Source organism: Carex rostrata, chromosome 14 (genome assembly GCF_964058835.1).
Source record: "Carex rostrata chromosome 14, lpCarRost1.2, whole genome shotgun sequence".
Classification (NCBI taxonomy): domain Eukaryota; kingdom Viridiplantae; phylum Streptophyta; class Magnoliopsida; order Poales; family Cyperaceae; genus Carex; species Carex rostrata.
This window is the reverse complement of record NC_135931.1, coordinates 6,846,214-6,917,024: the sequence shown is the minus strand read 5'-3', so window position 1 is coordinate 6,917,024 and position 70,811 is coordinate 6,846,214. Positions and strand designations below refer to the sequence as shown.

The 70,811-nt window shown below is 38.2% G+C and overlaps 4 protein-coding genes across 9 annotated transcripts; 3 read left to right on the top strand and 1 right to left on the bottom strand.

Moving 5' to 3' along the window:
* Nucleotides 1-12,452: 12,452 nt before the first annotated feature.
* Nucleotides 12,453-22,562, top strand: POK (Vps52 / Sac2 family). Of its 4 annotated transcripts, none has more exons than XM_078314994.1 (20): nt 12,453-12,590; nt 13,162-13,291; nt 14,167-14,224; nt 14,487-14,582; nt 14,755-14,856; nt 15,312-15,395; nt 16,001-16,081; nt 16,640-16,783; nt 17,025-17,116; nt 17,241-17,322; nt 17,658-17,843; nt 18,025-18,140; nt 18,257-18,315; nt 18,644-18,744; nt 19,407-19,457; nt 20,002-20,181; nt 20,641-20,775; nt 21,271-21,345; nt 21,873-21,930; nt 22,159-22,562. In XM_078314994.1, the coding sequence occupies exons 2-20, from the start codon at nt 13,191-13,193 to the stop codon at nt 22,461-22,463; spliced, it is 2,106 nt and encodes a 701-aa protein (XP_078171120.1). In that variant the 5' UTR covers nt 12,453-12,590; nt 13,162-13,190; the 3' UTR covers nt 22,464-22,562. The 4 variants fall into 4 exon arrangements, with proteins under 4 accessions (XP_078171120.1, XP_078171121.1, XP_078171122.1 ...); XM_078314995.1 differs by having other exon boundaries at nt 12,465-12,590; nt 13,167-13,291; XM_078314996.1 differs by lacking the exon at nt 12,453-12,590 and adding an exon at nt 12,853-12,872 and having other exon boundaries at nt 13,167-13,291.
* A 6,244-nt stretch (nt 22,563-28,806) lies between these two features.
* LOC144565097 (histone-lysine N-methyltransferase TRX1-like) lies at nt 28,807-40,403 on the top strand. 3 transcript variants are annotated; one of them, XM_078314740.1, is made up of 26 exons: nt 28,809-29,371; nt 29,848-29,899; nt 29,994-30,068; nt 30,728-30,941; nt 31,334-31,457; nt 32,579-32,683; nt 33,257-33,438; nt 33,530-33,622; nt 33,703-33,800; nt 33,891-34,052; nt 34,226-34,348; nt 34,567-34,614; nt 34,722-34,839; nt 35,131-35,196; nt 35,300-35,361; nt 35,698-35,754; nt 35,844-35,912; nt 36,286-36,514; nt 37,443-37,709; nt 37,999-38,060; nt 38,210-38,287; nt 38,587-38,682; nt 38,938-39,041; nt 39,123-39,266; nt 39,485-39,536; nt 40,108-40,403. In XM_078314740.1, the coding sequence occupies exons 1-25, from the start codon at nt 28,935-28,937 to the stop codon at nt 39,495-39,497; spliced, it is 3,078 nt and encodes a 1,025-aa protein (XP_078170866.1). In that variant the 5' UTR covers nt 28,809-28,934; the 3' UTR covers nt 39,498-39,536; nt 40,108-40,403. The 3 variants fall into 3 exon arrangements, with proteins under 3 accessions (XP_078170864.1, XP_078170865.1, XP_078170866.1); XM_078314738.1 differs by lacking the exon at nt 39,485-39,536 and having other exon boundaries at nt 28,807-29,371; XM_078314739.1 differs by lacking the exon at nt 39,485-39,536 and having other exon boundaries at nt 28,807-29,371; nt 33,257-33,442; nt 33,534-33,622.
* A 1,632-nt stretch (nt 40,404-42,035) lies between these two features.
* LOC144565690 (RNA-binding (RRM/RBD/RNP motifs) family protein) lies at nt 42,036-45,082 on the top strand. The gene is made up of 4 exons (XM_078315512.1): nt 42,036-42,518; nt 43,248-43,455; nt 44,291-44,713; nt 44,853-45,082. The coding sequence occupies exons 1-4, from the start codon at nt 42,092-42,094 to the stop codon at nt 44,938-44,940; spliced, it is 1,146 nt and encodes a 381-aa protein (XP_078171638.1). The 5' UTR covers nt 42,036-42,091; the 3' UTR covers nt 44,941-45,082.
* Nucleotides 45,083-59,784: 14,702 nt separating this feature from the next.
* LOC144565035 (nucleobase-ascorbate transporter 6-like) lies at nt 59,785-66,439 on the bottom strand. Its single transcript, XM_078314664.1, has 14 exons — nt 66,193-66,439; nt 65,138-65,235; nt 64,550-64,726; nt 63,803-63,903; nt 63,432-63,507; nt 63,271-63,330; nt 62,708-62,892; nt 62,252-62,348; nt 62,088-62,174; nt 61,724-61,782; nt 61,284-61,375; nt 60,991-61,068; nt 60,606-60,766; nt 59,785-60,130 (listed from the first exon to the last, which is right to left on the bottom strand). Exons 1-14 carry the CDS (start codon nt 66,308-66,310, stop codon nt 59,918-59,920), a joined length of 1,602 nt encoding a protein of 533 aa, XP_078170790.1. The 5' UTR covers nt 66,311-66,439; the 3' UTR covers nt 59,785-59,917.
* Between the last annotated feature and the right edge of the window lie 4,372 nt (nt 66,440-70,811).

Sequence of the window (70,811 nt, the reverse complement as noted above, 5' to 3'; positions counted from 1 at the left end):
TTCTTTTGTTATCTTGATGGTTATAGTGGATTCTTTCAAATACCAATTCACCCTGATGACCAAGAAAAGACCACTTTCACTTGTCCATACGGTACCTTTGCATACCGTAGGATGCCCTTTGGTTTGTGCAATGCACCTGCAACATTTCAAAGGGCTATGATGGGTATATTTTCTGACCTAATTGAGAAGTCTATGGAAGTTTTCATGGATGACTTCTCGGTTTATGGTACCACTTTTGATAAATGTTTGTTAAACCTATCTAAAGTCCTACAAAGATGTGAAGAGGTAAACCTTGTTTTGAATTGGGAGAAATGTCATTTTATGGTACAAGAGGGTGTTGTTTTAGGTCATGTGATTTCTGCTAAGGGTTTAGAGGTTGATCGTGCAAAGATTGAGGTAATTGAAAAATTACCTCCACCAACAAATGTTAAAGGGGTTAGAAGTATTTTAGGACACGCTGGGTTTTATAGAAGGTTCATCAAGGACTTTTCTAAAATTGCCAAGCCCTTGACCAATCTTTTGTTAAAAGATGCTCCATTTGATTTTACCCAAGAGTGTCTAGATGCTTTTAATAAGTTAAAGGAAGCATTGATCTCCGCTCCCATCCTGCAACCACCAAATTGGAACGAATCTTTCGAGATTATGTGTGATGCGAGCGATTACGCCATTGGAGCAGTGTTAGGGCAACGAATTGACAAAAAGCCGTGCGCCATCTACTATGCAAGCAAAGTTCTAGATGAGGCTCAAGTCAACTACACCACTACCGAAAAGGAGCTACTCGCGGTGGTCTTCGCCATCAACAAGTTTAGACCTTACCTAGTTGGTTCCAAGGTGATAGTCTACACGGATCATGCCGCGGTTCGCTATCTCCTCACGAAAAAGGATGCCAAACCTCGTCTCATTCGTTGGATTCTCTTACTCCAAGAGTTCGACCTGGAGATTAGAGACAAGAAGGGTACCGAGAACCTTGTAGCTGACCACCTTTCGCGCATCAAACCTGAACCAAATGAAGACTTACCCATTGATGACTCTTTTGCCGATGAGCAGCTCTACCAAGTGGGTAAAATCGAATACCCATGGTTCGCGGATATTGCAAATTATCTTGCATGCGGAGTTCTACCACCCTATCTCACCTACCAACAACGGAAGAAATTCTTTGCGGATACCAAGCACTACTTTTGGGATGACCCATATCTCTTCAAGCTTGGTGTTGATGGGATTCATAGGCGTTGCATTCCGCAGGATGAGGTTCAATCAATTCTTCACCACTGTCATTCATCACCATATGGAGGACATGCCTCAACCAATAAGACCGCCGCCAAGGTCCTGCAAGCAGGTTTCTTTTGGCCAACTCTTTTTAAGGATACGAGGCAATTTGTTGTCTCTTGTGACAAATGCCAAAGGTTGGGAGGCATCACCAAGCGACATGAGATGCCTCAACAAAGCATCCTCGAGGTCGAATTGTTCGATGTGTGGGGGATTGATTTCATGGGGCCATTTCCGAGTTCATGCAACAACAAATACATCCTTGTAGCAGTGGATTATGTCTCCAAATGGGTAGAAGCAATACCAAGCCCAGGGGCCGATTCAAAGACCGTCAAACGCCTCTTCCAAAAGATAATCTTCCCAAGATTTGGTGTTCCACGGGTGGTGATTAGTGATGGAGGCTCACACTTCATAAATCGCTCCTTTGAAAGTTTAATGGAAAAGTATGGAGTTAAACACAAGGTGGCAACTCCGTACCACCCGCAAACAAGTGGCCAAGTTGAAGTGTCAAACTGAGAGATAAAGCACATCCTTCAAACTGCTGTAGGATTGTCCCGAAAAGACTGGAGTCTGAGGTTAGATGATGCACTTTGGGCATACCGCACGGCCTACAAGACACCAATTGGCATGACCCCTTTTAAGCTTGTCTATGGTAAGCCATGCCATTTGCCAGTCGAATTGGAGCATAGGGCATTCTGGGCTATCAAGTCCCTCAATTTCGACATGCACCAAGCCGGTCAAAAACGCATCCTCGACTTGCATGAACTTGAGGAAATCCGTCTCAACGCGTATGAGAATGCCAAAATCTACAAGGAGAAGACAAAACAATGGCATGACAAGCACATCATACGAAGGGAGTTTAAAATCGGTGATTATGTTTTATTGTTCAATTCACGTTTTAAACTCTTTGCAGGCAAACTCAAGTCCAAATGGAGTGGCCCATTTCAGGTGAAACGCGTGTTTGAACATGGGGCGGTAGAAATCTGGAGCGAACGAACTGGCGCATTTAAAGTAAATGGCCAGCGGCTCAAGGTGTACAATCATGGAGAACCGGTTGAAGGGAAGATTAACATCTCCCTTACCGATGCACAAATGAACTAAAAGAGGAGAATGGTCGAGCTCGAGACCCTAAAAGAGCGCTTCTTGGGAGGCAACCCAAGCACTTTACCTTTTTGCAATTTTAAATTTCGTATTTTTAAATTTTATTTGCATTTAGATAGGTTAATTTAGGTTTTTCAGAAGATTTCAGGCTCCTTTGCGGGCCGCAATAATTTTATTGCGGGCCGCAACCAAGCAGTCAGAGACTTCCGAAGGTCAAGTCTTAATTTTGAGTTAATTGCGGTCCGCAATCCCGTTTATTGCGGGCCGCAATCAAGCAGTCAAAAAAAAAAAAAAAAAAAAAAAAAAGAGTCCATTGCGGCCCGCAATGACAGTTATTGCGGCCCGCAATGGAGGCCGAACAGACGCGAATTTGTGATAAAAGGGGGGCCTTTCCGCAAATCTCTCTCTCTCTCTCTGACCCCTTCCCCCACTTCTTTCTCTCTCCCGATCTCCCATTCTTTTCTCTTAACTCTCTCTCTCTACCTTTTTCTCTCTATACATCTCATCTCTACTCTCTCTCTCTCAATCTCTTTCTCTCTCCCGATCTCTCTCCCTCTCCATCTCTTTCCATCTCATCTCTACATCTCTCTTTTTCTCTCTCTCTCTCTAACCCTATCTCTCTCTCACTACAAAATCCAACCAGCCGCCACTTCTTTCCGCCTCTCCACCGCGAGTATTGCGGTCCGCAACACCAACTCATTGCGGCCCGCAAGACAGCAGCCAGCAAAACGCCGTTTCACGCACACCCATTGCGGCCCGCAATCCCGTTTATTGCGGCCCGCAACGAAGAAGACAGAGGCCTCCAGCATTCAACATACCTTATTGCGGCCCGCAATAAAGCTCACAGAAGGCATTACAAGGCTGATTTTTCCGGAATTTGGCGGGTCGACTCGGCGTTTGGATTTCTCAGTTGCATCTACACTTCACATTGGTTTGATTGCACACATTTGGTTGTATCTCTAACTCTATTTAATTTCAATTGCTTGAATTGAACCAAATTGGTAATTGAATTGATTGTGAATTGTAATTGAATTGAACCAAATTGGTAATTGAATTGATTGTGAATTGTAATTGAATTGAACCAAATTGGTCACCAATCATGCCACCAAAACCAAGGGGCAAGGGTAAGGCAATAGCAGAGGATGAGTTCATCCCCTCGAAACGGTCCAAACAATATCGAAGAGGGGACGGTACCAATAGTGGGTCTAATGATATTGAAATGTCTGACCAACCTGACTGGACCACTCTACCTCAAGATCAGTGGCCTGAAAACAAAGACACCGATTATGGTCTTAGATTTGTGCATCCAAAAGCACGAGAAAACTTTCAAATTCTTAAGACCAAAAAAGTTGTCCAGCCCAAGTATGTTCACATACCTACCCTTCAGCAGTTGGGCATTCTAGATGAGGTTCATCTCCTCATGTCTTCCCTTGGTATCTGGGACTACTGTACCAAACCATTTCCTGCGTACCGCACCCTGACCTATGAATTCCTGTCTACTCTGCACATGGAAAATGACACTCTATTGCAGTATTATTTGGATGGTGCAGAGTACCAGATTACGATTGAGGAACTCAGCAACCTCCTGGGGTTTCCTCTTCGGGCTGATGCCGTGACGGTGCCAGATTGGGAGCCGGACTCCAGCTTCTACGAATTCTCCTGCCAGCTGATTGGTGGTCCGAGGCGGACATACAAGGCGAGTCAGATCAGCCACCCGGTGTTTCGCTACATCCAGCGTGCTCTCTCCTTCACCATCTTTGCACGCGGAGAGACAGTGGGCACCTTGGGCGAGTGCGAGTCGTATTTCATCTATGCCATGATCCATGCCCTAACCAATCCCGAGAAATTACCCCACGTTGGCAGCTTCTTCATCGACAATCTCCTGAACGTGAGGACAAATGCCACTCCGGGCGGTATGATCTCCTGCGGGGGCTTTGTGACCCGTCTTGCCATCTACCATGGGGTCATTCCTGCAGAAGGGCCAGTTTTCAAAGTCCTTGCCCATCAACTCCAAAAGCAGACCGAGTTCATAGATATGGCATATCTTCAGACGGCTGGCATCTTCACTCGCGTCGGCAACTCTTTCTTCTTCCTCTCTAGCGGTCGGCAGATTCCCATGCCTCTCCGGATACCGGTTGATAGGACAGATCCCTCCACTTGGATTCTGCCCCTCGATATGGCTCGACCACCTGCCGCACAAGCCGCTGTTGATCCATTTGGGATCCCTGGACCTGAGCAGCCTCAGCCTCCTTCATTTTGGGCTCCCGGTGCTGACCAAGTGACCCCGCAGCAAATGTACGAGTTGATGCAGACCATGAACACCAACATCACAAAGCTGCGTGACTATGTGGATGAGCGGTTCAACTCTGTCGATCGACAGATTGCCGATCTCCGTACTCACATAGGAGGGCAGTTTACTGAGCATCAGACCTACATGACGGGTCAGTTCAGCACTTCTCACTCTGACATGACTCGGCTCACCGATCAGATGGGGCGCATGCATGTCCAGTACACGGACCTTGCAGGGACGGTGGATGAGATAGCTGAGCAGCAGCATGCCACCTACTATAGGACGGACCGCATCTATGGGCATATGTCTGACTCTGGCTTTGTTTCTGCTGATCCGATACCGCGGCGCCGCAGACCTACACGTCCAGCACCATCAGCGACTGGTACATCTTCTTCTCAGGGGACTGCGCAGCCACCTCCACCACCTCCACCAGCCTGATTTCATTGTGAGTTTCTTTATCTCCTCTTTTTACCTTTCATTAGTTTTTTTTAATTGCACCGGGTCGGTGCCAATGTTTAGGCTTGGGGGGGTAAAATTGTAGGAATTGTATCTTAGGTTTACCTTAGGTTTAAGTTAATGGTAGGTTCTGTGCTATTTAGGGGTTTAGGACTTAATTAAATTTGAATGTTTTGAGAAAATGTCACAATCTAAGTGGGGATTTCAATGGTATAACCACATGGCGCAAGTTGACATAATAATTAGTGAATTTATGTTTTATGACACTTTAGTACCTGTGATCTTAAATTAGAACCTCTCTACATGTTGAAAATCAAGTCTCAGACGCGCAATGCCAAGAGTTACCGAAAGGCTTGGTGCCCGTAGGAAACTTTGCGCGAGATTCAGAAATTCTTTTCTAATTGGACTTAATTGAACAAAGGTGTAGGCTGAAAAAAGTGAGCTATGTTGGATTGAAGTCCTTAGGACAGATACATCCGCATATTAAAAATAAAAAAAATATAAAAAAAAAAAATAAATAAAAAAATAAAAAAATAAAAATGAGTGAGCCAAAAACAGACGGATGCACAAGTAAAAAAAAAAAAAAAAGTCAAAGCATCAGGCACAGTCTACACCCCTAACAAAAATTAAATTTTTAAAAGGATTTTCTGGAATTGGTTGTCACTTGTAGAACGGGGGGAGAAAAATTTAGGATTAACTAATTCTGAAGTGTCATATAGATATAAACTTGCTTAATTAAAATCAAAACGTGCGTTTGTGAGGTGAAGAAGATCATTGAAAGAAACCCGCATAATTGTTTGACATACTCATGCTTTGAATTGAATTGTTTGAACCCTAAATTGCTTTGACTGACCAATTTTATTTTATTTTATTTTTTTTTTTTTTTTTTTTTTTTTTAAGTCTTTAGGATAGTTTAGATAACTTGGTTTGAAATACATAAACAAAACCCGAGAATCCCTGTGAGGGTTTAGACTTGCTTGGGACAAGCAAAGACTAGGCTTGGGGGAATTTGATAAGCCACAATGATATATGTTGAAACATAGGGTTTGTTGTGTAAATTAAACCGAGTTTTGTTGAAATTAGAATTTAATTAGGTTATAAATGTTTAAAAGTTCAAGTTACTGCCCTAGTTATGTTTATTTTGTAGGCAATCAAGTGCTTGGAGCTTAACGAAGGAAGACGAGCTATCTGGAGCAAGAAAGCACAAATCTGGCGAATTTTCACTTTTATTGCGGGCCGCAATTATTTTATTGCGGGCCGCAACCAACTAGTCAGAGCCGATTTGCAGAACAGAAAAATTTGTATTATTATTGCGGCCCGCAATGGAAGTTATTGCGGCCCGCAATAAACAGTTCCAGAAGCGATTTTTGCTATAATTAGTTGTTTTTAATTCTGGAAGGAGAACTGTTTTAGGGACGAATTTTAGACATTAGAAGGAGAGAAAAGCACAGGAGAATAAGGAGAAAAAGGAGAGACAAAAGAAGGGAGAAGAAGATAGCGAATTCTTCGAGCGGTTACATTGATTTCTTTCTCTTAGAACTCTTTTACTTGTTATTTCTCTTGTGTGCTGCAGCCATGATTGGCTAAGGCTATTTCTAGGGTTGATTAGGGTTAGAACTTGAAACTTATGTCATGGATTAGTTGATTTTATATTATATTTACTTGTTCCTTGGTATGATCTTTTCTTTATATTACTTGTTTGTGATGACTTAAGCGAAATTGCATGAAACCCTAGGATTCGGTATTTACAATTGAGAAATTGAATATTTAGTCCTGACCATAAAGAAAAGAGTATTTGATAGGCTAAGTACCGAGAGGAGACGCTCATCTTATACGGGCTTAACCCGATAGGTTAGAAAATTGTACCAAGTACCGAGAGGTGACGAATAACTTTCTATACCAATTGGGACAGTTAAAGACTTAATAACTTTGGGTTAGTGTAACCAAGTACCGAGAGGTGACATTTATACTAATTTAAAGACGGTATTAACATAGAAATATCACTTTATACCGATAACATTAGACTGTGCCTTCATATTTATAAGAACAACCTTAATAAATCAATTAATCGTGACATTAGTGGATAGGAACCCTAAGAGACCCTAATTTCTCATTCTTGTTTAAAACCACATTTAGACCTAGAATTTAGTTAATTCAATTTGATCAGCAACAAACCAAACCATCATAGAAAACAAACAAATTCCTTTATTTCCTTTTACTAAATTAAATTAGTTAGGTTAGGTTTAATATTCCGAATTGTCCCTGTGGAGACGATCCCTAAATACTACTTGACAAGGTTGTACACTTGCAACCGAATTGAGGGTAAATTAGGATTTATTACTTGTGTAGTAGTAAAATTCACATCATAAATATATAGCTATATTTCATAATTTGTTCATTTTAAATTGTAACGTATCGTGTGGCAGCACATGTGGTAGGTATGTTTTTAACTAAATTTAGACTTCTATACATAAAAGAGATGCATTTAATCAAAAGAAGACAAATTATGTAATTGGAGAGCTGAGATCAAATTCGAAGTTTCATCTCTCAATCATAGCCGTTGGTGGATCGGACACCCAACGTGCATAATAATAGAATGGAGAAATGGAGATATCTACGCTATTTCATTTGACAGTACGATAGGCCTAAATTATATACATATTCGATCTGATTTTTATCACGAAATAACACCAAATATCTTGTATTTTGAATATAAAGTGAATATAATACACCTTGGATCAAGTTACTGCGTTTGTTTGGTTTTAATTTGTAGGAAATGAAGAAAAATGAAGAAAAAACCGAAGGAAACTGCTCATTGCGGACACACGGTTTGTGATATAGCCAAAATAAGTACTTAGATGGATTTCTGGACGCGCGCCAATTTTAAAAAGATATAATAAGCTATACATCAAAATCCGTGCGGATGCACAGATATCGATGCGGACGCACGGATCTCAATGCAGCCACCCTCTGGTTGCACAGGAAAAGTCCGAGCCTAGTGCGGATCTCGATGCAGCCGCAGTGCGGATCCCAGTGCGGATGGTACTGTAGCAGTGCGGGTGGCCTGGCCGCACTGTAGCAGAACGCATAACTGGAGCCTGATCTTAAAATAGCCATAACTTTTGACTCGTAACTCCGATTTAGGATTGCGACCACTTTTTGGAAAGCTAGGAAGAAGATCTACAGCATGAGAAACTAAAAAAGGAAATTTGGAGTCAGTTGGATGCACTAAACTCGCAGACAGCCAAAATTACACGTTTTCAACACGGTTTCTATTTTTGGCGCATCATGAACTCGTTTTTACAGACAAAGGTGGACAAGACAATCCTGGGGAAACAATCCAAATATAGCACCCACTAACTCCACTTTCTAGGCTCTTAATTGGGCATGATCCTTGGCTATAAAAGAGGGGGTTTATTCTCCATTCAAGGCATCTCTCACATTATCTCTTCCTCTTTCATTTTCTCTCTATACTCAATACTTAGCGATAAATTCTGGAGAAAATGAAGGCTTTCAAGCAAGGAGAATAAGGGTTTCCTGAGCAAGAAATCGGCAAGATAGAGGTTTTTGATTTGTCAAAGGGTGTAATTACTTCCTTTATTTCATTTCTTTTTACTTTGCCAATTTTTGTAATGGATCTCTCCACGAGGGAGTAGTTCTCTCTCTAGGGGTTTAGGTCAATGCATGAACTTGTTTGATTCTATTTTATTCGGTTATTTGTTTTTATTATGATTGTTTTATGGGATTTGATTGTTAATTTCTGTGATTTATCATTTGTGTTGATTACATAGTTTAGTACTTGAAATCGCGGTAGTCCCGCTTTGGAATCGGTTTGTTAAGCAAAAGATCCAAAGAAGGATGAGAGGAGAGTGCCAAATTATGAACACAAATATCTTAGGTTTTAGGTTAGAAGCGACCGTACTTTGATACCTATAACCGGAACTATAGAAATTAAGGGTTAGGGTTTGGTGAAGAACGACCGTGAAGTCAAACCCCTACTTAGGACACCTATATTGATTAAGTAATTAGTCAATATAGGCTAACAAGAGCTTAATGGGTCTAGATAATTAGGGTGAAGAACGACCGTGAAGTCCGAAATTATCTAGGCACGTTATTAATTCACGACCGTGACCCTTTTTAACACTTTAGGTTAGAAACCTCATCAAATCATACATGAATTCAAACAAATACCGAATAGATAGAGTTAGCAAGGGATTGTAGACCAAAGACCCCTAGATCTCTAAATCTTGAAAGCAAATCAATTCCTTTCTTTTACTTTTATTTACAATTATTGTTTCAAACTCCTTTCTTTTGGGTATTGAACCCAACCTTAGGAATTGTTAGAACAACCCCCCCCCCCCTCAATTTACTTTTATTGCACTTTACTTTATTTTATTTTCTGAAATTTATTACTAAAGTTTAAACTAAGTTTTTATCGTACTCCCTGTGGTTCGATACCTAAAATACTACTTTGATAGAATTGTGCACTTGCAATTTAACTCAAACGTTTGTTAAAGGTTTAAAAAGTACATCATTGTACAAAAACTTAGTGCATACGCTTTTGCGCGCATCACAGTACAATTAGATGGAGTACAACAACATTTTTATTATTTAATTTGTGACTAAAACAATTATATAAACTTAGTTTTTCTGTACAATAATTATTCAAGACGGAACGACACTTCTGGATGCCAGGAAAGAAATATATTGTAATTTTATTTCCATTTTACTATCAACAAATTTACATTTCGTGTTATTTTGAATTGGCAACTTTTTAAGAAAAAAATTCATAAAAGGGAATTCCATAACCAAACAACATGATATACAAATATATTGGAGCCTCATAATTGCCTTATAAATAAATCTCCGAACACACCTCCTACGTATTTAATGTTTAACTTTTACTTAGCATTCATATATTTTTGTTTTTTTTTTTTAAAAAGAGGCATATATGTCCATTTGCATTAGCAAAATGATAGTCATAATTACACATCTATCATCATCAAAAAGCACTCCGAACTACTCCAAATGTAAACTAGATGAATGACCTCAACATAATGTATCATTTTGTTAGATAACCTTTATAACTCTACCCTAAATTCTCTAAACGAAAAACATAGCAAAGTTCATAAGAGAAAGCATAACTGTTTGCTTGAATATACTTATCACAAAACATAATTAGCACTCATATCTAATTATTTAAAACTTTGCTTATAATTTTTTATAATGATACATGCAAGCATTTTAAATTTTTATCTGCAAACATTTAAATTATAAATTTAAATAGTTTTAACTCATAACTACTTTTGTCTTAAAGTACAAAATATATATATATTTCTTTCACGCACTTTTTTTCGCTTTAATCATTCTTATCTATTTTTTCGATAATCAGTGATGAATTTTACAAATCGAAAAATATAAACGTTTTATACTTGATTTTATATTTTAAATGAGATTCATGAAGAAATAGGTGGTTAAGTGGGTCTCTCTTGATTTTCTTCGAACTTTTTTCGGAATATTTTGTAACATAAACTTTGTAGACAAAGTGTAACGGGTAACAAATGCCAGTTAGAATGACTCGTTTCATCATTAATTAAACACAAAGAAGGACACCAAATATCATTACACTACATGCGCGGGACCCATGGATTCTATCGCCTAATCATAATTCGGCCATTTTTACTAGTATGCTAAAAAAAGGTTTTTGTAAAACTGCTCCCACATTATGTTTTTTTTTTTAAACTGTCCCGACCGTCAGGCCTATGGGCAGCCCAGATCCTCTAGCAGACCGCCCGAGCCAGGGGCGGTCTGCTAGGGACCAGACTGCCATTTGATATATTTATGAAGTGATGTCATAACTCTTTCTAACTTTGATTTGATTTATCAGTTGGATATCACAAGTCTAAAGGTAACACTAATTAAGAACTTGGTCTTGATTAGAAAATTTTCAAACTCTGACAGCTTGTTGATCTTCTTCTCTTTATTTTTTGTACTAAAACAGTAGTTTAGAGGTACTAAAATATGTTCAAATCTCAAATTAGATCTCTGTCCATGCACAAGCACCCTAGACTGACCTCTGGTTTGGTACCAAGTCCAAACTCAGCAGCTAAGCAATAGGCAAAGGCCACTGGTATAGTGCAATGCACTAAAAATATCAAATTTGATCTTTGCTGGTAAATCAACAAGTATGGATTAATACAAGGATCAAACTGCAAAAATGATTACACCAGCATGTAGAGCATTCAAAAATATACATAATTGACATAAATTTCAATTTATTTGGATTTTTCTACAGTTAGTTATGAATTTCCAAAATTTAGCTTTCGACAAAACTTTAAACAACCAAAACTTTGGCTAGAAAAGTCGGATTTGCGCGTATAACCACTTTTTGGAAAGGAGAAACAAGACAGATCCAAATATTGTCTTTGGTAGATCCCTATCTGCTGCTGCGCTCCGATTCACCAAGAGAAAAAAATATATTCTTGTTAATGTTTTGTGTCTCTGATCAAAACTCTGAATCCACATCTGATTATATTAATTTACAATGTATATTTATATAATAATTGTTGGATGTGCTTCAGTTTTAATCCAACACGCATCTTAACACAAATCCGACATTTGTTGTATCATAACAAAGGTGTACCTTACAAAAACACCTCCCTCTTCGTATAGCCGAAAAGTTATCGGAAATAAATATGCTGTGATTCTAAAGGGATTGCAGGACCATTTATTTGTCTAGAAATTCGTGCATACAAAAATAAATATTGTTGAAATTTATGCATTCTAAAAAATGAAAGGTTAGATTTGAAATTACAGAGTCCTGCAATATCTTTAGAATCACAGCAGATTTATTTCCAAAGTTATCAGTGTTACTGAAAATTTAACACAACTGCTGCTGAACTGAATGACGATGCTGGAAAAAGGAATTCAGATCACCTAAAGTTTCCGAATCGGCAGATCTGTTTTGACACGGCATGCATTCATCTCAGATTGGTCCGACTTCCGATGAGACGGTCCTGATCTGAACTCAGAATTTGAGTTACTTGGATCCGGACTCAAAAAAGATCATGTATGTCGCGAGGAATTCGTATCCTCTGCATTAACTCAAGGGAATTTTTTGAGTTAGTGCATCTTGACCATCCGATCCGATTAAAATTTCGTGCGAACTAGATCCTCGCTAATATGAAAGTGCTCCTGAGTTAAAATCAGACGGGCAGATTGATTCCGTTTAAAATCAGACAGTCGAAATGCATTTAACTTAAAAGATTCTCTTTTGAGTTAATGCAGAGGATACGTGTTCTGTCGCGAAACCGGTTCGACTCCTGCCCGAGGGGTCTAAACCGTACTCTCACTCGCTCCTGCGAGTTTCTCTCTCTACTCCTCTCTCTAGATCTAGACGAGAAGGGTCAGACGCTGAAGGCGAACTTTTCCTCTAGTCTTCCTACTGGGGCTGAACTCCACCAGATCGCCGACTTCGGTACCAACTCTCTCTTGCTCTCTCTTTTCACACAATAAGATGGAGTTATTTTCCCGGTATCCCTGTAAGATACGCAATTTGAAGGAATGCAAGAAAAAAAAAATGATCATAAATGGATGGGCTTTGCTCGTACGATTGTAATTTTGGAAATTGAGAGGGTAGTGAAACCAAAGATAATGTTGTACATTAAGAAGTGACATGTAAATGCGATCAAACCTCAACCAGTCTCAGTTAATAATCAACATGCAGCAGTTCTTCAATTAAGCCTCAATTCAGTGTGAAGTTTTCAACTTATACTTGAAATTCTCTACTGGATGCTAAATTCGTCTTATAATGATGTTGGACAGTTGGAGTGATGGAAACTATGCTCCTGCTAATCCATATTCATGATCTCCAATTTGCCTCAATCGAGCCGCAGTGTTATTATATATTGCTAAAATTGCAGAGAAGAACCAAAATTTTAGCTGTACCTACTAATGTTTGATTTTAGGCATGTTCTATTACATGAACTCGGTTTACCATAAGTCCATAACTCTGTGACCTTTCTTACTATTTTTATTGTTTATACCAGATAAGTTAATAATTACCTTCATTTCTGGGATGGAGGTTAATTCAGCTGTGGAGATGCAGGTTGCTGAGAAGCAAGGTTTTGATTTGGGATTGTTTATTGGGGATCTCTCTCTTGATGAAGACGCTATCAGGTTCTTGATTATGCAGTTAATAATTTGTAATAAATTCACACACACTGCTTAGTCATTAACACTGAAATCGTATATATTATGTGATAACCCCTGCAAATGATTAGTATCTCAGACCCTTCTTTGAAACATTAGAAGCTTTGCATATAACACTATTTCCTATTGTATTTTTATGTAAAGAAAAAAAAAGGTAAGAAAGGGTGGTAATTTTGGTATCCTTTGAAGTAAATACGGGGTCAGCGTGGCGGGAAACATGCTTTTCAAACGTTTTTGTCTTACTTTGCCTCACTGGGTGAGACATAGTTTAAAAAAGGAGGAAATAGCTCAGTTGGTTAATGCTGGTCTGTCACGCCAGAAGTCACAGGTTCGATGCATCAGTGAGTATCAATAATCTAGCTGGGATAAAAGATAAGTTGATCGAGTATATGGAGCAAGACATCTATCTGCTAGGAGGGGAAATGCTAAATAAGTAGTATAGATTAAACTCATAGCTGGAGTGTGATAGCTCGCTCTCTCTCTCCCCTCCCCTCCCCTCCCCTCCCCTCCCCTCCCCTCCCCCCCTCCCTCCCTCCCTCCCTCCCTCCCCCCCTCCCCCCCTCAGGGGATGTGCAAACATTATGCATTTTGAAGTGATATACATGAGATCGCCCTTTAATCTATCTGTCTATATATTTTTGTTTGCTTGATGTACGACTATATTACCCCCGAGCTCTTGGTGCAAATATGATTGATTATTCTTTTGTATATCCAAGTAGTGCAGTTTTCTTGTGTTTTTTTGCAAATTACCAAATTGCCTTGGCAATGGAAAAAAATGGTACCTGCAGATGTTGGGTTTTGTTGTCTAATTGTTAATGCCATTGGCCTTTTGCTTTTTGTAGTGATGATGAGTCACTGGATGGGCTACACGAAGAACTTGAGGAATGTAAAAATGATGAAGTAAGATTATATTATTAATAAAATCTTTCAATCAGCTGGGGCGGTAACATTCATATTGTACTGTAATCTTCTAATTCTGGGATTTTAAAATATTTTTGTTGGATCACTTGATACTTTTGCCAATTGAGATTGAGAAGGGTAAGGTATTAGTCTTGGGCTTGTCAGGTCCAGTGCCACAGAGGCAGTCTGAAAGTGTTCATTGGTTAGTCATGCTGATAACATGCAATTTTTAATTGTTTGATGTTTCCCTTTAATTGCATAGGAAATCACAAATATCCTTGCAAAAGGAACAAAGCTCCGGGAGTACACAAAAGGCGTAGAAAACAATATTCGACAAGTTGAACTGGATTCTATTCAGGTATGCCGGTCCCTCTCCATTGTTTGTTGGGTGGTGTATGGGGGAGAGAAACTTCAAACAACATAAATGACAAGCGGGAATTATGCAGTGTGTGTGCTATTTTTTTTTCTTTAACCCAAGAGGAGCCTTGCAATGAGAGTGTCCTATGTTAAGTGCATCTTTGTATGTGCAGGATTATATCAAAGAGAGTGAAAACTTGGTGCTGCTGCATGACCAGATTCGTGACTGTGACAATATTTTGTCCCAAATGGAGACTCTCCTCAGTGGATTCCAGGTAATTTGTTGTGATAATACCTGTTTGCCAGCTTTTGGAATTTAAAGCTTCTGGTTGCTTCTTGTTTGTTTTCTTAGGTTATATGTTGTCTAATTGATTAAGTAAGAATTAGTGAGGGCTAAATATCATTCAGTTGGAGTTTAGATGAGGCAAGATTTGGTTAACCTGAAGCTTAAGTTGGATTGCGTAATTGGTATTTAATCCTAGCAAAATTGTGTTAGTCTGAAGCTTAGTTGAGGCTGAATTGCAAAATAAAGCCTGGTTTGTGTAAATTTGATTAAAAGTGACACTTCCTACAGATTTGCGGTACAAGGTGAGTCCTTTTGAGGGCTCATTGTGCTAAATCAAGACATATACTCGAGGATAATGTATATTATATCTGTCCTGTACCAGCATGATACTGTGCCAAATTTAAGCTCTTTGATATTATATTCTTTATCTTAACAATTGACTAGGCAGAGATCGGATCGATAAGCTCAGAGATTAAAGTACTTCAGGAAAAATCTTTAGACATGGGTTTAAAGCTGAAGAACCGCAAGGTTTGCTTCTTGTACTTTCGACCTAGATCTTACTCTAACGATTTTAAACACGATCATTAGTCATCAGCTTTTTAGAACCATAGGCCTAGCCTGAATGGTGATAGGAAATGCAGGTCCGATTTCTGCAAGAGGCATTTAAAATGGAATGGATGTTGGGGTCACCAGAGCGCTTTTTTAAAAAAAAATTAGCAACTTCTAAGAAAAGAAAAAATACACCATCAGCTACTGTACCAACAAGCAATAATACCATATCTGGACCAACATAGATGAAGTAGTTTAACTAGACTACTTTTTGCAAGGTTGCTTCTTAGGGGGTCCCTTATATTGAGTTCCGCTGAAGTTTCAGTTTGGAGCCTCAGTCGAGCTGTATAAAATGTGCACAAAAATATAATAATATTGCTTGTGGTTGTTTCTATATTCTCAAATCGTGTTGCTTATTCATTTGTATAACTTTTCTTCTGAAAAAACTTTTGTCCTAAAGCTTCTAATATTATGTGCAACATTTTAAAAGATGAAGAAAATAAAAGTTTAGGGATGGCGAAACCAAATTTGATGCTAAAACTTTAAAGATTTTTTTTTGTTGTCCTATATTTCATCTTTTCCAGGCAGCAGAGTCTAAGCTGTCAAAATTTGTTGAAGACATCATTATATCTCCAAGAATGATTGACATAATTGTAGATGGCGAGGTTACCCCCTTTTCCATAATCCTTTCATTTTAATTAGTTTTTCTTCTCTGTTGATACCAATCTATAACTCAGTAGTAAAGCCAACTGGATGTAGGCTGATTTTGGCCAATTATGGGCTTTTTGATGAAGTTAAGCAAACATGCACTAAATAAGAGTTTCAAAGGGATGTTAAAACTCATAATGTATTAAAGATTATCCCAATTTTTTGTTTGTTTGTTGTCACTTTATTACATACAACTCGAAAGATGAAGCTAATTTTTCCGTGCTAAATAGTTTTATGTGTTCAGATTTTATTGTCATTGAACTTTTTTAGATACCACTTTTGGTTTCAATATCTCTATCTAAGACTATCTTCAGGCATAAGTTTGGATCTGCGTTTCTTCAAATTTTGTTCTGATAATGTTACTGCTTAAAATAAAAATTAGCAATCTAAAGTGCATTTAACTAGTAGCATTTATGATATAATGACAGTGTTAGAGATTTGTAAAATCATATATCCTTCAACTCAAGACTTAGTTTCTGTATTTTAATTACATCATATTTTGTTTATATATGTAGGTAAATGAAGAGTACATGAAAACACTTGAGAACCTTAGTAAAAAGATAAAATTTCTGGATGCCGATTTAATGGTTAAAACTGCTCGAGCACTGAGAGATGTTCAACCTGAAGCTGAGAGGCTAAGACAAAAAGCTGTCTCTAAGGTTGGGTTTCCTGTCACTCCAGCTTCTTCCTACTTGTTCCTTTTTTAATTTATCAACATCATGGTACTGGACCTTAATTCTAGGTACACTATTAGTCCCTATCATTAGAAACTAACCATGTATGATCATTTCTCGAATGCCATGTACTTCTTCCTACCATGTCATGTCTGTACTTTGTATACTACGGCAATACTATATTCTTATTTCTTTTCATTTACAATCATCATTTCTCAAATTGCAGATTTTTGAGTTTATAATTCAGAAGTTTTACGCATTAAGGAAACCTAAAACAAACATCCAGATCCTTCAACAAAGTGTTCTTCTAAAGTACAAGTAAGTTTGCTTTTGTTTTGTATTAAACGTTGGGTTCTTTCGCTAACTGGTTTAAAGAGGTTTTAGAATGGGATAGTTGCAAATTAACTGATAAATTACATTTTATACTTCTAATGGCATGTAGATATGCGATAATTTTCCTCAAGGAACATGGTAAGGAGATATATACTGAAGTTCGGGCCGCTTATGTCGATACTATGAACAAGGTAGATTTGCAACTTTATTTGTGCAAGCTATAATGATCTGAAGCTGTTTTCCTTATGTTTTGGGTATCTTTAAAAAGAAGGATATTTATTTTTGTGGTTTTATCTGTCCATTTTGTTGCTGAAAGTAACAGTGTGATGTGACTTTATTTAATTAAAACTGTTTTTAGTTATCTACTCTGGCTCTACTTGTTTTAAGTGGTACTGAACTACTGATACAGATGTGATTTCTTTGTTGTTTTGTATGATGGTTTAGTAACACTACCCTCGTTCTCCGTCAAAACATGTGAAGTAAAAAGTGGAGTTGGCTTAATTATTTCTAACTCCTCTTTCTCTAGGTACTGAGTGCACATTTCCGTGCATACATACAAGCCCTTGAGAAGCTACAGCTGGATATAGCCACATCAACTGATCTAATTGGGGTTGAGACTAGGAGCACGGGCCTACTCTTTTCTAGAGGGAAAGAACCTATTAAATCTCGTTCTTCTGTCTTTGCCCTTGGTGAAAGAATCAACATCTTGAAGGTAAATTCATTATTTGCTCTCGAACTCCTGTTTCTTCTTCTCCTTGATACCCATGACAAATACTTTGGTTTTAACTTCTATACCAAGAAGTAAGAACAGTTGTTTCCCCTGATGTAAGTTTTTTAATTGATTGAATAATAGTTGATTAAAAACAATTAATTTTGTTCATTGTATTTTGAAGGAAATTGATCAACCAGCACTAATACCTCATATAGCTGAGGCTAATTCTCAAAAATATCCCTACGAGGTTCTGTTTAGAAGCTTGCAAAAGCTCCTTATGGATACTGCTACCTCAGAGTAATCTCTCTCTCTCCGTCTGTCGCTTCCTTTCTCACTCTCTCTGTCTTTCCCCTCGTGCTAATTTTATAGTGTCATTCCCTTTTTTAATATCATATAATTTTTTTGCTGGGCAGGTATCTTTTCTGTGATGATTTCTTTGGTGAGGAATCTTCTTTCCAGGAGATATTTTCAGGTAGTTAAAACGAATCACCTTGGAATTGTTTTGAATGAACTCTCTCAAATGGTATAAACCATAAGTGCTTTAACTGAAGCGGTTGAATCTCCAGTGGTGAATGCAATTTGAAGTTCAATTTTGTCTGTTTATTGACTTATCTTTATTCCTTCATTTTGCTGTTTTGGTCCCGGAGGTGGTGGGAGTTACGGTTAAACAGTCCACAAGGCAGATTGAGCAAAAATAGTGTATGAAGAAAAGCTAGGTTTTATTTTTGGGGCTTGAGAAGTAACAAACCTTGCAGTTTGATGTACTTGAAAAGCTAAATTGGTATTATTTGTTTATTCAGGACCAATCCAAGTTATTGATGAGCATTTCAATATGGTACTTCCAAATTGTTATGATGCAATTGGATTGATGCTCATGATTCGTATAATTCACCAGCACCAGGTGGGACTTAGTTCATAATATTTTTTATTTCTAGTTGATCGGTTATTAGTCTTATAATTCTTCATACCGGAGGAGCATAATTTTTGTGTGGTAGCATCATATCATTTATTACAGTACAGGATCCATTGCACCCTGAATGTTGAGTGCGATTTTATCAGCAACAGTACCCGGATTTGCTTGGTACATTTCACCATATTTCATAGCTGTGTAAAATCCGCTTTAAGAAGGATAAACACGGTGCATATCAAAATATTTCTCTCCCGAGACTTGGACTAGTACATACCTGTACTGGACCTGGCCTACACTGAATTAAGCTAATCAGCTAACTAGTTCCTTCAATTATGCAAATGAACGGCGCACAGACAAAAAGAAAAGCAACACAAACAAAATTGACGCTCAACTTTCAACTTTTAAACCAACCCTATTTCTTAAATATTTATGTTGTAACTTGTAGATATGCACTTTTTTCTCTTTTAGGGAAATCTAGTGTCTCTGAGGATCATTCTATTTTCTCTTGAAGAAATTAGAATGAGCTGGTACCACAACTGGAATTATTCAGTGCTGCTTGGCTGATACCATCGTGTTCTAAAAAAATAGTGAAATGCCATTTTGCATCCTTCCTCGTATGTTATTTAACTTTGATATTTTAAAACTTTTGGCAGCTTATTATGTTTAGGAGGCGTATTCCTTGCTTAGATTCTTACTTAGACAAGGTCAGAACTTGGCATCCATTTTAGACTTCTTGTACTGGTTATGTCTTTCTTTCTATTGCAATTTGTTGGTATAAAATTTTGTTCTTGGTTTGCGATCATTAATTTCCAGTCCATGCTCTCTCTGAAGTTACAAGATATTCAAGAGGAGCATTCTTATTTGAAAAAAAAAAAAATCTCTGGCATTATTTTATGAAACCTTTAAAATGACCCTTTTGTACTGTTTAATATGTCCATTTCTAATGTACAACTGCTCAGAACCTCAAGTTAAATAGACGACTATTCAATAAGAACTGTAACAACTGTAAATGTTGCAGTAACATGTCTTTAGGACTAGCTGTTGAGCCACCTTTATTTATTTTACGCTCAGCAGTACCCCATTTGTAATATGCAAAGGGCTTAGTAGCTTAAGCTTATGGACAGCTGTGCTGGAGACTTCATATTCTTGTCAACTGTCTGTTCTTATGGAATCTTGTCTGTGCAAACTAAGAGCATAAACCTGTAATCATTGCTTTAAATCTGTGCTCTATAATGTGGGATTTGGCAGGTAAACATGTCACTGTGGCCTCGATTCAAGATGGTATTCGATATGCACCTGAGCAGCCTGAGAAATGCAAACGTGAGAAGTCTATGGGAGGATGATGTGCATCCGCACTATGTCATGAGGCGGTATGCTGAGTTTACTGCCTCTCTTGTGCACCTAAATGTTGAACATGGTGATGGTCAGGTTTGTTTCTTTTTGAGTAAGTTTGCAAATTACACCAAATATTGTTCTGCATTTCCAATTAACTCTCGACTTTGTTTGGAGTTTTACCAACAAACCAACAATTAGACTAGTGCTATGGAAATGGCTCCTTTTGTTACGATTTTGTTTCTTACTGCTAGGTTACACTCTTTTTTTCAAGGAAAATTTAGCCATTCTTTTGTCCTAAGTTTTAACAGTTGTGTAATATACCCAAAACCAGAAAGGTGCAAAGTGCAAATTTGCTAGATTGAGAATTTAGGGTATCACTTGCAAATATGGTAATTATTGGGTATAGTTTGGAAAAATTAACCATGTGCCTTTTCTCGACTTCTTTAATTGCTTTGATCAGTTTACCATATACACTAACATAATGGATTTTGTTTCCATTTATGGTTGGCTTATTTTCTACATCCATTGACCATTTTTGTTTCTGTTTTATAGCTTGATCTAAACCTTGAGAGATTGCGAATGGCAGTTGAGGATCTACTAGGGAAATTGGCCAAATTATTTTTGAAGCCCAAGTCCCAGACCATTTTCCTAATAAACAATTATGATATGATCATTACCATACTCAAGGTAAATAGTCCATTTAAGAATGCTTCCCTTTTTTACCTTGCAAGGCCTCAAAATAGCCCATATCTGCATGCAAATTATTTAAAAAAGAAGACGAGTATTTTGTGCCCCTGCGTTACGGGAAAAATTTGCCATGCCCTTGAAATCCTATTTTTCAGATTTATGTCAATGTCCTCCTCTCTCAGAGAAAAGGTGAAAAAAAGGGTTGATTTGGCATGTAACCACACGAATAGCTGGAAACAAGATATATCAGGCATTTCAGGGGTAGCCAGTATAGTGTATTTTTGAGATGTTGCAAATGCCATTGAGCAAACTATTTTCTGATACAACCCTCAGGAAATCATGGAATGTACCAAAACATTACAGTTTGTCCCGCAGAAGCTGGAAATTTGGATGCATAAAGATGTTTAGTTGCTTATAATAATTGTCTGGTTTTGCCAGTAACATTGGAAATGTCCATCCCTCTTGAGGTTAATTTGACCAAGTTTTTATGTACAGGAAGCTGGCACAGAGGGAGGAAAGGCACAGTTGCACTTCGAGGAAATCCTAAAGAGCAATATTGCAATATATGTTGTGAGTTATTTTATGTAGTTATAATTTCAACTAAGTATATGCTTAGGTAGGAGCTATCTATAAACAAGGTTAACCATACCATGTTGTACTGTTATTTAGGTCAGATCTTGTATGGTGCCTGTTTTACTAACTTGAACTTTTGTCACATTTGTTTTCTTCTTGGCTTCTATAATGCTTAGTTGCACAACTGCAGCTAAACATGAGTCTTATTGGGATAAATTGAGGTAATTGATGCTTAACTGCACAAAGTGGTTGGATTGAATTTGGTCTAAACAATTCTTAATTGCGCAGCAGATGATTTACTTTAGGTTGTTCACCTGCACCAACCGTATACATTTGTAATCTTTTTGGTTTTTTAAATTCTTTTAATGCAATTTGGGCCTTCTATTTCTTGAGAATGTAGAATGCACGAGCATTTTGCGGATTGAGAAGTCAAATTACTCTAAAAGTTTGTTTGGTCTTATATCATTCAGCTATAGGACCTTTGTATCTTTTTTCTATTTTGAATTATTTTGTATTTTTAACAGGAAGAGCTGCTCCTGGAGCATTTTAGCGATCTTATTAGATTCGTCAAAACACGTGCATGTGAGTGTGCCTGAGACAGATTTTTGTATGTTGTGTTTTAGTTAATTTTTGTTGGGCATAGGACCATTAATCTAGTGTTGATGTTATATATATATACAATAAAAAAATTGAAGAAGATAAATTTGATGCCCTACTGGAAGATGCCCAGACCAGTACAGTATAGAGCATCGTACTGACCATTGTGTGTTTCTTGTGTGGCGCTTTACTCTTTTTCTTTTCTCACTGTAGCTGAAGAATCCGGTTCAGCTGGGGAGAAGCAGCCTACTGTACAAGAGGTAGAACCACTGATCAAAGACTTTGGATCAAGATGGAAGGCTGCCATAGAGCTGATGCACAAAGATGTGATAACCTCTTTTAGTAACTTTCTATGTGGTATGGAGATTTTAAAAGCCACGCTCACCCAGCTTTTGTTATACTACACAAGGCTCTCTGATTGTGTTAAGAGGATTAATGGAGGCTCCGCACTAAACAAGGATTTGGTATCTATTTCCTCCATTTTGTACGAGATCAAGAAGTTTTCTAGAACCTTCTAGACACTAATCAATCTATTATCCGTTTTAGACTAAGTTGGTTGGTTGTATTGTTATTGTCATCTTTTAGTTATTATAGTTCGTTCTATTTCTTTTTGCCAATTTTCTTGTATTCCGAAAGGATAGTGTGTATTTTCCCTTGCCTTATTATTATTATTTTTTTGCTCAATACGTTCCACTTACCTCATGATAAGATAATGGTATTGATGATAATGAGAATAATGTGGTAATATTTGCTTCATTTGCTCGTTTTTGAACGGACAAATTTATTAGACATGTAAAAGACATTATTTAGAGTTTATCCGTAAATGTAAAAGACATTATTTAGATAATATGTTAACAACTGCACACGATGCACTGTAAATGTACTATAGAATAATTACAGGCAGGATATTACTGTTATTCATATTGTATGGATAAATTGATGCAGATGTAAAAGACTATTTAAAGAGTTTGTTTGTTAGTTTTGGTGATCTTACGATCATAATTAAATCCTAGATTGATTGAAGTATCGGAATACGCACACAAGACAATGTAAATGCGTTATTTGCTTGTTTTTGAATGAAAAAAATTAAAAGAAAAGTAGAAGACATTATTTAGAACGTAGTTGTGACTTTTGGTGATCTAACAACCGTAATTGAAGCATAAATTGATTTAAATGTCAGCAACTACACACAACGTCCGAAATTTGTATAAATATCCAAATCAAATAACAAATTACGAAATATACCATGTTTTGCAATGGAATTCGAAAAATATCCAATCCGGTTATCCAATAACCGGATTTGATACAAATTTCCGGTTAACCACTGCCCGGACTCAAAAAAACAAATCCGGTTAATGGTTAACCGGATTTGTGCATTTTGCTTTTTTTTTTTTTTTTAAACAGAAATTTTTTATTTTTTTTATTTTTTGTATTAAATATTAGAAATGTTGAATATATTTCTTTGAAAATAGATGGAATACAATATAATTTGATTTATTAGAAAGACTGCAATAAATAACCCGGATCAATATTTTTCAGATCGGATTTTTTGCGGCTGTAAGAAAAATTAATATATTTCTTTATGTGTTATTGGAAAAAAAAAAAAATAATTAGATTCTGAGTTATTGATCTCGGTTCAAAAGTCACTTCTAGGTAATCCAGAAAATATTGTGATCCTTCTAGTATATTTAATTTATAAAAAGTTGTATCTATTTTTGAAAAAAAAATCAAAACTTTAATTTATTTAATAATTGTTTTTCAAAATAAATATACATAAAAGTTGAGAGTTTGATTCTCTCTTCAACTTCGTAGCTTCAACAAAGATTTTTAATTTTTTTTTTATCTGAAAAACCACTGTACTTATTCGAACAGCATTTATTATTCCAACGCTATTTCACTCAATAATTTACCAAATAGTCACTAATTAAAGATTTAATTTTTTTCTTCTGCCAACCGCGTATTCCACTCTTTTCTTATAAATGCACGCACTTTAGAGCGGAAGTGGATACATTTATGAACGAGTGGATGTGTTCCTTGAAAATATCGATTCAGTTACGAAATAGGAAGTTAAACAGTTAATATTTATTTCTAATTCCGAATTTCTCCATCTAAAACAATCCCGTAACTTCTCGTGTGTGTGTTTGTTTTTTTTTTTTTTGAGCGCACATTTGCCGCATAAAATGATGATAGCACACATATATTACTTTTAGGACCCTGATAACAATCTCCGCAGGTCTATCCCCGCAAAAAACCCCGCACAAACTGCCAAAAATATCATGGGGGGAACCGCCCAGTCATTAATGCTCCGCAGAAACTGTTAGTATTTAACTTGAAGCATCAAAGTATTTATCTTGAATTCGCAAAGTATTAATCCCTATGCAATGATCTCTATTTAGGAAAGAATAAATCAACCCATGAGTTGTCCCCGCACAAAATTTTTTTTTTTTTTGAATCGTCCCCGCACAACTGGGGACCATTAAATAAGCAATCCCCTCATAAATACTTGCCATTTATCCCCGCACAAATTTTTCTTTTTTTCTGGATTGTCCCCGCAAAACTGGGGACCATTAAATAAACAATCCCCTCACCCAATGATAAATACTTCTCAGACATAAGGATAAATACTTATCAGACATAATTGCAACTTTTAGTACAATATCAATGATAAATACTTCTCAGACATAAGGATAAATACTTTATGATATATGGATAAATACTATATGTTACATAGATAAATACTTCTCAGACATAATTGCAACTTACAGTAAAACATCTGTGACAATGATAAATACTTCCCATATATAATCGTAAATACTTGTCAGAACAACGATAAATACTTTCTTGAATTTTGTTCTTGAACTTGTCAATAAGTAATGTTTAATCAAATCAAAGTATTATCATGGCAGGGACAATGATAAATACTTCTCAGACATAAGGATAAATACTTGTCAGAACAATGATAAATACTTTCTTGAACATCAATAAACAGATTAATATTTATTAGCGGAAATTGTTATTAAATGATAGTATAATTAATGCGTGGATTGTTATTAGATGACAGTATAATTAATGTGGGGATTGTTAATTAATGCGGAGATTGTTATTAAATGGCAGTAATTAATGCGGGGATAAATGGAAATTCTTAGAGGAATTAATGCGGGGATTAAAGGCAATTAAGGGAGTTAATTTGGAGAGAGAGAGTGCGGGGTTAAATGGGGGGACAGGATTGAGGGGATTGTTATAATTATTCAAGGGGCCGTGATATTCAGATCAAAAGGCTCGTAATATTTCTTAATTTTTAGGGTGATGTGTTAATTTTTCTTTTTTCTAATTCGCATTATACGCTTAGATATACTGACTAATAATATATATACATCATTTTTTACTACAAATTTTTGCCTCTGCGGCGCGTAAACTATACAATGTATGAAATGCGTTGAATGTCATGACAGATCACAGACATTTGAGCGTAAAAATTGTGTAGTTGTACAAATTCGTTGAATACCATTTCATCATTTAACACAGATCCGTTGAATCTGTATAGAGATTTCAAAGTTTGTCGTTTGTTTAATGTAAACAATAAATGCAAAAATCTTTAGTAACGCGATGTTCACCTTTTTTTTTTAAATGTGAACAAGAAATACAAATATCTTCCTAGTAATGTTCTTAACAACCAACGAATACTACATTATACGCTCAAATTAAATTGAAATAAAATTAGTAGCTACTACCAAATTTAAAAAAAAAAAAGCCTTAGTAGTTACTACCAACTTTCAAAATAAAAAAGGAAAATTTAAATATTAGAACAAACTATTAGTTTCTTATTGTGGTGTTCAGCATCCTGGAATTTATAATACACAATAAGAGTTACACCTTAAAATATTTATAGTTATTCTGCATCATTTGTATTTTCTGACTCATTCAATTTTATTGTTCTTATTATCTATTTCGGATGACTCGTGTGTTACGCTTTTATCTTATCACATAAAAGTTTTCTTTTTTTTTGATATATCTTATCACATAAAAGTTGTGTATTATCTAAGATGTTTTAACTCTTAAAAAAAAAATACATTTATTAAATGTTGTAACAAATATTCGAGCGTAAATTTTGTGTAGCTAATAAATCTGTTGAATACAATTCCATCATTCAATGCAAATCTATTAAAATTGCTTACGGACTTTTAACCAAAATAAATAAATATATATACGGATTTTTCAAGGTTCATCATTTTTCTAGTGTGAACAAAGAATACAAACATATTTTATAACGGGAGATTCATTGTTTCTCTAATGTGAATATTAAATATAAACATGTTTAGCAACGCAATGTTCATTGTTTTTTATAATATAAACAATAAATACAAATCTCTTTAGTAACGCTCTCAACAACCAGTGCATAATACATATTAAAAAAATATTGTTTTTTTTTTACAGGGGTGTTCAAATCATGGAATTTTTAACATACAAAAAACAATTACGTCTTAGAAAAATTATAGTTATTATGCAACATCTATATTCTAATTCATCCGATTTTATTGTTCTTATCATCTATTTTGATCGGATGACTCATGTGTTATGCTTTTATCTTACTGTATAAAAAATGTGTATAATACACTCGAGATGTAATTTAACTCTTAAACAAATACAATTATTGAACGTTGTAACAAATATTTGAGAGTATTTTTTTTGTAGCTATACAAATCCGTTGAATACGATTCCACCATTCAATAAATCCATTGGATTTGTGCGGAGTTCCAAGTTTCATCGCTTCTTTAATGTGAACAAAAAAGACAAATATTTTTAGTAACGCAAGATTAGTCATTTCTTTAATATGAACAGTAACTACAATTTTTTTTAGCAACACAAGGTTCATTGTTTCTTTATGTGAAAACAATACAAATGTTATTTTTTTAATATCATGGAATTTATAACATATAAAAAGAATTACGTCTTAAAAAATTACAGTTATTATGCATCATCCATATTCTAATTCATCCGATTTTATTGCTCTTATTATATATTTTGATCGGATGATTCGTGTGTTACGCTTTTATCTTATTGTATAAAAAACATGTATAATATATCCGAGATGTAATTTAACTCTTAAACAAATACAACTATTGAATGCCATAACAGATATCTGAGCTTAATTTTTTTTTGTAGCTATACAAAACCCACTATTCGGTAAATCATACGGAGTTTCTAAGGTTCATCGTTTATTTAACGTGGACAAAAAATACAAATATCTTTAGTAACGCGAGGTTCGTCATTTCTTTAACGTGAACAATAACTGCAAATATTTTTAACACACACAAGGTTCATCGTTTCTTTAATGTGAGCAAGAAATACATCCAAGATGTAATTTAACCCTTTATTCTATAGTCTAGATCACAACCAAATATAACCTAAAAAAATGTATATAATATATCTGAGATGTAATTTAACTCTTAAACAAATAAAACTATTACATATTTCTCTACATAAATTATTGCGCACGAATACAACTCTTGCGAAATATAGTAAACACTTGTTTCATTTTCCAATTTATATTGTAAAAAAAGTACCACCTATAGAAAATGAATAATTATTTATGTACCTGCGCTATAGTACCCGTACAGTACTCGCGCTACAGTACCCGCATTTAGAGGAATAATGTATTATGGTTCCCACTAATTATATTGTGTTCACTAATTATTATTCTTAAAAGATATTATATAGTCTCAACTAATTATTATTCTAAAATTCCAGCAACACTCTTTCAAAGACTCAGCACTAATTCCGCGTCAATATTTCTCTAACAAAAATAGTTGACCTCATAAAAATAAATACTTCAGTGCATAGATATAAATACTTTCAATACTTAGATATTAATACTTTCAGTGTCATATGTAAAAAGAGGAGGGATCTAATTAGAACATTATGACAGTTTAGGTCCTCACAAGCAGTTATGTAAAAATTACAACATTATTTACTATATAGATATAAATACTTGTGTTCTTTGAACTATATACTTCAAGATTTGACTATTAATATTAAAAAAAAAGTTATAGATCTGAAACGATTGCAGTCTCCACAAGCAATTATGGCAGTTTAGGTGCGGGTACGATTATTTAAAAATAATTAATTTATCATTTACATTGTTTACTATATAGATATAAATACTTGTGTTCTTTGAACTATATACTTCAAGATTTGACTATTAATATTTTAAAATAAAGTTACAGATCTGAAACAGTTGCGGTCCCCACAAGTAATTATGGCAGTTTAGGTGCGGGTACGACATCATAAATTTTAAAAAAAAGTGCGGGTACGATTATTTAAAAATACTTAATTTATCATTTTACATTGTTTACTATATAGATATAAATACTTGTGTTCTTTGGACTACATACTTCAAAATTTGACTATTAATATTAAAAAAAAAGTTGCAAATTTGAAGTGCAGTTATGACAGTTTGGTCTCCACAAACAGTTATGGCAGTTTAGATGTGGGTATTGTGCGGGTACTGTAGCGCGGGTACTCATATCAGCTTCCATAGAAAATATGGGTGAAAAATAAAAAAGATGAAAAAGATTAATTTTGGAAATCAGTCCAATAAATCTTCACAAGACCAATATTAAAACCCTAAAACGTCGTCGCCTCCAAAATTTCAAACTTAATCCTTCCCTCAAAGAGAAAGAAAAGATTTCTCAAAAAAAAAAAAAAAAAAGAAAAGAAAAGAAAAATCACACTGGATGACGTCACTCCCAGGTCTATAAAACTTTACCACTCTCAAGTCTCAGCCGGAGTTTTTGGGTTTCGTTGCAGCTAGTTCTCCGTTTCTTTCCTCTGGCGCGGGAAAAGAGCAAAGTTTCCCCCCCATTTTCCCCATTTTTATCACTCTCCACGCCAAAACGCCAAAACGCCAAAACCCTAACCCTAGATCATCTAAAAAACTCCTCCTTTCCTCATTACTCATAAAATATATCTCTCTCTAATCGCTTCCTCCAATGGTGGGTTTGGCAATGGGGGAGAATTCTGGGCAAGAAGAAGAGAAATTGAAGCACGACGACGAGGATGGCGATCAATCTAAACGGTTGATTTCCTTAGATCGCATCTATTCAGCAACTGTTCCTCAAAATTCCATTGGTGACAAGCCAGCCATCGTTTATCAAAGGAAGAGGAAGAGAGAGTCGGAATCTGAGAACAAGAAGGGAAGAATAAGGAGGAACAGCAGCTCTAAAAAAGAGCCGACCAGACTCGGTTCTAGGGTCGAGTTGGGGACTGGGGAGAGGAAGTTAAGAGGGAATGCAGGAATCGAGAGAGAAACCCCTGGGAACCGCAGGGACAGTAGTTACAAGAGTAAGAAGAGGAAACGCGGTGCCAACGGGTTAAGTGCAGGATCCACCAGCAAGGCTTCTGCGCAGCTTGCAAAGAAATGGGTCGAGTAAGTTTCAATTGAAGGATTACAGTACCAAAATTGCTGGCACTGTATTGAGCATGATCAGAAATTATCCCTTTTTGAGTGAATTAATTCACATCCTCTTTACTGGAGTTTGATAATTTTCTATAATTTTGGTTAGTTTCACTTATTGTGCTCAACTGGTACTTCTTTTGTAAGTTGGTACTATTTACACAGTACAATATTTATTAAAAAAATGTTACAACTGACGGCATTTGTGTGAAATTTGGTGATCTACTGCCCTAGTACTTGCAAAACAAGCAGAAACTTGAACTGAAACCAGAAGCTGTGCAAAATTAGCACAAAATGAACAAAAATTCCATATGTTCTCTATCAAAAACCCATAGTTTAGTTCTCTTTCTAATAATATTTTTCAGAAAAATCTTCCTTTTACTTGAATAAACTTATTTGTTGAGCATGAAGGTGGTTTCCTTTTCTTATATTGATTCCTTTCTGTATAGGTTGGAGATTGAAGGCGCTGATCCTATTGCATTCGTCGGTCTAGAATGCAAGGCAAGTTTGATTGAATCAATTTCATTTTTTTGTTTATTTATTGTTTTCTCGAGGTATATTTTCAGTTATAATTTTGTTACTCTCTCTACTATAGGTGTTCTGGCCCTTGGATAATTACTGGTACAAGGGCTCAATCAGTGGTTATTCCCAAGAAACAAAGAAACACGATGTAAGTAATTTAACTATATCACAAGCTGCATGGTCTTGTTCAGTAGGTTTCACGAGTTACTTAGAACTTCAATGATGATGATCTGGTGTTGATCAAGGTAGATGGTAGGATACTGGCCGGTGCCTGCTCTTTTGGTAGTCCCATGTTTTTTTGGGCCTGACACCTTTTAAGAATTTCTGGTTGAATTAAGGTGTAATTAGGTGATAAATAGTGTGGCATTTTAATTTATCAGTAGGTTACCATATGGTTCTAGTTAGTGGTTCTCAAAATAAAGAATGAATCTCCATCCTGTTTTGGTGGGTCAAGACCAATTATGCTGAATTAAATGTGCTTGTGCTATTTTATCACTTTGCCTTATAATTAAGTTTGAATTTTCTCTCTAAGTTGGGAGCCTTAAATTATCACCACAGCACTTGATGTTAGTTGAGCCAAAAATCTTAATGGATCAGGGATTGATTGCACAGTGGAGCCTGAATTGATTAGTAATTGCACAAATTAAGGAAACAAGGGTCAACTGCACAATTGTTTCAATCACACTGATTTTTTCAATTGACTCTCAACTATAGAGAGGAGAGTCAATTGATTAATTGGAATATATAGAGGCTAGTTGCAAAATTCATGCTTCTAAACATTGAGATATACAACAAATTACGATTTAGGTGGAATACAAGGATGGGGAGAAGGAAACAATGAACTTCTCCGAAGAGAGAATGAAGTTCAACATTAGCTCTGCAGAAATGCTACAGCTGAATCTGAAATGTGGCTCAACTAACTTAGAGAAGAATTTACATAACGAATTGATTGGCTTAGCTATGAATTTTCATGACTGCCAAGACCTGGATCCTGGTGATGTTGTGTGGGCCAAGATCACAGGTATTTTGCAGTTATAAGCTGGAGATTGAACTGAACTGAATCCAATTGGATTTTGATTGCACAATTGAGGGTTAAGTAGGATTAGTTTAAGCTGAACCGAGGAAAAAACTTGGTTAAAAATTGTATTACTGGAAAGTTCTGCAATTTCAAATCGTACTGGTTCAGCTCCTTATAGGGGCCTGCCTCACCAGTATTGGTTCCTTTGTTTATACCGATTTATCCCTTAACTGTGGAATTGGCTGTTCGTTTAACCCTCCTTATCTGCTCTAAGTTGTGCAGTCAAGCCACACAGAACCAAAGAAGGAAAAAAGGACAGAAGGGTGGACCTCTGTCCCTCCCTTACTCTTACACTGACACACATGAATTCTGTTTCTGATACATGGTTGTGACAGGACATCCAACATGGCCAGCTGTAGTGGTTGATGAATCAGATTTATGCGAGAAAAAAGGATTGAAGCCAAACCGGTTACACCAATCGATTCTTGTTCAGTTCTTCGGAACTCATGATTTTTCAAGGTTCCTGCTCTTTCTGAGATCAGTCGATACAACACAAATACATATTGAACAAACAAAAGGCACTCTTTAGCTATGGTTGGAATTGTACTTCCAACTCATTTTGTTTTTGCTGTTCGTAATTTTGATAGAAAGTAATTGAATTGGTGTTGGTGTGGTGTTCGGTAAGTTTCCTTTTTTTTTGTTAATGTTCAACAGTACCGCAATAATTGGTTGCGAAATGTATTGCACGCCACAAAGGATACTATGCATTTCAGTCCTTTAACAATAACTGACTTTCTCTTATGGTTATCCATACTTGAAAACCTTTGAAGTAGCAAACAGATGTGCCTTCAATTATGGAAAGCGTGGCAAAAGAATCAATTGCGATAATACCTTTGTTGTTGTGTTTAAGTTCCAATAAAAGCTCAGTTTTCTCTCATATCCCCCTTCACCCTTTGGTCAATATATTACTTTGTGGTCTGTGTGTGTGTGTGTCTATATATCTCCTCTATATTATGCATGTTTATATATATATATATAGATAGAGAGAGGCTATCATGCTTTGGAAAGTAAAGAGGGTGTTTTGCTTCCCGTTCATATCTTCATTTTCAAAGTTCAAACAGTCAATCCGAACTTCTCAACATGATCTTCATATTGACATGTACTTGGAGACCGAATTTTACATTTTTTTGGATTTTTTTTTACTATTTTTTAGAATTTTTGAAAATCACAGCTTTTCATTAAATAAAAAATTCAGAAAAACACTGATTTTCAGAAATTCTAAAAAAATAGTAAAAAGTTTCCAAAAAATTTCAAATTTGGTCTGCAAGCTCATTACAATATGAAGATCATGTTGAGAAGTTCAGATCGATTGTTTGAACTTTGAAAATAGAGATATGAGTGGAAAGTAAAACACCCTCTTTACTTCCCAAAGCATTGTAGCATCACTCTCTCTCTATATATATATGAATGACTAACTGAACCTATATTATTATTAGGGCGCTAACACTGCTCTGTCATAAAAAAAAAGTGGATAATAAATAAAAAGGAATGAATAAAAGAAAAGGATTTATATTATTGAATCAACAATAGCCAAAATCTTGCTTTAGGTATAGTGGCTGATATTCTTGTTTTGATTTCAGGATTAAGCCAAAGCAAGCGATACCATTTCTAAATGGCCTTTTCTCATCTTTGGATACCAAGTGCAAACAAGCAAATTTCTACCGCAGCTTAGACGAGGCCAAATTGTATGTAATTTTACACAACTCACTGCTTTTGTTATTTCTTTGCAAATTGAACTCAGCATTTTGTCCCTCTTTGCAAGTAACACCCTATTTTCCTGTGCATGCTATCAACGTCCAACTGTTATTTAACACACAGGTTAAGTGGAACAAAAAAATGACTATAGGCCTACGGGCCATGGAAGATGCAAAAAAAAAAAAAAGTGGAAGAAAAAAATGACTTATTGTACCAGATTTTTTTTTCATATAAACCTGACCACTTTGATATCTGGTTGATCTGTACTTTCCAAATCTGAAGTGCCGGGTTATGGCCTTACTCTGCTTGAGGCACTAATTTCCATATTTAAAATATATATTTTGGATCTACTGGTTGATCTTAGTATCTCAAAAGAAGGGGGGTGTTATCTGCAAAAACAACAAAGGCTTGGTTGTTTAGGTATTGCAAAACTCTGTTTATTAGCCTCTGATGCAAATAGCAGTGCATAATAATAATATGTTCATGATGTTTTTATAGTAGATTCATAGTGGTCTCTGCATGCATTTATTTCTAACAATAAATTTTACTTTATTCATTTTTAGGTATCTTAGTACGCAACAACTTCCTGCGATAATGCTTAAGCTTCAAAAGACCATTAAGTACGACAAATCTAAGATTTCTTCTGACTGTGATGATATAGATTCATCTAGTAACCATTCAGGCGTACAGGAAGCAACTGATTTTGTAGAATTGACCCTGGAAAATCTTCGTGTAACTAGCCTAGGCAAGTTTTAGTATACTAAAAATTATTTACGGAAGTAAAAGTTCCCAATATATATTATTTTATTTTATTTTTACTGAATGTAACTTTTCAGGAAGAATTGTATGTGATTCTGATCATTTTCACACAAAGCAATTTATATGGCCTGAAGGATATACTGCTTTTCGGAAATTCAAATCAACAAAAGGTACAATAAATCCAATCTGCCTTGCTCAATTTCTATCTGTTTATTCTAAATCTGATTGATGTGATATGATTTGGTATTAGATCCAAGCATGGTGACATCATACAAAATGGAAGTTTTAAGGAATCCCAAATTTAAGGCACGGCCATTATTTCGAGTTTCATCAGAAGATGGATTTCAGGTAGGGTTTAGCCCTAATTTTTTCTATGTTATCTTTTTATGTGTGTATTAGTCTCCGACTGTAAAAGTGTTCTTGATATTGCTTTTGCAGATCGAAGGGTCCTCACCTAGTGTCTGTTGGAGGGAGATTTACAGCCAAATAAGTAAAAATCAGATAAATGGTCTTAGTTCAGGAAAGGAGGAAAACCAAAATCCTAAATCTGGTTCACACATGTTTGGCTTCTCCAATTCTCAAGTTATCCAACTTATTCGGGTATACATTCCAATATCTACTCAAAAGCATCAAGTTGTTATGATCGTTAGTATACTTAACCTTGAAATGTGCAATTATGTAGTGAACACTACAAGGAAACACACATTTAAGAACAATGAAAGTATTACAGGTTTTAATTGCTTAATAATTTTTTGGGAAAATACAATTATTAGGGATTGCCGAATGCACAACTATGTACGAAATATTTTGAAAATGAAGATCTTTCTCTTGGATATAGAGCTGTCAGGGTTGACTGGAAAGATCTGGACCGATGCAATGTTTGTGACATGGATGAGGTACCAAACAGATTATCTCTCTGCTTATTTACTGAATACACTGGTTTTGTTTAGTACCTTGAGATCACAATAAAGTGCCTAGCATTTCGAAATTACCAACTATTTTTAGATTATGGTCTTTGCACCTCAACTGTCTTTTGCCACCTAAAACTAGATTTTTAATAATATTCTGTATTTTATTAAAAAAATTAGTTTTGTTTTTCATTTCAACTTTCCAGGAGTATGAGGACAATCTGTTCTTGCAGTGTGATAAATGCCGGATGATGGTTAGTATGTACTGAATTGTCAGCTTGGAATCCATTTGTTTGGCTCAATTGATCCACCATATTTATTTATTTATTTATATATATTCTATTGCTACCTATTTTTTTAGGTGCATGCAAGATGCTATGGTGAACTAGAGCCCTTGGATGGTGTGCTTTGGCTGTGCAATTTCTGTAGACCAGGTGCTCCCGATTCACCTCCAAGATGCTGCTTGTGCCCTATTACTGGTATTCCTTTTACTTCTGTCATTATTTGATCATTATTCACGAGTGTCTGATACTGCTGGTTGAGGTTTATTATGGAGATGTTATACCCTTGATGGCCAATGTAGCTTCAAATAATGTGGTATACTATATCTGTAATTTTATAATACAAACATCATTTGTTCATATATAGGCATCTTTGTTTGTTTATAATTTTTTTTTCTGCAATGGCAATTAGATATGAAAATTGATTGTACTGCCTGTACTATTGATGAGCACTGTTACATTTTTCGTTGTTGGTTTTTTGGATTACAGGCGGTGCAATGAAACAAACAACGGATGGTCGATGGGCCCATCTGGCTTGTGCTATCTGGATTCCAGGTTACAAGAATTTGAAGATTTTTTATGTTCACTAATTCTCGGTTTTTATTCTTAAAGATCATGAAGCACTCTGTCCCCTAAAATACAAATTAAATTGTTCCAGAAACATGCTTAATAGATATAAAGAGAATGGAGCCTATCGACGGGATAAGCAGAATAAACAAGGTTTTGATATTTCTGTTTCTTTTAGTATCACTTTTTCTGAATACATAGTACTGCATTAAAGGATGCCAATTTTTTGTATGATCAACAATTTACTACTATACAATGCTTCACACTTGCTTTGCTTTGGTATTGAATTGCACAATTGCGGGTAAACTGAGGTTAGTGTTGGAACTGATGGCAATTTAAGATCAACCACAACTAAATGTCTAAACCAAGAGCTATTGGTTAAAGTAGCACTATATTGCAAGGATTAACTGTTATTATAGTTATGATTGAATGACTAAAATATTCTCTTATTTTACGAAAACATGCGACATGTGCAAATTACAATTCCAGGATCGGTGGAAACTGCTGTGCAGCATCTGCACAGTTCCCTACGGGGCTTGTATTCAGGTATTTGTGGGAGCCTTTTGTTGTTATTTATTTATTTATTTTCAATAATCAGTATTCTAACTGCTGTTATATACTCTTTTGTGTTTCAGTGTTCTCATCACAACTGCTGTGTTGCATACCATCCTCTGTGTGCACGTGCTGCTGGCCTCTGTGTTGAGGTCAGTAAATAGTTTTTATTATTGGACTGTTTCATTTTCTCCCCTGTAAATAATTGTTATATCTTGCCTGCGCAAGCAAGTCATACTGGATGGATTGTGGGTCTTTTTATTTCCATATTTTATAAATTTATCTATGATTGTATTAAGTATGCTCAAACAAATAGACAGTAAAAATTCTCATTACGTAATCCAAAAGGAAAACAATTATTGCTATGTTTTAAAATAAAATAATAAAAAGCACACAAGCCCAGAAAAGGAAACAATGATATCCAACTGCTACTGACTCAATAATTCTGTCCCTGTATACATATTTTTTTATCTGTTTATTAGGCTCTTTATCCATTCATTTGTTAATTTATTTATTTTTGTGTAGCTTGAAGATGAGGAAAAAATCCATCTGATGTCTTATGACGACGAAGATGAGCAGTGTATACGCCTCCTCTCCTATTGTAAGAAGCATAGACAACCATCTAAAGAACGCCATCTTTCCCCATCTAAAAACAGCAACCGTAACCCTAATTCTAGCATTAACCCTCCCGGAGCCTCCTCTGGAGCTAACCCCAGCATTCCCCCGCCAAATCCTTCAGGATGTGCAAGATGTGGTATATTTTTCTCTTAAGCTGTGGAGCTGACTGGTACATTGTTTTCAATAATGGCCAAAAGAGCCCTACAATTTCATTCTTAAGAAAAAAAAACGTTGAACCTTTATGAAGTATTAGGTTTATTGTCAGAACTATGCTATCAATTTCTTTCTTAACTGTGAATGGCTCTTCAGTAAGATATAGAATCCTGCTTTCTTTTTTGAACTGGAATTTGTGAAGAACTAGTTTAAAGTATAATGTATACACATTTTAGATAATTTTGTTTTAGCTTTGCATAACAACAAGAGATATCCTCTTCCCTTCTCACAAAGAAATTGGATAAAAAAAACTTTATGAAATGAAAGACTATAATAGTTCAATCAGTGAGAAACTCAGAATTTTTCATCAGCACAGTCCAAGTTAGCACATATATTTTTAAAACATTATTGTTATTATTATGTTTTGCATAAATTATGTCATCTTTAAAAGTTAAGTGGCACTGGGTACCGCACTTTGATCTATATATCCCTTTGGCATTGAATGTAAAACATATGATGTGGCAATGGACTGGTCTGGGGTTGGGTCTGTTTTTCATTATAGTGCTGTCAATAAAAGAAAGTGCTTATTGCTTTGACATTTTTTAAAGTAAGAGGCTAAATGATGTATAATGCATTGGTCAGGCTGGCTTGTTGGACCAAAATTGCAACACGGCTAAATTATTATTTGATTTTGTTAAGACATTAGTTTGATCTTTCAGCATTAGCCTCTTTATTAAAAAAGAAATGAAAATTCAAATCAAGACACAACTGCAGCAGGTCAAGAAACCCCAACAAGGACCCACCTATCTGGGCCAAATTTACTTGGTCAGATTGTTTCAAAAATTGCCATCACTAGTAGCACACATGTTCAATTCTATACTTTAGGACCTAATTGTTTTATTTTGGAAAAGAACCTTATGACTTCTTGAGGAGAAGGGGCCAGAAGCAGCCAGAAGTCCTGGCTGCAGCTTCAGCAAAGCGCCTGTATGTGGAGAACCATCCGTACCTAATAACTGGAAGTCGTCAGAATGGAGCATCTGGGCGGATCCCGTGCATAGAGTCCATGCACGGCTCATCTGATGTTCCGGTCCATCAAGATCCACTGACAAATAACATTTCTTCTATGGCAGAAAAGTACACGCATATGAAAGAGACATTCAGAAAGAGGCTTGCCTTTGGTGAGATTTGTTTTAGCAGTTTCCCTTTAAAGATAACAGTACAACTGTTAAGTGCCACAGGCTGATTTATAGTAGTACCGAACCCTAATTGGATGGTACTGACCCAGTCCATACCAGGTCTCTATGTGTTTCATATCCTTCCTGATATTCCTATGATACATAATTGGTTCAATATTTTGCTAACGATGATGTTGCTAAGAAGTTTTCAAACTTAAAACTTATGAATACCTTTTTGATAAATTCTCATATGATGTATATGTTACACAATCACACAATTTCTTGATGACAGGTAAATCAAGGATCCATGGGTATGGTGTTTTTGCAAAGGTTCCACATAAAGCAGGAGACATGGTACAACTTTTTATTTTTTTTACATATTAATATGATATTATGAGGTTTCATTGCAAAATTATGGTATTTACATACAATTTTCTTATTTCATTTGCTACTTTGATTTCCTACTAATGTACACATTTGTATTTTGTCAACATATTATATAGGTAATTGAGTACATTGGAGAAGTGGTTCGGCCAGTGATTGCAGATATAAGGGAGCGGCGTACATACAACTCACTAGTGGTTAGTCAACTTTTGATCATAGTTAGATAAAGAGACTAACTCCCCAGGTTGTAAACTTTCTTTCATTAATTACAAATTGTTAGTGGGCAATTCGCCCCTAACATTATAAATAAAGATCTACCTTCTCTACCTCTTTTCTGAACAACACACAACTCAATAAGAAATACTATTGTAGCTGTTGGTTCTGTCTGTGATTTAAGTTAATTAGATTAGTTCAATAACAAACCCAAATGATCAACCAATTGGAATGGTGGCTTGTAAGGTTCTGACAGCTGTGATTACATGTAAATTGGATGTAGGGAGCGGGGACATACATGTTCAGGATAGATGATGAGCGCGTTATCGATGCAACTCGTTCTGGATCCATCGCTCATCTTATTAACCACTCTTGTGAGGTCTGTCGTCTCGCCCATGTAGAAACAAATGTTTCGTATACTTAATTGGATAAGTTTCACCTACACCATACCTCAGCTGTCCCTCATTCACATTGAGGGGCACTATGTCCATCTCTTGTAGGATTATACTTGATGTGCTTGTTTTCCATGGTTACATTTCACATTTTGAGGCTTTGCATCTGTACACAAGGCAGTGTTTCTTGAATTTTCCGAGCACTAGTAATCTAATTTTTATTTTTCCTTTTGTATCCACAGCCGAATTGCTATTCGAGGATGATAAGTGTGAGAGGGACCGAGCATATCATCATTTTTGCAAAACGTGACATTAACCAATGGGAAGAACTTACTTATGATTATAGGTGGGGCCTGCATGCCTTTGTACTAATAATAACAGTTTATCGTGTGCTTGCTAATATGCTGTATTATTTGTTATGTTTCAGATTTTTCTCAGCAGGAGAACAGCTATCTTGTTCATGTGGGTCTCAGAGATGCCGAGGAGTTGTGAATGACACTGAAGCACGAGAACAAGCAACAAAAATTAAAATACCTAGGAGCGAATTACTTAATCTGATAGGTGAAAATAGGTAAACAATGGTTTCTTTATTTCATCATGTAGCTGCTTGGAGCTTATTACATCAATTTTGAATAAATATGCCCTCCATGTGCAAACCAAATGTGCTAAAGTAGTAATACGGGTTCAAATACCGCAGAGATCAGTACATCACAATTCAAAAATGAACTTTTCCAACTATAGATTGTTTCTCATGACTATATTATATTTTACTTTGCCAAATATTTTCAGGCCTGAGAACTAGAAGAGGCTTTGCTCCATGTTTCTAGACCAATTAAAAGAAGTAAGTCCCTTTTGTCAATGTGTCATTTTCTTTACTTTTCAGCACCTTTAGTCAATATATTTCTTGTGATTTGTTAGCTTTAATATTTGACGTTATGAACTAAATCTTTAGTTGATTTAGGTTAGTTTTTTATTCTCTGATTTAGAGTCTCAGGGTTTTAATATGGAATGATTGTTAGATTTGAATTCCCTAACTAGGCTTAAGAGTCTGATACTCTAATATGTTCGACTTGTACACCAGTTGTAGTACAGTGATCCACAATCCTTGTTATACTAACATTGGTATGATGTGTGTACTAGTTTAACTTGTTGGGACATTCCTTCGTGTTCATACTTCCATTGTTGTTACTACCATTTATTAATTGTGAAGGGACTGACAACTGAGGTAATCATATTTATCTGAAATCAGAAAATGATATAGGTCGAGAATATTTGAAATTAACACAACTTGAATTAAATTCAAAATGTCCTTGGTTCTGGCATTTTGTTTTGCTCCCAAGAACATTTTCTGAGCTGAAGGCTTTAAAATTCAATCTCATTTCTCTCTCCATTTTTTTTTCTGAGGAATGCAGGTTGTGGCTAATGCTGTGCATGGGAGTTCAATAACAAAACCTTTTGGAACTTCTACAGTTTGGTTTCTAGGGAGATTCTATCCCTCGTCTATTGAGCATTTTGTAATTATATTATTAATTTTTTAGGAAAAAAAGAGAGATTGTATAGCAATATTTATGCTGTTGAGAACTAGAGAAAGCCTTGAGTACTGCAACAAAGCTTATAGTGTACTGTTGAATTTGAATGTAATGCATAATTTTCCCATGATATTTTGCTGTTGTTGGTGTTATGAATCAGTCAGTTTAACAATTTAGGTTAGCGACCAAACGAGTATATTTCATAAAGAATCTTTCTCGAGAAACAAAAGGTCTCATTAGCTTGGTTGGGCTCCCCCGAGTGTCATAACTCATAAGCTGAGATAGAAATGCGACGCAGTCTTTCCAGTTGGGTGGTCTACGTTGATAATTTACACGGATACTACTATATAGTTTTAGTATTCTCATGATAATATACTACAGATGAAATGTGGGCATGTTATGTACGTCTGGTTTATACCACATGTTCAGTACTTCAGTGATGAAGATTACCTATATGCAAACTCATGAAATTTAAATTTTAATGAGAGTAAATGTATCTTATTAGGAGACTATTTAAGACATCTACTCATTTCCAAAATTTCTATTCAATTTCAAATCTTATTTCGTCTTCATATTTCCTGAAACTTTGCATGACTTGTCCTATGGCAGATGGTTTTACAATTTTTGTTCGTGTATTCTATTACCTGATAAGCGTATTATGCTGCTAGTGCCAGATTTTTTTTTTCTTTTCAGAACTTTATCTTAAAGCATAGCTAAGCCTTAATGAGAATAAGACAGTAAGGGGAAAAAAAAAATTAAAAAGGAATAAACGATATATATTTTTTTCTTTTCTAAGTTTTTTTTGTATAAATTAGTTTTATCATGTCTTATTCAATATCTATCGCGTTGCTACAATTTCATATTAAATATCAGTAGTTTTGAATATATCAAAATTCAAAGCTTTTGGAAAAAAAAGAAAAGAAGAAGAAGCAATAGTTGTCTAGATGTACAGTTTGTAAGAGATGTATATCCCCGTTTGAGTTTGGGTCGAATTGGTCCGATTTGATCAGACGGTATGGATTCAAATTCAAACGGTGACGTAATGGAGCATCCGAACTTATTATGCGCGCCGTCGCAGATCAACGCAACGCAGACATAAATCTGCTGTCATGAGCGAATCTTAAGAAAAAATTTCGTACCCGAATCCCAACAAAGACAGCTAGAATCGGAATACAGAGTCCCGTGATCCCTTTGGAATAGGAAGCCAATCTGCTCCTTTTCTTGAGAAAAGGAGGATCCTCCTATTCTTCAATCTGAACCGTTCAACATCGATCAAACGGCTTCAATTTCTTTTTAACATGGCATGAATCTCAAAGTAAAAATAAATCAGATGTAATTGAAGCCGTTTGATCGATTTTAAACGGTTCAGATTGGAGAATAGGAGGGTCCTCCTCTTCTCAAGAAAAGGAGCAGATTTCATTCCTTTGGAATAGAGTTCGTATCCGCCTAGGTATCTGAGGTGTAATTTATAAAAATGGACGGTCCAGATTAATTCCATCCAGGCTAAACTCAATCCCGTAGCTGTTGAAACTATAGGGGGCCTGCTTTGAGATTCATGCCTCCAAGTGAAATGAATGGTCCAGATTCAGCACTTGCACCTCAGGTACTGATGCGGATTATTTGGAATGAGTCCGTATCCGCCCAGGTACCTGATGTGCAATTTATAAAAATGGACGGTCCAGATTAATTCCATCCAGACTAAACTCAATCCGGTAGCTGTTGAGGATACAGGGGGCTGCTTTGAGATTTTATTTCCAAGCAACGCACACACTGAAAAAAAAAAGCCGAAAAAATAATAACAATAAAATAAAAATCTTTCCATCTCAAAATATCCAACCGAGAGAAGCCGTGAGAGATAGGAACCCAAATGATGCTGTTACAGCCAACTCCAATCCGGCTTTCAATACCCCTCTCTCGCTATCCTTCTCCGCTCTCTCTCTCCCCTCCATTTCTTACTCTCCGTTCTTCCATTTCCTTGACCCCGTCAGCTCTCTCTGCACGCAGCCGCTCCCACCTCAACCGGCGACGCCAATCCGACGGTAGCGATGACTCTGTGGAGAACCTAGACGATGAAATTGAGGATGATGAGGAGGCGTTTGAGGAGAGGAAGCCGAGAGGGTTTGTTGCGGGTGGTTTTCAGTACGACACCTCATTGGAGGAGGCCCTGTTGAAAGAGATTGGACAAAGCCGCAAGGACCAAACTGTAAATTTGAACAAGGTTAAGGGTAAAAATGATTCTCCTAAGATCAAAGGACTGAAGAAACCACAAGATAAAGACTCTACCACTACCCCTAGTAAGATGTCATAGTGTTTGTTTCTCTTATCTGAACAAAAGGTTTATTTTTATTGTTCAAAGTTCTGGTCCTTCGTGTACTGTGCACTGTGTGTATCTGTGCACTTTCACGCCACATGTGCCATTGGTGTCCATACCAGCATTTAGCATATGCATGTGTCCAGGCCGCGGGGGGTGATAGTTGAACATTGCTCTGTTTATTTGTTTGGTAATTTACTGTTTGGGCTCTTACCAGCATTTAGCAGACCAAATTGATTGGCTCTTGTGGGCATATGATACTTATCACCCTATGAAAATCCTGTATTAAATTTATCTTTAAGTGTCTGATTTTTAGGAATTTTATTTGAGATATATCTATCCAATCAGATACAATTGACTTGTGGGTATGATTGTAATTGACATGTTATTGCAGCTCAGTTACGGTATGATACTTGTCACCCTGTGTAAAAACCATGGATTATTTATCTTTTCCGATTTTGAGTAATTTATTTGAGATATATCAATCCTATCAGATACAACTGATAAAAACTAGGTAGCAGAGGCCGTCTCGGTGTGCCGATTTAATTAATAAGTATGATATGATCATTTTGAAATTTGATATTCTGAATGATAGTCAAATGGATGCAAATGCTAGATTATCTGAAACAATCGGGATAATAGAAATTTACTCTTTGCAGTCAAATAGAATCAAAATGATTATTTTTTTTTCTTCTGAACCACTTATTTTCAGAATTAAGTGCTACAACAAGTGGAATCTGTGTGCGTTTATGGAACCTACCAAAAAAGAGGAACATACATAGAGATTTACAGACAGCTTTTAAAGGATTCCATGGCATTTTGCATATCAACCCTGCAATTGCTGGAAATAAGAAGACACGTGATCCTATCTGTAAGGGCTTTGCTTTTGTTGACCTAGCAACCGAGGAAGCTGCGACTAGGTGAATACATTTCTCTCTCCTTCTTAGTCTTTTTAATTTTTTAATTTTTTTCCAATTGCTGTGGGTATGGTTCATACTAATTACATACAGACAGACTTTATTTACTTTTTTGTGAAGTAGACTTACTATATTCAGATACTGGCACCATAGCTGAGTGGTAGTTGGCACAGTAATGAGTGTTGCACCCTGTTTGGATGGAGAGTAGAGGAAGGAATGGGAGGTAAAGAATAGAAGGGAATGGAATAGAAAGGAAGATTAACATATTTAACCTCTTCGTGTTTGGATGATTAATGAAATTATAAATTTAACTTTTTTTTCCGTCTTATTTCTTGTTTGGTTGATTAAAATTTAGGAGGTTAATGAGAAATTTCGTGACTGTTGTAGGTTTGAGGAAAAAATCTTATATGAGAATTATATATGTAAGATATAGACTTGAATATTTGTATCATTTTTTTCTAAAAATATTTGTAACAAAATTTCTTTTCATCCGTTACACTCCAATTTGGGAGGGAAACCGATTCTATTAATTATAATGATACAAGGTTAAATCTTTCACCTCCTGTACCCTTCATCTCCGACATAATTTTATCAACCAAACACGATTCAACGGAAGGTTTTTGTTCTTTTCCATTCCCTCCCTCCCTCTACTCTCCATCCAAACAAGGTGTTGATGTTTATGGTATGTAGTTTGTGCAGGAAATCTGGATAGTAATCTTGAAGTTGAAACGTATTGGAGTGAATTTCACTGAATGGAACTAAAGTTATTGAAAGTCTTTGCATATCTAACACTTCAAAGTTCAGTTTTCTCATTTAGCCTTTACTAACTTTTTAATAGATTTGTAGAGACATACTCGAAGAGAAGCATTTCATTTGGACGGGTTGAGAAACATATCAGCTGCTGCATTGTAAACCCAAATGCAAACGCGAACCCAAACCCAATAATTAATGAATTCTCTAATTACCGAAAAGCTCCAATTCTACAACCAAAGTTGCATGATGAGTTCATGGGCAAATCTGAAAATAACAACCCATCAGATGATTCCCCAATAATATTTGTGGAAGATGATGAAGAAGAAGAGGAGGATTCCTTACTGAGCTCTGAAATGATGAAGTTTGATGATGGTGCAGTAGAAGAGGACAAGTTGGATTTGGAAATTACAAGATTATCCTCGGGAGAGCGAAAAAAGGCAGTTAGTTTGAAGAGGAGAAGGGTAAGACCGAGAAGAGCCAGCGGCTCCAAGTTGAGCATACCTGTAAGGTAACCGTTCTGAGCATGGATTAAGTTACCAATTGTACAATAATCTACCAGTTATGATGTCTGGCAACTTGCTTGCATAATATGAACATGTAATATTTCCTTTTCTGGGTGATTTTTAGTGTACTTTTTTCTTTTTCAGATTGAAAGGAAAAGAGAGGGATGTGCTAACTGGTGTCTTCTCTAAGTACTCTTCAAATTCTGGGGCTACACCAACAGGGAAAAGCTAACAGTTACCTGAAATTGATGTTATTAAGATTTTGCAAATGATATTTCCATGTTAACTAGATTTTAGAGTTTCAGGCCATTGCTATCTGATTTTTTTTTTTCAAAATTCTTTTAGAGCCAATCAAGGGCAATTTGTTTATTCAATTTCAGTGAAAGCAAGCAGATTGGAAAAGAAAAAAAGAATCTTAAGTTAACAATTAAAACAAATAAAAACGCTAGCTTGGAACTTGAGCATCAAAGAAGAGTATCTGGTCCATGTAAAGAAGTCAGTGTGTTTTCATTGGACTGTAGTTGTAACTCTGGTTGTGGACAAATGCAGAGATGTGCATTTACCTCGCATTATACTGTACTGAAATGGATACATGCCACTGTCTCGGAGCCGTTAATGGAGGTGCTCCCTCCATCTAGAGCAGTGCTATATGTTTTCTAAGGCTAAATTAAGGTGAAAACGGTAGTCACTGCCAAGTTTCCAAAAAGAAAATTAGGTGAAAACTTTCCAAATTATTACTGAATGGTCCTTATTAGGGGTGGCAACGAATCGAACCGAATCGAACTTACCCTAGGTTTGAGTTTGGTTTGAATTAGATTTGAACCGAACCTGATTTGATTCGTTTTGAATCGAACCTATTTCGAATTGAATTAATTGTGAATGTTCGCGTGAAAGCGCAACGCAAGTTTCGGTACGCTTGGGAGCGTACCTTTTAAAACCGCGGTTACACCTTCCGATTAGGGTTGCAAGTGCACAACCCTATCGAGGAGTATAATCGGGTATCGATCCACAGGGACGGTTCCTTTATCTAGATATTTACTTATCCCGACTAAAGACTAGAAGTGAGAAAGAGGGAGTTTTGGTACTTAATTTTCCTAAAGAATCAACTCAAGCAATCAAACAATGCAATAGAATAGTAAAAGTGCAAGGAAAAGTATAAACTGTGTTTTGATTTGGGATAAAAGATGTTTCAAGGGTTTCAGACTTCATCTCTGATTTGCCTCTAGTGGTACGGGTCTTACCAAGTTGGTACGGCTAGGCCGCACCAACCTGGTCCGACCAAGCCGAGTGGGGCTTGGTACGGGGGTAGGCCGCACCACTCTTGTAAGACCCGTACCGATGTACCAGTACAGAGCTTACAAGTTCGAGTTGATGCATTTCTTGCTGGTACCTCGTATTAAACTCTTCAGAAAGGTTCAATTGACCATACCTAAGGTTCCTAAACCTCAACTCTCGTTTGTTGGCTCAAGATCTAGGTTTTGGAGTCAATTCTTCACCTTCTAGGGTTTCTAAACCTCAACTCTCGTGTTTTGGTCCAGATCCTCTAGTTGATTGATTGGAGATCTAAGGTATCCTCTAATCTGTCAATTAGAGGAGAATTCAACCTTTCGGCTTCAATTCGAACAAGTCTACCTAAAGGGATTGGTTTGGTTGAGAGAAAGCAATGGTCACATGACCTTGTTAGGGTTGATCTACCACTATAGGCACACCATATGCAATCACAGAAAGACAAATCAATCAAGACAAACAAATACACAATCAATTCAATCAAAAGAGTTCATACAAGATCCAAATCAAGAAAAGCAACACAAATCAAGAAAATCCATCTACAAACCCTAGAAACAATGATCAACTACTCACAAGTCATAGATCTGTCCAGAAATACAAATAAAGAGATAAAGAGAGGCATGATAGAACTAGATCGAAGATCGGGAGTTGAGAAGAGGTTGATCCGTCGATTCTCGCCTCTTCCTCTTCCTTCTTCTTCTCTCCTTGCTCCTTTGCTCTCTTTCTCTCTTTCTCTGAGCTCTCAATCTGGAATGGAATCGAATCCTCGAAAATGGAGAGATCCCTCGCTTTAAATAGCCTCTGCCAAGATTTGAATTCTGTCAGGCGGCATCTATATACGGCCCGTACCAAGGTGGTACGGCCAGGCCGTACAAGATGGGAGATGGGCTGAATCGGCTAAGTCTGGTAAGGACCGTACCAAGCCTGGTAAGGGCCGTACCAGAAAGTCTAAAAACACCATTTCTTCGTTTATTGTGCTCCAATCCTGCATAAAACAAACAAACTCTCAGCAGTACCAAATTCTAAAGATATATCAATGAAATGCACATGATTTTGACAATTTAGAACGTGAATTTGGTACGAAATCAAGTCAAATATAGGCTAAATATGCGAGGTATCAAATTCCCCCAAGCTAAACCCTTGCTTGTCCTCAAGCAAAAAGATTCAAACTTGGGTCTGAGGCTAGACAACTAAACCTAAATGCAATTACAAATCTACTTGTGAAAACTTACGTGAATCTGCTATAGTCAAGAATTTCTAGAACCATTTTAGTTGTAATTTGGACATTTCTTTATAAATCTTAATTCACTCCATCAATTGGTCGATTGGACTTCATATTTTGAGATGCTTCTAATGATTGTAAAGGCTACATAATTAGGTTTGATCAAAACAATTTTATTCTTTTACCGAGTCTATGCCTTTATTCATAATGATTTTTAACTTCCCCCAAGCTTGAAACAAATTTGGGTAAGAAAATTGCGAACGATGTGTGTTGGTACAAGCAAAATTATTTTTATTCATTTTTCTAATTTCCTAGGTTGGGAGGCGAGCTCAAAGGCGCCTAATTCATTTTGAATCAGACTTATTGCCAGTACTCGTTTATTGCTCCTCTTTTCATCATCATTCGTTTTTTTTTTTTTTTTTTTTTTTTAAAATTTTAAGACAAGTACCATGAATACACACATCTATTGGTATTCATTCATACCAACAGATATTCCAAACTTTCTTAATTGAAAATCTCAATTTCCTAAAGGCATAGTTCAGTTTATTCAAATAATTTCGTTCGATGCAATCCTAAATTTTTCATCTTTTTCAATTATTAAAAACATCTCAACCTAAGCAATTCAACAACCAATAATGGGTTAGTTCCAATTCATTCAGGGCTACCCTTATTACAACTAAAAATGTTTCAAAGTTACTCTTAATTCTAACAGTTCACGCAAATTTTCACCTAACAATGCAAGAAAATACGAAAAAGATGCAAATAGTAAAATGACGATAAAGTAAACATGTCCTACATGCAAATGTCTCCCCCCAAGCTTGTCCTGAGCATTGCCCTCAATGCTTCAAGACATAAAGATAAAAGAAGTGTAAAAGCTCGGGTAAAAGAAAGCGAACCTGAGAAGTCTAGGGTGGTGGGAGGTCAGGCCAGTGGCCGTGGTCCATGAAGAATCGCCAGTCAGTCATCTGTCGCTCCATACTCTGAATACTCTGGCGCTGCTGAGTCACATCCGCCTGAATGTCAAAAATAGCGTCCCCCTGAGCGGTCTGAGTCTCCTGTAGGGCGAGCTGAGACTGGAGCAAGCTTGACTGAGTCTCCTGGATGGCCAGCTGCGAGGCCTGAATGGAGATCTGGGTGGCCTGCATGGAGGTGATGAGGGTGTACAACTCGCGCATGGTGGGCTCATGAGTGGGACCAGCGGTGGAAGTGGACGGGCCAGCCTGAAATGTAGAAGTGGATGGGCCAGTCTGGAAGGTGGGAGGAAATGGTCCAGGCTGGAATGTGGAAGGTCTAGCACCGAAAGCGGATGTGGCTGCAGCAGGAGAGGGGAAAGGTCCCTGCGGGGAGAAGGGAGGGACCTGACCAGGAGATAGAGGCATATGGAGGGGAGAGTGAGGAAGCATATGCTCATCCTGATCCTGGTCGGGTATGTCAGGCATCTCCACATCGTCCGTAGGTGGTGGTGGTGCGAGAACCTGCTGGGTGCGAGGCGGGCGAGTAAACAGCCAGGTGCTCCGGTCGTCAAAGGAGATAGTGACCGGGAAAGGCACATAGCTGGCCTGGTCGCCGATGCGCCATGCCCAAACACCTCGTCCATCACGTGCTGCAGCTGGCTGGATGAACTTGTAGGAGTGCAAGGCGGTCAAAGTGAAATAGCGGGGGCCCTTGCACTCCTCATCTCCAATGATCTGAACACCTAATCGCTCTGCGATCAGTGTGACGTAGGCGGAGATAGAGACAATGCCACCAACCTTGGTGGCACGCTGGAGACCGAGCCAGTGATGGATCATCGCGAGCATCAGATCGGGCCGCTCGAGTGCGTCATCAGGGCGCAGCATATGATCCAACAACTGCAGATCCTCGATATTGGCACGGGTCATCGTCTCACCACGTGCAAAGAAGGTGCCACCGAGGATCCGCAGTATACAGCGGAGGACGGGATGTGGGACGTTGAGCTGCTTGAATTCCGGGTTGAATGCAGAGCCCGCTTTCTTGCCAGAGATCAACTCCCAGAAATGATTGCGGTCGAGGTCCTCAGAGAATGAGATGGAGGCCGTCGTTGGGTTTGGTGCAAAACCAAACCACTCGCGCATCTGGGAGAGCCACACCCGGTAAACCACCTTACGAAGGCGGAACTTGATGTAAGGAGTGTCCTTCTTGTTATACCTGAGCTCCAGAGAGGAGAGGAACTCAAGGGTGAGACCCGAGTATCCTCTCTGGGCGATGTTCCAGAAGGAAGGGGATATCCCAATCCGACTGGTAAGACGTAGGAACTCCTGCTCAAGTCCCAGAGTCTGGAGGGCGGAGAAGTCTACAATCCGAGTGTTTGTAAACTTTCTCTGACGGAGAGTCTGGTGGAACTGCGCTGCGCGCTGGGTGGAGTCAGAGGCACCCTCATCAGTGCCGTAGGAGTGTGAGGCATGGTCACTGGAGGGTGAACCAGAAGGCTGGTAGGATGGACTCTCGTGTCCATCTCCAGAACCAGCCTGAGAGGCATGCTCAGATGAGGGCTCTCCTCCATCACCAGACTGAGAAGCGCTCCTGGAGCTGCGACTGCTGGAGCGACGAGAAGACGTGGGGCCAGAAGCGGAGGGGACGGAGGACTCAGAGTCAGACCCAGAAGGCGTGGGGGTGTGCGAGAGTTGCCGACGCATCTCGCGAAGACGCTCTTGACGTTGTTGTTGAGCGTACTTGCGTTGGCGTTCGGTGTAAGGGTCAGACATGCACGCCCCACACAAGACCTAAGCAGATAAGGGTCTGACTGGAATGGTGCGGGTAAGGTGTACAAGGCTGATACGGTCAGGCCGTACCAACTAGTACGGGTAAGGTGTACAAGCCTGGTACGGGTGGGTTGGACAAATCAGGTACGGGCAGGCCGTACCAACTGGTACGGGTAGGCCGTACAAGCCTTGGTACAGGCCGTACTGGACTTGGGACCTGTACTGGTAAGGGACAGAGTCTGGTACGGGGCCGTACAAACTGGTACCAACACCAAACTGGGAAAGACAGTGCTCAGGAACCTCAAACCAGGCACAAAACACAAAAATTGGTCAAGTAAACGAAACTGGTATGCACTGGTACAAGGTCTGGTACCTGTTCTGGTGTTGGTACGGGTCGTACAACCTGGTACGGATAGGCCGTACCAGGGTTAGGGTTTGCAGAAAAAGGTGGCAGAAACGATGGTTGAAAGGAAAAACGAAAAAGAAAAGGAAGAAAACTGAAAAGAGAGAGAAAAGAAGAAAACTTACCCGAAGAGAAGAAAGAAGAAAATGGTGCGGCCTGTGCAGGTACGGGGCTGGACCCGGTGCGGGGCCGTACGAGGAAAACTGAGGCGGCAGGGAAAAAGGAGAAGGAGGCGGAGAGGAAGGAGGGAAGGCGGGAGGGAAGAAAAACAGAAGAAACGGCTGAGGGAGAGAGAGAAGAGAGGGAGTTCGGCTGAGGGAGGAAGAGGGAGAAGAAGGGGTGCGGGGGGTTTAAAAAGGAAAAAGGGCGGCATTTAATGCGCCTCTGCGTCGTCCAGCCCTAGGTACGGCCTGGCCGTACCAATCTGGTACGGGCCGTACCTGCCTTTCCTGAGCCGTGCCAACCTTGATACGGCCTAGCTGTGCCAAGTTGGTGCGGCCTAGCCGTACCAAGTTAGTGCGGCCTAGCCGTACCAAGGAAGGTTGCTGTTGTTTAGCCCTCGAAGACTCCTCAAACTCGCTCGTGATGCAGAAAAAGAAATATGAATGCATGTCTAATCGTTCCTAAGATGCAAGCAAATAAATGGGCTTGGGCTGCCTCCCAAGGAGCGCTTGTTTTAGGTCTTGAGCTCGACCATCTCTCTATCATGCTTCAACTGGGGCGGAATCAGAGAGATCCAAGTTGATGCGCATTTCGTGGGGATGATCAGCAATGTAATGCTTGAGACGCTGACCATTGACCTTGAAAGTCTGCCCCTCCTTGTTCTCAAGTTCCACTGCGCCAAACGGGAACACTGTTTTAACCCGAAATGGACCAGACCATCTGGACTTCAGTTTTCCTGGAAAGAGCCTCAGTCGAGAATTAAACAGAAGGACAAGGTTTCCCTCACTGAACTCACGAGGCACGATGCGCTTGTCATGAATCCGTTTGGTCTTTTCCTTGTAAATTCTCACGTTTTCGTAGGCATTCAGGCGCATCTCATCCAACTCGTGCAAGTCAAGGATGCGTTTCTCTCCAGCTGGAAGCAAGTCCATGTTGATGGCCCGCGTGGCCCAGTATGCTTTGTGCTCAATTTCCACGGGCAAGTGGCAGGACTTTCCGTACACCAGTTTGAAAGGACTCATCCCAATTGGTGTTTTAAAGGCTGTACGGTAGGCCCACAGTGCGTCACTCAGCTTAAGCGACCAATCCTTCCTCGTTTTAGCAACTGTCTTTTCCAAGATAGACTTGATCTCCTTGTTGGAAATCTCAGCTTGACCGTTAGCTTGAGGATGGTAGGAAGTGGTCACCTTGTGAGTTACTCCGTGACGACTGAGAAGATTGTCGAACTGGCGGTTGATGAAGTGCTTGCCACCATCACTGATGACGGCTCTCGGAACTCCAAAGCGAGGGAAGATGATGTCAGTGAATAGTCTTTTCACTGCATTGGAGTCCGCATTCTTGCACGCCACTGCCTCCACCCACTTGGAGACATAGTCAACTGCCACCAGGATGTACTCGTTCCCACAAGAGGGTGAAAACGGTCCCATGAAGTCAATGCCCCAGACATCAAAGATGTCTACCTCAAGAATAGAGTGGAGGGGCATCTCATTCCTCTTGGTGATGTTCCCAGTGCGCTGACATTTGTCACAAGCTGCAACGAAGGACCTAGCGTCTCTGAAAAGGGTAGGCCAGAAGAAGCCGGATTGCAGGATCTTTGAAGCAGTCTTGGAGAATGAAGCGTGTCCTCCGTATGATGAGGAATGGCAGTGCTCAAGAATGGAGCGCGTCTCGTCGTATGGCACACAACGTCTGTAGATGCCATCAACGCCTGTTTTGAATAGGAAGGGGTCATCCCAGAAGTAAAACTTGGCGTCCGATCGAAGCTTCTTCTTTTGCTGGTAGGACATGGTAGGAGGGAGTACTCCTGAAGCGAGAAAGTTCGCAATGTCCGCATACCAGGGCACAGATTAGGTGTTTACTCGGTCTGCGGCATGGAATGTCCGATCTTGCACAACATGAGTCGTGTGCATCGATGTGCCGACCGAGTTGATCACCTCCATGGCAGAGATCGAATGGAATTGATCATCAGGGAATGAGTCATTGATTGGCAGGTTAGCAGAGTCCTCATCTTTCCAGCGAAGCCGGGATAGATGGTCAGCCACAGTGTTGTCGACTCCCTTTTTGTCCCTGATTTCAATGTCAAACTCTTGCAGGAGGAGGATCCACCTGATCAGGCGAGGTTTGGCATCCTGCTTGCTCACCAGATACCTGAGTGCGGCGTGGTCAGTGTAGATCACTATCTTGGAACCGACCAAGTAGGATCTGAACTTGTCGAGAGCGAAAACAACAGCCAGAAGCTCCTTCTCGGTTGTCGTGTAGTTCATTTGGGCAGGATCTAGCACCTTGCTAGCATAGTAGATAGCACATGGCTTGTTCTCCTTTCTCTGCCCAAGAACTGCTCCCACAGCATAGTCGCTCGCGTCGCACATCAGCTCGAATGGCAAGGTCCAGTCTGGTGGCTGTAGGATGGGTGCTGAGGTAAGAGCTTCCTTCAATCGACGAAACGAGTCGACACAATCTTCTGAGAAGACAAAATCAGAGTCCTTGATGAGCAGATTGGTCAATGGTTTCGCGATCTTGGAGAAGTCCTTGATGAATCTGCGGTAGAAGCCAGCGTGTCCCAGAAAGCTTCGGACTGCTTTGACATTTGTTGGGATCTCCAGCTTCTCGATCACCTCCACCTTGGCTTTATCAACCTCAATTCCCTTGGATGTCACCACATGTCCAAGGACAACTCCTTCTTGGACCATGAAGTGACATTTCTCCCAGTTTAGGATCAGGTTGACCTCTTCACACTTCTCCAGGATTTTGCAGAGGTTGATTAGACATGAGTCAAAGCTGGCTCCATAGACGGAGAAGTCGTCCATGAAGACCTCAACCTCATTCTCGATGAAATCCGAGAAGATAGCCATCATGGCTCTCTGGAAGGTGGCAGGTGCATTGCACAGACCGAATGGCATCCTACGGTACGCGAACGTACCGTAGGGACATGTGAAAGTGGTCTTGTCTTGATCGTTCGGGTGAATGGGGATCTGGAAGAATCCTGAGTACCCGTCAAGATAGCAAAAATGAGAATGATTGGCCAGTCTCTCAAGAAGTTGGTCGACAAATGGCAGTGGGAAATGATCTTTGCGCGTGGCAGCATTGAGCTTCCTGTAGTCGATACACATGCGGTACCCAGATACCACACGAGTCTGGACTAGCTCGTTCTTTTCATTTCTCACCACTGTTGTGCCTCCCTTCTTGGGCACCACATGGATGGGACTCACCCACTTGCTATCGGAGATGGGGTAGATGATGCCTGCATCTAGGAGCTTGAGGATCTCCTTTTTCACCACCTCCTTTAGATTGGGGTTGAGTCGCCGCTGGTGCTCCACAGACGGCTTGTGATCATCCTCGAGCAGGATCCGATGCGAGCAGATTGCTGGGTTGATCCCTTTCAAGTCCTTGATTGAGTACCCGATGGCGCCCTTGTGAAGCCTCAACTTCTCCAGAAGTCTGGCAGTTTGATCGGGGTTTAAACTCGCGTTGACAATCACAGGACATACTTTATCTGGGTCGAGGAACTCGTATCTGAGATTAGCTGGTAGAGGTTTGAGTTCGGGAGTTGGATGTTTAGGCTGATCGTTGACACAAGTCGTGTCGGGGTGATCTGACTCGTGCAACGTCAAGATGTCAGCCTTGTCAAACTCTGCTCCGCCGCTCGTCTCAGGGTGTGTCGTACGGTCCTCGTGTGATCCATCCGACTTACATCGGAGATCCTCCAGATCGTCAGGAATCACATTTGCTGCACAGATTGACTCGCTCGCTTCACTTGGCAGCTGGGATAAGAATTCAGAGTGATGGCGCAGCGAGTTGTTGACTTGGTCAAGAAAGTAGTCCTCAGCTAGATCAGCTAAGAGCTCTTCTATCCCATCAACCCGGAAACATGTCTCAGATTGTGACGGATACTTCATGGCACGTTCAATTTGGAATTTCACCTTCTCCCCTCCAAAGTTCAGAGTCAGGGTTCCTTGTCTCACGTCGATTATCGCGCCAGCTGTTCTTAGAAAAGGTCGTCCCAGAATGATGGGGACTTCCTTGTCTTCTTCCATCTCCATGACTACGAAATCGACGGGTACGAAGTACTTCCCGACTTGGACTGGCAGATCCTCCACTATGCCAAGTGGGAGTCGCACTGAAGAGTCCGCCAATTGCAACGTCATCCTTGTGGGCTTGAGCTCCCCCACTCCTATGCGATCATAGATGGTGCGTGGCATGAGACTCACGCTCGCTCCAAGATCACATAGAGCTTTCTTGATTGTGGCCTTCCCAATGGTGCATGGAATGGAGAACTTTCCAGGGTCGTCCAGTTTGGGGGGTAGCTCGCTCTTCAGAATTGCGCTGCACTGCTCCGTCAGCTTGACCGTCTCGTGCCCCTCTAAGCTTCGCTTGTTGGATAAGATGTCTTTCAGAAACTTGGCGTAGGTGGGCATTTGAGTCAGAGCGTCGGTGAAAGGAATGGGGATGTGCAGCTGCTTGATGACATTTGCAAAGTTGGCGAATTGTTCGTTCAATCTGGTCTCGGCTAATCTCTGGGGGAAAGGAACGGGTGGCCGGTATGGGGGTGGTTTCTCGTTTCCTTTCTTCTTCTGACTCTCTGACGCTTCAGATGAAGGTTGTACAGGCTTCGCTGAGCTGGTACAATCCGTACTCGCTTGAGGTGGAATGGGGTCAGCACGTCTTGGATTTACCTCGCTTGCTGGAGTCTACACAGGGGTCAGGGTCGCGTCAGGTGCCAGATCAGCTGCGATGTCACTTGGCATTGGTGGTTCATCGTAGTGGGTTCCACTTCTCAGAGTAATCGCCTTAGCCTCTCCTCTCGGGTTGGGTTCTGGTTGAGCTGGAAGCTTCCCAGGTTGAGGTTGGCTTGAGGTGACCATCTGGCTCAGCTGCTCCAACAACTTGCTTTGGACAGCCATCTGAGTCGTCATGCTTTGCATCTGCTCCCACATCATTTGATTCATCTTGCCCTGCTCATGGGTGAAATCATTCACTCCGGTAGGCACATGTGACTTTGGGGGATCAGATGGAGCTGCTCGGTTGCCTTGATTGGGAAAGGAAGCGTTCTGGTAGAAGTTCCTGTTGCCGTTGTTGTTGCTGTTGCTCGAAGATGGGTTACCCTAGTTATTGTTGTTGGGAGGGGGGTTGTTCCAGTTGTTGTTCGCTCGATTGTTCCATGTGTTGTTGTTGAAGGATGGTCTCTGAAAGTTGTTGTTGTTGAAGGGCGGTCTGGAAGAAGAGTTGTTGAACGGTGCAGGGTTGTTCTGGTTCGACCTCCAATGCTGCTGCTCAACCGGATCTTTGGAATAAGACCGGCTGAAAGGAGGTCTCGGAAAGAAGGAAGGTTCGCTGTTGAGAGAGTTGACCTGCTCGCTTTCCTCGTCTTGTTGCGCCAGCGGGCACTGCTCGTAAGCGTGCCTCTCATCTCCGCACATGACGCAGGCTTGAGGTTGCTGTTCGACTGCCTTGACGCTGAGCTTGTCCATCGCTCTCTGCATGGCGTCCATCTTGTCGGTGAGAGCAGTGATGTGATCCACCTCGTACTTGCCACCTCCTTGGTTACCTCCTTGGCCTCCTCTTCGTCGTGAGTTTTCACGGCCGGACCACTGCTGGTTCTGCACCATGCTGTCTATCAAGTTCATAGCCTCTAAAGGCTCCCTTGACATCAGCGCGCCTCCCGCAACAGCGTCGACGTAAGCACGAGTGCTCTCGTTCAAGCCGTCGTAAAACGTTTGGATCAAGAGCCAGTCTGGTATACCGTGGTGTGGACAAGAGTATTGCAATTCTCTAAACCTTTCCCATGCCTCATTCAGGGGTTCATCAAAAATTTGATTAAAGCTGGTCAGGTCATGTCTTACCTTGGCAGTTCGTTTATGAGGGAAAAATCTGGTCAAAAACAATTTGGACAGTTCCCTCCAAGTCAAAACCGAGTCCCTAGGTAAAGATCCTAACCATTTCTTTGCTTTGTCCCTAAGAGTGAAAGGAAATAGAGCAAGATTGGTGTAATCAGAATTCTCACCGTTGGTCTTGATGGTCGTGATGCACTCGAGGAAAGTCTGGAGATGGGAGTGCGGGTCCTCGTGGTCGAGTCCATGGAAGGTGTTCTGCTGCACCATGTTGACAACCCCTGGATTGAAGTTAGGTTGTTGTCCTGGAATGCGTGGCAGCCGGATTGCACCTCTCACATCTTCAGCCCTTGGCACATTGAACTCTCTCAAGGTTCGGGGCATGAAGTCATCCATCTCGTGGTCAGACTGATCGGTCAGCTCTGCTTCTCTGTCTTTGTCCTCCTCTCGCTCACGTCTGTCCTCTCTGCTCGGATGTTCGGACATCTTTTCTTCAATGCGGGTCGCGTCTGATGTGACTCGAGTTGCGTCGAGAGAGGTCTGGGCAGGGACAGTGTCGTCTGGAGGAGTGTCATCAAAGAGTGGCCCTCTGCTCCTCAGTTGGTATTTCAATCTGAACTTTCCTGCAGGAGGTTGTTCGAGAGCCAGTTTTTAGTAATAGGAAAGAGTAGCGTAAAGGAAAAGATACAAGTTAAAATCTAGATTAGCTAGGATAAGCAAAAATCCAGAGAATGATAGCCGTCCCCGGCAACGGCGCCAAAAACTTGTTCGCGTGAAAGCGCAACGCAAGTTTCGGTACGCTTGGGAGCGTACCTTTTAAAACCGCGGTTACACCTTCCGATTAGGGTTGCAAGTGCACAACCCTATCGAGGAGTATAATCGGGTATCGATCCACAGGGACGGTTCCTTTATCTAGATATTTACTTATCCCGACTAAAGACTAGAAGTGAGAAAGAGGGAGTTTTGGTACTTAATTTTCCTAAAGAATCAACTCAAGCAATCAAACAATGCAATAGAATAGTAAAAGTGCAAGGAAAAGTATAAACTGTGTTTTGATTTGGGATAAAAGATGTTTCAAGGGTTTCAGACTTCATCTCTGATTTGCCTCTAGTGGTACGGGTCTTACCAAGTTGGTACGGCTAGGCCGCACCAACCTGGTCCGACCAAGCCGAGTGGGGCTTGGTACGGGTAGGCCGCACCACTCTTGTAAGACCCGTACTGATGTACCAGTACAGAGCTTACAAGTTCGAGTTGATGCATTTCTTGCTGGTACCTCGTATTAAACTCTTCAGAAAGGTTCAATTGACCATACCTAAGGTTCCTAAACCTCAACTCTCGTTTGTTGGCTCAAGATCTAGGTTTTGGAGTCAATTCTTCACCTTCTAGGGTTTCTAAACCTCAACTCTCGTGTTTTGGTCCAGATCCTCTAGTTGATTGATTGGAGATCTAAGGTATCCTCTAATCTGTCAATTAGAGAAGAATTCAACCTTTCGGCTTCAATTCGAACAAGTCTACCTAAAGGGATTGGTTTGGTTGAGAGAAAGCAATGGTCACATGACCTTGTTAGGGTTGATCTACCACTATAGGCACACCATATGCAATCACAGAAAGACAAATCAATCAAGACAAGCAAATACACAATCAATTCAATCAAAAGAGTTCATACAAGATCCAAATCAAGAAAAGCAACACAAATCAAGAAAATCCATCTACAAACCCTAGAAACAATGATGAACTACTCACAAGTCATAGATCTGTCCAGAAATACAAATAAAGAGATAAAGAGAGGCATGATAGAACTAGATCGAAGATCGGGAGTTGAGAAGAGGTTGATCCGTCGATTCTCGCCTCTTCCTCTTCCTTCTTCTTCTCTCCTTGCTCCTTTGCTCTCTTTCTCTCTTTCTCTGAGCTCTCAATCTGGAATGGAATCGAATCCTCGAAAATGGAGAGATCCCTCGCTTTAAATAGCCTCTGCCAAGATTTGAATTCTGTCAGGCGGCATCTATGTACGGCCCGTACCAAGGTGGTACAGCCAGGCCGTACAAGATGGGAGATGGGCTGAATCGGCTAAGTCTGGTAAGGGCCGTACCAAGCCTGGTAAGGGCCGTACCAGAAAGTCCAAAAACACCATTTCTTCGTTTATTTTGCTCCAATCCTGCAGAAAACAAACAAACTCTCAGCAGTACCAAATTCTAAAGATATATCAATGAAATGCACATGATTTTGACAATTTAGAACGTGAATTTGGTACGAAATCAAGTCAAATATAGGCTAAATATGCGAGGTATCAGTGAACTACACATTTTTTGAATCGAACCCGAATTGAATCACGAACTAAATTATTTTTTAGCAGCCCTAGTTATACCGGTAGTTTATAAGTTGAAAAATTGTTCATGAAAAAATACATCACAACAAATAATTGTAAAAAGAGGATTAAGTAAAAGAACTGAAATATGCAGTAAAACAAGTAATCGTACCTCGAGTGCTCACTTGATCAAACCCTCGATCGGACCATCTAATAAAGTGAGAATCCAAAAGGCAGAGAAGGCGGAGAAGAGAGCCGTCTAGGTCGGAGAGAGGAGTGACGGTCGGAGAAACAGCTAGTCGCCGAGAGCGTCAGCTAGGTTTTAGAGCGAGAGGGAGAGCGAGTTAGGGAGAGGCGGAGAGAGAATTAGGTTATTGAGATTTGAGAGCGATGGAGCGTCGACTAAGTTAAATTATGACTCTCTATCTTGGGTTTTAATTTCATCAGGTAAATCAACAGCCGATGTTATTATGAGATTCGAACCTTAAAAGTTCGCGAACCCATTTTGATCGAACCAGGCTAGGTTTGAGTTTGGTTTGAATTAATTTCGAACCGAACCTAATTTGGTTCGTTTCAATTCAAACCTATTTCGAATTGAATTAAACTCGAATCAAACCCGAATCAAATCACGAACTACGAATTTTTTTGCCAGCCCTAGTCCTTATATCCTGTCTTTGCTTTTGACATAAATTTTCCATTTTTCTCCCTTTACTGATTTTGCTTCTTTGGGAATTTGGTTAAACATGTGGCGTTGTGGGCAGATCCGCAGATGTCTCGTTTAACTTCAGGCAAAAGACAATAGGTACAATTAATGTATTCGTGGTACTTCATTTTTAAACAAGAATAATATAAGAATTAAATATTGAAATACTTTAGCTCTAGGTAGCAATCAAGCGGCGCTGATCTGGCAATAGCTATTATAAGGTTAGACGACGAATTGTTCAGACTTGCTACGGGTGAAAAGAAGAAAAAAAAACAGTTCAATGGATATTTGTCGATTTTGATAATTTAAATAAAGGAGATTTCAATTCAGACTCTCGTAGGGAAGCTGCCAAGGGAGGAAAGGTAGGTAATACAATTTAATAAGAGAAGAAAACACAGAGAATAAAGTTTGCACGTGAGAAATTAATTGGAGATGTCCTAGAATTATTGGTGGTAATTATCAACTTTACAACTTACAACCAAAAAATAGCATCGGATTTATGGCTAGCTAAAACCATTATCATCTCTACCTATGATCTTTTCCAACCACAGCAAGAATCAACAAAGCTTAAGAAAATGCTCAAAAAGAAGGGAAGTATTTGTCCATGTTGAAAGGGAGAGAATAAAACTCCTCACTACGGGTGTCGCTCTTGAAAGACCGAAACCTCTCCCAGAAATGGTAACCCCTGTCCCTTCTCGCATCATGTCTTTGGATTGTGTTGTCTAACCCGTAAGCCACCAACCCAGCAACAAATGGCTTCGACGAGAATATCACATTGACTATATCATTGAACTGAAAAAAAAAAAAGATTGTAAGGAAATAAGTATTAAAATGATATGAGTTGATAATTAGAAATGATGCAGATATCAAGGCCAACAATAACAACAGCAATAATGATATTAATGATGGCAATGATAATGGAGATTCTGGTTTCCAAGGAAATAATCTTGTATCATAGTGCTTTGCTGGTACAAGCATGACAAATTCTGGTTTCCAAGGAAATAATCTTGTATCATAGTACAACGGTACAAGCATGACAATGTTATGCCAGATGGAACTCATCTCTTTTTCATTTTTTTGTATGTCTGATTTGTCTTGTTTAAGTTCAAATGTACAAATGAACTCCATCCCTATTGAATTTGTTTGTACTAGAGATATAATGCTACCACACTTGCATGAGACTCAATCTGGACAGCGAATTTTGGATCAGTGTGGGTAAACGTGTCAATGATATACACAAAAGGTGTTTAGAATTCTGAAAACGTACCCAACGGCCACTAGTGTGTACTGGTCCGTACCCAGCAACGGAGGTGTACTCATTGAAATATTGAGGTACTGAGAAGCCCATAAACACAGAGAATCCTAGAATAAACTTAGTCCTGAAGCTGTTTAAGTTACAGAACTGCAGAAAGCTCAGGCCGGCTGAACCTGTTTATTCATATAAAAATAAATCAAGTAAAATACTTCAGTATTAAGCATTGTGTTTCAGTATCTCGTTAGTCGAGAGATGTTGGATGATGAGTCAAAACAAAATATGATAGAAAGAACTGGAACAAATTGCAAGAACATGTCAAGGGACAGAAACATAGTTGAAGTTATGAAGTAAATATAACAAAAATGAACACATATTAAGGGCTGATATAAGAGCGTACCGACATATGCAAAGAGAATACAATAAATAGCGGCACTTATGGGTGCAGGAATTGATGCAAAAACAGCTCCAAATTTTCCTATCATAAGCAAAATTTATAAATCAGGTAAATTACATTTTGGATAGGATGCTAGAAAAGGCAGATTTACTCTTCAGCTTTCAGGAACTAATAGTATTTACTTTTTGTTCTTGTCTCTGACATGTGAATGAATTGGGATTAGCTGAAGATAAACACAAGGTACATATTAACCAATAAAACAATAAATAGATACTGAGCAGCATAAAAGACAGTACCGAGAATAGAAAAGAAAATCATGAATCCGGCTGAAATTTGTATCACCCGCCTGCTGCCAACACGTGTTAAGCCTAACAAACCAGCATTTTCTCTGTCGTATCACACAATAACAAGTTTTTACTAGATAACATGATAATTACTTTATATGAAAGGGAACTTCTCATATATTTTTGCAGCAGGGCATACCATGACCTTCCTCCCCAATGTTTACCAATAATAAAGAAGAAAACACCTTTATTCTTACTCGTGTATGGACAGAGTGAGGCAAGTTGGACTTTTCTTAAAGGAATTCAGAAAGTTAACATATTGGAGGTACTTCCCATATTTGAAAGGGTGTGACAGATACTTAAGGTCTGGTGTGTATAAAAGACCCTTCAGAAAGCAGTTAATTAATTTGTTGAAAAAAAAACTGTTAAATTATTGTATTTAGATATCTTACACTGACACAGTGGACCCACTTGCCGTACCGAATAAACCATCCAATAGTATGCCAACACCCTACAATGATAGTGCACATAATCAACTGACAGGGATCCAACATTTTCAAAACCAAAAGATGGCAAAACCCTGCCTACGTTGTATCAAGCCATGATTACTGGTAGCCTGGAACACTACAATGGCCATTTGCCCAATAGTGTTGCAATTATCTACTTAAATGTTGTCTCAACAGGCCTTGATCATATTAATTTAAACAGTAACAAGGAACTACTTAACTACCCCACCCCTTCACAAGCAGACACCTAAGAAAGACATAAATATAAAGAATAGAATTTAAGCAGTAGTAGAGAGAAAACTGACGTTACCTGCCAACCTACACCTCGACTCAGAACAGAAGGTGGAAGGGGTGTAGCACTTGCATACCTTGTAACAGCAATAAATGCACCTGTTGACTGTATTAAGCATCAACAGGAGTTTAGAACCAACCAAAAGAGCTAAGTGAATGCTATGTTAATATGATATAATTTACCTCTACAAGAGCTACAAAGGAAGCAGCCATCATTGCAAATGCCTCTCCGGCATTAAAAGTTGGCGCGCCCCACTGGAAAGGATACGGCACACTAATCCTGAAATTAAACACAAGTATATTCAGTTGTTCTAATTGGTTACTTTAATTTATCTCCATTTTCGGTATAACTGGTTTTAACATTCCCCCCATTTTCTTACCCTCTATAAGTTCTAGAGGAAGTCCGCTCTTCTCCTAATTTGGTCAAAGTAAAATTCCAAACTAATTATCTTTTTTTCCTCATGAATTTAATATAAACAATTTAAGAAGGCATTGTTTGGGTATCTTCCTCATCTATCATATTTCTTATCGCTTGCAAGCATGTCCATGGATATCTATTTTTTTAGGGCAGAGACTTAAAACTTCTTAATGAAAAACAATACAAAACAATGCAAAACAAATTATAAACAACAACTTTACCAGGGAGCCCCTCCGACTAGGCCAGAACGATCAGTACGGCAGTGGAGCTGAGTCTTAATAGGAGAGTTCTTGTATGCCCCACCAACAGTGAGAAAGAACGCATAAAGCCACACAACTGCAACTGCGATTACCAGACCAAAGCGCTCTAACATTGACTTTGCCAGGTGTACTCTGTGTGGGAGATACTGAAAAGGTTTGGGTTGTAGACTATTAAGATATCATTGTTTCAACTTGCATATTCATCCCAGCATTAGTAATTAAATAGGCATCCCAGTATGGTCCTATTACCACTTCCCAGAATGGTTAATTAAACCAATTTTTAGCCTAACTAAGACTTGCTTAACACTAAATTATTCAGATTACTTTGCATCAGTTGTGCAATTATGCACTAAAAAGCCCGAAAAACGCAATGGAGCAATAAAGAGCTTAAGGAGTGTGTTCATAAGACAGAGTGCACCAAACAAAGTAGGCTGATTTTGTTTCATTTTTTAATTTTCCTTGGGGTGACATTTGGTCGACAAATTATACATACTTTTATTTAGTGTAAGGTTGTACTAATGCACCTGAGTGAGTGCCACCAGTAGTATAATCTGTGGAAGACCGATCTCAATACACTTAGCTACCTGTTTATCCATTCAACATCATCAGCAAATAAATAAAAGTTGAGAAATAGCAACCAAACAAGCATGAATGTAAATAGAAGGAAATACTAAAATAGACGTACACTGGGAAAGCCAAGTTCATACAGTCCAAATCCAGCCAGAGCCACTAAAGGCACAGCAGATAGTGGACTTAATATCCTGGCAATTATAAGCTGTAAAATTAGTATCGAATTACAGAACATAACCAAATCCAGGCAGAGCCACTAAAGGCACATGGCAGATAATGGACTTAATTTCCTGTCAAATATAAGCTGTAATACTACTGTTACAGAACATAACCAAGTACTAGAATATTCACATTATTCAATTATGCAAATTGGCTCATACCTGAGTAGTGCAATTACATTCAAACCTCAAATACCTAAAACCCATTTAACAGCAGCCTGAAACCACAGAAGTCATATGTAATATGAAAAGAGAGAAGTCCACAAACCTTACAACAATACGCCACAGACCACTAAAACCGAGAATGATCTGAAGGGTTGAGGCCACTATTAATGCACCTTGTGTCCCACGCATGATTCGAAGAAATTTCTGCAAGCAATTAGTTCATCAATTGCTGCCTATTTTGTGGATGTACTCAGAAATACCAGGTTTATATGGATGAATTTTAGTTGCCTATTGCATTCATGTTTTTGGAAACATTGGGCAACTCAAACTTTATATTTAAGAAGATTGAAGAATGCAAAATTTATCTTGGATTTATACGTTTATTCAAGTTAAAAATTGTACCAGTATAGTATCTCTTCATGCAACTGGGTGAAGAAAAACAAAAACAAATATAGACAAGTGTAACTTTCACATAAACAAATGAAATGCTCGAATAAAAAAATAAGTACTGGGTCTCAAGGGCATAAAACCAGAATATCTGGTAGACATTGTTGTCAGGGGCAGAGGGTTGTGAATTGAATGGGGGTCAATTGATCCCCATTTTAATTTTTTTTTTTTTTGTATTTATATATGATTTTTTATACAATCTAGAGTAAAATGTCAAGTTATTGTACAATTGACCCCCATTCTTAGTATGGAAATTCTATATGATTGACCCCCTTTTAAATTTGACCCCCATAGTTTGGAAGTTTGGCTCCGCCACTGATTGTTGTGCACATTCTTAAATGTTGAATAAGCAGTAAATAGCATAATGTGTAACAAACAGATATAAGTTTTTATTGAGAGAAACCTCATGAGGATCGACAATGTTGCTGTACCGGCCAGCCAAAATTATAGATATGGTTGGCATGACAAAGGTGTAGGACGCACCAATGACAACTGGCAGCCGGGTCCCACAGAAAGATTGCAACAAGGTATTGATACCAGCTACAAACAGTATTGTTTGTACCACCTTTGCTTTATCTTCCTAAAATGAGAGGAAGAGGGAAAAGAAACAAAATAGTTATAGATGCCAGCTGTTGCAGTTGCTTATGAATTACTCTAATGGGTCCTATAATTGTGTCTAATTTTACAAGCTTATAATTTACAGTTTGGAACAAGTACTTTAAAGTGGATTCTTTAAAGGGGAACCTAATGTTTAAGATTATGTTTGTCTTATCTACAAGTACAAACCAATGGTCCTCAATAATTGATTTTAGTTTTAATTATATGGTAAGAGCCAAGAGGTACTCAAAGAAATATGCTTCAGCTGAAATCAACATTTCAACCCATTGGTCCACTTTCTCACCTACCTATGTACAATGTACCCACCACTGCACATCTTCTATAGAATTGACATAATTACAGGGACAAACAAGCAAAGAATTTAGAAATTTACATTGTTTCCACCCATTTGCGGTACAAGAGCTGTGGGGATTATAACAGTGGTCCCAAGCATTACCAAGTAGTGCTGAAAACCAAGAAGTATAGCTTCAGCTGAAAAAAAATATATACAGATATATAAGAAGATTTACAATCAAATTAGAGGAGCGTAGAGAAATTCAAGTAAGACATCACATCAGCCAGCAAACATCCAAATAAAAATGGAAAAATATTTCTCATAAGTAATAGCAAATTTGCATTAAAAATTATTACTCTCTACGTAAATAAGTTAATCATGGAAATGACAATTTGGAAAAAAACAAAACAGAAATAAAAAACAAATCCACAAAAGGTTAATGGCTTCTCAAAAGGCACTTCCATGTTTGAATTGGATTTTCTCATGGGTAATAGCAAATTTGCATTAAAAATTATTGCTCTCTACGTAAATTAAGTTAGTCATGGAAATAAGAATTAGAAAAAAAATAAATAAATAACAGAACGAAAAGATAAATCCAGAAAAGGTTAATGGCTTCTCAAGGGCACTTCCATGCTTGAATTGGATTTTCTAGAAAATTTCCAATGTGGCAGTACGAAAGGGAACCAGGGACCGAGGCTAGCAGCGGCATCACACACAATTGGCTACACAATTTCCTTGTGTCACTGTAGTAGCCATCTATGTGGCAGATCAAGGCCATCTCTGTGTACAGTCACATTACAGTGATCTGCTTTATGCTTAACCAAAATGCAGAAGTAATCCGTCTTCAAGGACAAATCTAACTATAGAGGTCAATGTAAGTAGGGCCCACGCTACAACCCCGATTTCACACACAGATCACCACACTGTACTGACTGTAGAACAGAGAATTCTGCTTCCCCCCTCCCCCCCACCCCTCCACCCCCCGGGCCGCCCCTAAAGAGAATACAATAGAAAAAGAAAACCCACGCCAATTCCAAAAGGACCAAAACAGTAGATACTAGATACCACTCTACCAGAGCTATGTGGCGTAATTTAGCCACATTATGTGCTACAGTTGTGTGTGTGTGTGTGTGAGAGAGAGAGAGAGAGAGTACGCCAAGGAGGAGGGCTGGTAATGCAATATGAGACATTGGGAAGCTGATCCTTGACCGGATGAGGTGTAAGGTCCTCCTGCTTAGGCGCCGCCCCTCCGCCATCACCACCGCCGCCCATTTATATCTCTTGCCTCTTTCCTCTCTTTACCCCTCTACTGAATATAAGAAATCTCACTGAAACCTTCGTCACTGGCGACAGTCACTCGCTTGGGGAGAGAGCGAGAGTATTTAATAAAGAGAAGGGGAGAATCTCTAGTCGTTGCTTGATAATTTAATGGCTCAATCACACTGCATTTATTATTGTGAGATTTTGTCTTTCTTTGGCCTCTCCCTTCATTGCATTCGGTTGGTGACTGATGACATGTAGCTGTTACACTATTAGTGAGGTAAAAAAAAAAAGTTTAAAGATATTTGTCATCTTAAACTAAAGTTATTGATGACTCATGATATATATGGCTGTTGTCTAATCAGTCGTGATTTTGTCGGTTTATAAGAGATTTTAAATTCTGTAAAAGGAATTTGGATTTGGATCATGCTAGGATCCTAAACGGATCGTGTGCATTATTATTACAAGATGGCATGGAAAAATTAAAGATATGTCATATTAAAAACTTAATTATCCGACATGTAGTAATAATTGACACAATAATAGACCAAATAATTACATAAATAAAATTATAGATATTTTTTTATAGGTTGAATAAGTTATGTATTAAATTTGATACATTTGAATAAAAATGGTCATTCTTCAAAGAATCTGAAATAGATTCACAGTTTTGTTTATTCGCATTGGATTATAAAACAAATCTTGTTCAAATTATAACAAATTTCATATATAGTCAAAACGATAAACGGGATAATTTCACAACGGTGAAGGCAGCTGCTGTGTAATTAAATCTTCTCAGATTGTTATTTATAGGAGTGCTCGGAGACTCAAAGAAGATAGAGAGGGGTAATTTTTTCATTGAAATATGTGTTCCGAGAGAAATTATCACGGCGTAATTAGACTCTGCACGACTATTAAAGAGCACCTTGTGTGTTCCTTCTCGGATTGAATTGGTCTGAATTCTGATCGGACGGCCGTGAACTAAACAGAAATATTATGTTACCTCGTAGGATATGGATTCAGCATCTCCGAGCTCTCTTTATTAGGAGAAACCTGTAGGTATTTGCTTTATTTCATGATGTAAAAGCTTACATAACCTTAGTTCTACTACATTTCTTAAAATAAAAACTGAACTGTAAGAAACATTGAAAGTAAATATACTTTAGCTACTTATGCTAGACTAGTGGATTGAATTCGGGTAGGGTACGGGTACCTTGGGTACGGGTAGGGCGGGTATACGGGTAGGGCGGGTAGTCGGGTAGGCGGGTACGGGTAGGTCGGGTAGGGTTTTAAAAAAGTGTACCCTACCCGTTTCAAACCCGTGCCCGTCCCGGGTAACGGGTACCTCGGGTACGGGTAGGGCGGGTAGGGTACGGGTATTTTTTTTTTTTTTTTTAATACTGTTTTTTATTTTTTTTTTCTGTTTTTAATATTATTTTTTTCGGCGGCAAAATAATTTTGAATTTTGAATTTAAAAAAAACGGGTAAACGGGTAAAGGGTAACGGGTAAACGGGTAAAAGGGTAAAGTAGGTCGGGTAAACGGGTGCGGGTACGGGTAAAACGGGTGCGGGTAGACGGGTTTCGGGTACGGGTAAAACGGGTACGGATTGGACAGGTTTTTTCCCGAATCATTGAGTCCGGTCCGTCTCAAACCCGTACCCGTGTACCCGTTTACCCGCCTATACCCGGGCACGGGTACCTCGGGTAACGGGTACGGGTCGGGTAAAACGGGTCATACCCGTTCGGATAAAAGCAAACCACTATGCTAGACTGAAGAACAGTTCATATTGAGGCTCTGCTCAATTTCTAGATGCCCTATATTGCACTGTATTCCGAGCTGCTACACACTACGTACACAGTGTTCAAAAGGAAAAGAGCACATTCATTTTTTGCTTTGTCCTTTTACCATCGGAGGCAAACAAATTGAGGATAGAAAATATATAGCAATATTTTTTTTGAAGGACAGCTGGCAAGAACAATAATGTTTTTTTGAAGAAAGCTTTTATTAGATAATAATATATACTCCGAGATTTACAAATCAGTTTCTTAAATATAATTCGGGTTGTTGTGTGGCTTCGTGCTTGTCTTTAGGGGTGAGTAATGAGCGAGCATGAGCGAGTTAGGGTATGCTCGTGCTCGCTCATTTAATAAATGAGCGAGTTCAAGCGAGCGAATAAATGAGCGAGTTTTAAATAAGCGAGTTATGAGCGGCTCACGAGTTATGAGTACTAAAATTTAATAAATTGTCATAATTAAATTAAATAGAATAATAACAAAAAAAATCAACGGTATTACAAAAATAGAATAATAACAACATAAACTAACAATAGCATCAACAAACAACAATCAACAAAAACTAAAGCAGCACTAATAAAAATCCAACAGAAATCCAAAAACATAAACTAACAACAGCACACCGTTTTGAGGCGTCTGTTTAAAAAAATAAATAAATGTATAAACTATGAATATTTGGGATTGAATGTGGCGGCGGAATTAGATGTGACAAATTTGTAATGAGCGAGTTATGAGCGAGTTAGGTCTTGCTCATGCTCGCTCATTTAATAAATGAGCGAGTTTAAGTGAGCGGATAAATGAGCGAGTTCAAGTGAGCATTTAGTGAGCGAGTTATGAGCAATTTACTCATCTTACTAGCTATACCTATACCTTTTTGTAGTAAGAAATATTAGGTACATCTTTTTAAATTGACACTTGGCACTCATGCAGTTGGTGATCAACAAATAAACCTGCTGTATAGAAACTAGATAACTCAAGAGGAGAAATCATTTGACAATTATTATTATTTTAATCTGAAATCTAACATGTGAATCTAATTTATATAATGTCTACAAACCTGCTGATCAAATTACACGACGATTAAGAAAAGGATATACGGTGGACCACGACAGGTCTCTCGTCGGTAAATAAAGGCACGCTCTGTTTCTACGTTATTTTACTCCAACACAATACATATAGAGGGCCTATATTTAACTTTTTTATTGTTATTTTCTTTCCAATGCTTGAATAATGCCGCGTGAACGTACAAGTAGAAAGCAGTGAGAATTTGAAGAAGTGCCGAAAGCTCTTTCGGCCTTTCCTTGATGGCCGAGAGAAAGGATCCATTGACCATCCGCTAATTGTTTTCTTTTTTCTTTTCAGAAGTAGAAACTTGGGGCATAAGTAAGCAAGTGCTGCTAGGAGTTTGTAATCATCGACGAAAAAATTAAAAAGAACTGGTCCAGAATTTAATGCGTATTGTTTAAATCCACAGAAAGTGCTAAAAAGTTGAAAGAAATATAGTGAGACAATAGTAAGAGTGAGTCTATGGTACTATGCATGTCACGGGTTGTTACCGTGTTACGGCTCTATATTTGAGTTTTCAAATCCTAACGGTCGATCTAAATCGTTCATCTTGTTCTCCATATTAATATGTGTTTGGAGACCAAATTTTACATTTTTTGAATTTTTTTTACTATTTTTTTAGATATTTAAAAATCACTTGATCTTAAAATTCTGGACCATCCAAAAACAGTGATTTTTAATAAATCTAAAAAAATAGTAAAAAAATTTCAAAAAATGTAAAATTTGGTCTCGAAACACATATTAATATGGAGAACAAGATGAACGGTTCGGATCGACCATTAGGATTTGAAAACTCAAATATAGAGCCGTAGCACGGTGCCAAATCGTAATATGCATAGTACCATAGACTCACTCCAATAGTAATATCTCTTCCATCTTATTAAGTATGTAAATGTTCTAATTTATTAATAATTGTGATTAGAAAATATAATTTATATTGAATATAAACTTTGCGATAAAATAGTATGTCTTTTTTTATTCTATACATCTTTTTGATACTTTTTACATGTAAAAATCTAAATTTATTAACAAGTATTTGTCACACTTATTTAATTGTCACATACTTGATTTTCAGATCGATTTTGATTTCTTCTATTTTTTTAAATATCATTTAAGAAATTTTTGATTGATTTGTCATGTTTTTATTTCTTTATAATTTTATATCATCTAAGAAATGTTATTTGTCATTTAATAATCTCATTTAAGTAAATATGATTGTATTCTATTCAAAATTTGTGTCATTTGAAATTAATATATATAATACATTATATTTACTATCATCATTGTTTATTTATTTAAATAAGTTGAATCTTATCAGTCTAAACTGCAGTAATAATTTATAGAAAATATTTATTTGAATGTAAGTGGTCCAAATATGGTCTAATTAATGATACTTAATTAAGAGTCATTGTCTCTGGCTAGTCAGATTTGATAAAAACAAAAGTTTAAGGATTTGTTCGGTAGCTCATTAGGGAATAGGAATGGATATAAGAAATGAAAATTTTGAAATAAATTTTACTATTTACGTGAGAAAAAAAAATTAGTCTGACTGAATTTTTTTTTTCTCACGTAAATAGTACTCTGAAGCCTAAATAACATTTTCAAGTACATGATGATAATATTGTTTATATGAATTTCTGATCACTGCCGTAC

What these genes read in the sequence shown, in the direction of transcription:
- POK (XM_078314994.1), top strand. Translation starts at nt 13,191, where the DNA reads ATGGAGGTTAATTCAGCTGTGGAGATGCAGGTTGCTGAGAAGCAAGGT. An exon ending in CTTGATGAAGACGCTATCAG is followed by an intron (nt 13,292 to 14,166) that starts GTTCTTGATTAT and finishes TGCTTTTTGTAG; the next exon opens with TGATGATGAGTCACTGGATG. An exon ending in ACATAATTGTAGATGGCGAG is followed by an intron (nt 16,082 to 16,639) that starts GTTACCCCCTTT and finishes TTATATATGTAG; the next exon opens with GTAAATGAAGAGTACATGAA.
- LOC144565097 (XM_078314738.1), top strand. Translation starts at nt 28,935, where the DNA reads ATGGTGGGTTTGGCAATGGGGGAGAATTCTGGGCAAGAAGAAGAGAAA. An exon ending in TCGTCGGTCTAGAATGCAAG is followed by an intron (nt 29,900 to 29,993) that starts GCAAGTTTGATT and finishes TCTCTACTATAG; the next exon opens with GTGTTCTGGCCCTTGGATAA. An exon ending in GTGATAAATGCCGGATGATG is followed by an intron (nt 34,615 to 34,721) that starts GTTAGTATGTAC and finishes CTATTTTTTTAG; the next exon opens with GTGCATGCAAGATGCTATGG.
- LOC144565690 (XM_078315512.1), top strand. Translation starts at nt 42,092, where the DNA reads ATGATGCTGTTACAGCCAACTCCAATCCGGCTTTCAATACCCCTCTCT. An exon ending in AGACTCTACCACTACCCCTA is followed by an intron (nt 42,519 to 43,247) that starts GTAAGATGTCAT and finishes ACTTATTTTCAG; the next exon opens with AATTAAGTGCTACAACAAGT. An exon ending in AAGTTGAGCATACCTGTAAG is followed by an intron (nt 44,714 to 44,852) that starts GTAACCGTTCTG and finishes TTTCTTTTTCAG; the next exon opens with ATTGAAAGGAAAAGAGAGGG.
- LOC144565035 (XM_078314664.1), bottom strand. Translation starts at nt 66,310, where the DNA reads ATGGGCGGCGGTGGTGATGGCGGAGGGGCGGCGCCTAAGCAGGAGGAC. An exon ending in TACCAGCCCTCCTCCTTGGC is followed by an intron (nt 65,236 to 66,192) that starts GTACTCTCTCTC and finishes ATTTTTTTTCAG; the next exon opens with CTGAAGCTATACTTCTTGGT. An exon ending in ATGAACTTGGCTTTCCCAGT is followed by an intron (nt 63,331 to 63,431) that starts GTACGTCTATTT and finishes ATGGATAAACAG; the next exon opens with GTAGCTAAGTGTATTGAGAT.